Source organism: Metopolophium dirhodum, chromosome 1 (genome assembly GCF_019925205.1).
Source record: "Metopolophium dirhodum isolate CAU chromosome 1, ASM1992520v1, whole genome shotgun sequence".
Lineage (NCBI taxonomy): Eukaryota > Metazoa > Arthropoda > Insecta > Hemiptera > Aphididae > Metopolophium > Metopolophium dirhodum.
Window position 1 is genome coordinate 101832857 of NC_083560.1, and position 72089 is coordinate 101904945.

The 72089-nt window shown below is 27.9% G+C and overlaps 3 protein-coding genes and 1 long non-coding RNA gene across 16 annotated transcripts; 2 read left to right on the top strand and 2 right to left on the bottom strand.

Moving 5' to 3' along the window:
• Nucleotides 1-2200: 2200 nt before the first annotated feature.
• On the bottom strand, nucleotides 2201-20337 carry LOC132935755 (peroxidase-like). 3 transcript variants are annotated; one of them, XM_061002370.1, is made up of 11 exons: nucleotides 19914-20337; nucleotides 17532-17639; nucleotides 17193-17454; nucleotides 16887-17113; nucleotides 16651-16815; nucleotides 16379-16575; nucleotides 15540-16102; nucleotides 3639-3792; nucleotides 3341-3517; nucleotides 3077-3266; nucleotides 2201-3010 (listed from the first exon to the last, which is right to left on the bottom strand). In XM_061002370.1, exons 2-11 carry the CDS (start codon nucleotides 17620-17622, stop codon nucleotides 2820-2822), a joined length of 2217 nt encoding a protein of 738 aa, XP_060858353.1. In that variant the 5' UTR covers nucleotides 17623-17639; nucleotides 19914-20337; the 3' UTR covers nucleotides 2201-2819. The 3 variants fall into 3 exon arrangements, with proteins under 3 accessions (XP_060858353.1, XP_060858352.1, XP_060858351.1); XM_061002369.1 differs by having other exon boundaries at nucleotides 18853-20337; XM_061002368.1 differs by having other exon boundaries at nucleotides 17532-20337.
• A 749-nt stretch (nucleotides 20338-21086) lies between these two features.
• On the bottom strand, nucleotides 21087-36932 carry LOC132935756 (uncharacterized). Of its 11 annotated transcripts, XR_009663334.1 has the most exons (15): nucleotides 36681-36927; nucleotides 36486-36607; nucleotides 35493-36403; nucleotides 35307-35431; nucleotides 35033-35174; nucleotides 34742-34967; nucleotides 33814-34061; nucleotides 33499-33725; nucleotides 33263-33427; nucleotides 32995-33190; nucleotides 32248-32400; nucleotides 31652-31762; nucleotides 21769-21925; nucleotides 21515-21647; nucleotides 21087-21448 (listed from the first exon to the last, which is right to left on the bottom strand). It is a non-coding gene; the product is annotated as an uncharacterized LOC132935756 (long non-coding RNA). The 11 variants fall into 11 exon arrangements; XR_009663338.1 differs by having other exon boundaries at nucleotides 33945-34064; nucleotides 36486-36932; XR_009663336.1 differs by having other exon boundaries at nucleotides 33945-34061; nucleotides 36486-36929.
• A 2563-nt stretch (nucleotides 36933-39495) lies between these two features.
• LOC132936519 (uncharacterized) lies at nucleotides 39496-43463 on the top strand. The gene is made up of 8 exons (XM_061003259.1): nucleotides 39496-39580; nucleotides 39649-39899; nucleotides 40858-41129; nucleotides 41214-41436; nucleotides 41665-41925; nucleotides 42227-42598; nucleotides 42671-43198; nucleotides 43265-43463. Exons 2-8 carry the CDS (start codon nucleotides 39746-39748, stop codon nucleotides 43372-43374), a joined length of 1920 nt encoding a protein of 639 aa, XP_060859242.1. The 5' UTR covers nucleotides 39496-39580; nucleotides 39649-39745; the 3' UTR covers nucleotides 43375-43463.
• Nucleotides 43464-43662: 199 nt separating this feature from the next.
• Nucleotides 43663-44091, top strand: LOC132948948 (uncharacterized). Its single transcript, XM_061019665.1, has 2 exons — nucleotides 43663-43871; nucleotides 43941-44091. Exons 1-2 carry the CDS (start codon nucleotides 43663-43665, stop codon nucleotides 44089-44091), a joined length of 360 nt encoding a protein of 119 aa, XP_060875648.1.
• Nucleotides 44092-72089: the final 27998 nt, after the last annotated feature.

The following is a 72089-nucleotide window of genomic DNA, read 5'->3' on the forward strand; positions in this document are numbered from 1 at the left end:
GGATTGAAAATTGAAAACAAGGCTCCACGTAAATAGGTTATTTATAAATTACTTTATTCACAATAATATCATCAAATATACTTAGTAATATCATAGGCTGACTGACCGTTTTCGCTCAGAATCGTTTTTCTTATACAATGATATTATATCATTGAATTCAAATTTAACACCATCCATTACAGTGACCCACTTGTAACCTACTGTACAGCAGAGCGACATCCACTTATCCACCTTTTTATCATTGTCATACAAATAATCTACAATTTCCAGATCCTCCAAAAATCGCCTACGTTTAGTAGACCTACTAATATTTTTATTGTTTGACATATTTGAATTACTGAAAGTATAGTGATTAAGACAATAAGTTAATAATACGTACAGTAGACAGTCGTCAGTATCAGCAGCAAAATTGGCAATAACACGTCAAGCTTAATTAAAAAAAAACAGAAGATTCATAAAATTGTTTAGTGTTAGTGCCTATTGGTACCGCTATATGCCTATATTCATATATAATATTATGTATAACTAATTTACATTGTTTCACTTACCAAAATATTTGAAGATTAATAGAATGTCGTATTAGGTGTAAACTCTGGTTGAATTATCTGACTTTTTTTACAGGAAAACTTAAAAGCATGCCACACACATGGTCTTCGTGAACTCAATTGATAAAAAAAATTGGTTTTACACACAGATAACGGTCATAAAAATATTAATTTTATCGGCGATTTTACTCGGTAACAATAATAATATAATAAGCACTGGGTATGTAGCTATTATTATATATTTATATTAATAGCTGGTACGAAATGATGACAGTTTTTCAATCCTTTTAGGCCGTAGCAATTTTGTAAATTATTGTAGGTACTATTGTAGTGTCAGACAACAGACCATGTTCTTGAGCCATATTAAGGATATTTTTCGAAATAATAGTTATTAGTACTATTGAGTCGTATCAGCAGATTATACAATGTATACTGTCAGTGCATCATAGACCTGTAAACTAACACCCTGCCATGGTTAATACAGACAACATAACATATGAGCATGGAACTTATAAGAGATAAAAAGCATGTTTTGGGTTATATAAATTATGTTTCGGCCCACAGTAACGGGCAAAACCTCTATGCGATGTCCATTAGTTTATTATAGGTCTATCGTCTATGCAGTGCATTATGACATATTGAATAAGTTAATTAAAATAACTTATTAGGCACTATTAGTTTTAAGTGCATTATATTAATAATGAATAGTGATAGATGAATAATTCTATATTCACTATACATAATTGCTACGTCTGCACATTCTATGAGGCGGACATACCTATATTTGTTAATATATAATATACATATATTGACAGACGACAGTGGGCGTGTATGATAATTAAGTCGATTAATAAGTACCTTTCAATTATAACATGACAACGTGTATATAAATTTAAGTTCAAAATATATATCCACCAACTATTTCAGCAACTATAATATATGCTTTTTAATTGCAATTAGTACCTAATATTTTATTATACCATATAATATTATATGGCATATGCCATAATGAGCATTCACATACATATCAATATTAAAAAATATACACAAAATTACAAATATCATAAAATATCATGTTCGCTCGGTTCTATATGTATAGTTTGAAGTTTGTAATTTAATTTTAATTTTTCGTATCACTAATATATAATATATACTTATAACTATAGCCTATAACATATATATTATGTTGTAAACTGTGATTGCACGCGTTTATTGGTTTTACTATAATATGAATATATATATTATTTTATTGTCGACTATAGCTGCTAAGCATATTATTAATATCTTATATTGTAATCGATATTATATTATTTTTTATTATTATGATAATGAAGATTAAAATAAAATTATAATATATATTTTATTCAATGAATAAAAAATAAAAATAGAATAATAATTATAAATATTTAATAAATTATGAGTACCTATTAACAAAAAATAAATATTAATATAGTTAAATTATTTAATGTTACATTATAAGATATATTTAATTTCCAATTACTATTGGAAATAATATATATTTTATTCAATGAATAGAAAATAAAGGTAGAATATTAATAATAAAGATTGAATAATAAATTATGAGTTTTAAGATTTATTCAATTTTTAATCATCTTTAAAAATTAAATATTGTTGAGCCAATATTTATTCATAACTATTCAATGTTTTGGTTACAGCGTAAAAATTAAAATATTTTATCAATAATTCATTAACTTTTAAATTTAAATATCTGAATCCATATCAAATTCAATAATTATACAATTTTTTGATTGACAAATGCTGTGTGGGTAGTTCATATTGTCATATTAATACGGTGTAGTTTATGTAAATCATAAAAATCGGTATTTGGGCAAAAGCAGAGCCGTCATTTGAGGTGTTGCAGAGTATACATACCTAAAATTTATCTTGATTGTATTTTGGCCTGACTATAATTTTTCTGCGACAGACAAAAATATTTTTATAGCCGTTACAGTGAAATTTGTTGTCTCCGTCTTACAAGTGTGTAACATAGCAAATTTTAGACTCATAATTAATTTAAGAATATTTATTATAAACAAGATATATAGGTAAAATGAAAATAAGGTTAGATTAAAGGCTGATTATTGATTATTTTTTTTAATCTATAACTTACACAATCTATACTAAAAAAAAGTACCTACAATAAGCCTAATGTAGGTTTTTTAAATAAAATTAAACGCAATGGCTTGAGTTACTTGAGGGAACAAACCATCCAGTGAAGGTACTTCCACTGATTATTGATTATTAAATTTAAAGTTATTTTTGAAATGTATCGACCATCTCTGACCAGTGATTGATGTTGATTTTTGGAATTAATTGGGAATTACAGAGTTGCATATCAGCCATTGCAGGTATCAAAAATACTTTTTTCTGCATCATTGTGACATTATTGCTGTTGTCACAAAAGATTCTGGCAAGCGTCACTTTTCTGATTTCTGTCAGTTGATCTTAAATATTATAAAAAAATAGTTAAAATCAGGATCATTCATTAAAAATATTTCAGATATACTAACATTCATTGAATATATTTGGTAAATCGTAAAAATATCTATCTGCCATTCTAGTTCTTATAAACTGTTCTCTAATGATACATCTCATCGTTGGGCCAACCATTGAGTCTTCTTCGTGTTTCTCAAACAATGCACCTACCAAAAGCTCTATATCTCTCCAATGTTTGTATTGCTTCAATAGTCTATCAGTTGACTAAATATTATAATATACAGGAATAAATTGAGTACTATATCATTATTTAATATTTAATATATTTTTAAACTTACGCCTTCAACCATGATCTTGGATAAATCTTGTACACTTCTGATAGCTTTTAGTCGACAATATTTTCTAAATTCTGTGTAGCTTGGTATACCATGATCGCGGGTTCGTTGTATATCCAAGCTGACGATGTCCATTCCAAACGCGTGGTTTGGATAAACACTGTATAAGTAATTTGTAAGCTGAAAAAAAATTCAAATCACTAATGTTAAATTATAAAAGTTAAACGTATAATATAGTCTGTTAAAAGGATTATCTAATGTAATGCCATAGCGTTATATTGATTGTATTTCAAAAACCTACCGTTTTAGTAAATAGCATATCAATTTTTTGTGTATTCTGTGTAGATAGCCCTCTGACAAGCTGGTCCATGTAATTTAATAGTAAACCAGTTGGTCGGTTGTAATGTTCCTTTAGTGAAAGACTTGCGTTGATCATTCGGCCTTCCGTATATAAACTAAACAAAAACGTAGGATCATATATTGTCATATATTGTTGAGTCTACAATGTAGAATGTCGTCAATATAATTTTATTTAATATAATATAGGTAGCATAGGTGCAAATATATTTTAGCAACTTTAAAATGTAGATAGGTCAGACAACGAAGCAATCTGTGCTGAATTGACAGTTGATTTTTTCTAAATTATAACACCGCCAATCGCGCTTACCAATAAACTTGTTTTTGATCTAAAACTGTGATTGAGTTTTATTTCACCAATTTTACCTTCTTACATTAAAAAAAAAAAAACAGTGGCCCATACGATTATTTAAACCAAATAGTACATGTTATATAGAATCTTGAGTAATTCTAATTTAGAAGGAACCGACAAGCACATACTATCGTACTTCAACAACGCTAATTTAATTTGTTTTAGATAGAGTCAGTCTAAGTACCTTCCATATATAAACTAAACAAAAACATAGGTTCATACAAATTAATAATTATAAGTAGGCTATATGTGAAGATTCTATTTAGAAACATTAATCAACAGAACATTGAACATATTCTTATATATAATTATTTGTCATTGATATAAAAATGTAATATAATATTAATTCAAATTTATGTTAAGACATTTTAAAATGTATAGTCATATTATAATACAATTTCCGATTTAGTATATTATAATAAAGATCTTGTTGCCATTAGACAATTACTTGGAATGTTTAAACTTAAAATTTACTCGTCGGAAAAAAATATTTAAAAAAATATAGATATTTAAATCAGGTATCCAAAATGGAAAATTATAATAGTACTATAACTTGTAGGTATCAATATAATTAAAATGGAAATTATTTTTGGAATAACATTAACATTCATATACATTTTAACAACACCACCTACAGTAGTCTACACATATAGTAAATTAAATAATTAAAATAAAAACATTATAATATTTAGATGCTTATGTCTTATTTTATTGTTTAGTGCCTCGTACCTATTATGTGACATTGTTACGTGCGTTGCCCGTGAATCCCCGCGAAATCGATTCCGCGATTATATACGATTATATACGATTATGTACGTCGAATAATAAAATTATACCTAATATGTAAAAAATGAATAAAGCATTCATAATTAATAAATTAATTGATAAGAATGGTATTGCGATTACAAATAGAAAAAATATTTGTGATGGTTGGTAAAAAAAATTAAAAATAATATCAAACAAAAACGTTATGAAGAAAAATCATAGAAGGATAATAAAATTTAAATGTAATCACTACATTAAAACATTAACAATCACAATCCAAAGATTGTTTACATCTTTAACGAAGTTAGACACGTATATAATTTTAAAATAAAACGTTTAGTATAATATATTATATATCAATCACTTGCACAATCAATCCTAAATATTATGGAATAATTACATGGGGCCAATCATAATATTATAACAGTTATTTATTTATTTACATCAATCAATTAAAAATAACCGTAAATAGCTTAGTTAAATATTTGTTGAACAAATCAAAATATACTAGTTGATAGCGATTATGTACTTAGTGAATTCACTATAAAACGATATTAAATATTTTTACTGGATCATATTATAAATGTAGCCTTGTGTTGCGAAAATTATGTGACCCCTCCCCAACTCTCATTAACAATTTATAATTATACCACTGACCTATACCACCTGATATTATAAGATACTCAAATAGTCAAAAACATGAAGTATCTTATTTTTTAAATATTAATTGTCATGATAACGAGTGTATGACCTATATTATAATAATATGAAACCAACCATTAACGAATCATTAAATATACTGTATGATAACAATAGTATACAACACGATAGTAACGTTTCAGTGTAAATAATTGGTCCAAATGTCCAATAACAACGATGCAATTATTATGGATACTATATAGTATATACTATACTTATTATGTACCTATAAGTAAGTACTAAAATACGTATTTTCAATACTTTCAAAAAAAGAACTTGGATCAATTATTTTAAATACTTTCTTAAAGTATCTGTATTTAAATTAAAATAGGATTATCAAATACTTATTCTTTTTAGTTTATATACTTTCTATTTTGATTTTAACCGTGTAAAATAAAATAAAATATATTGAAAATTTATATAATAGGTAGAAGGTAGGTATATTTGTTATTGTAAACTATAATTATTAACCTCGAAATCTAAAATCCAACAAAAAAAATAGATGAGTGTTTTATAGTTACATATTGATACGGTGTACCTAGTTTATGTAAAACATAAAAATCGGTATTAGGGCCATGGCAGATGCGTCATTTGAGGTGTAGCAGAGTATGCATACCTAAAATGTATCTAGATTGTATTTTGGCCTGAATAATTTTTCAGCGCCAGAAAAAAAATTTTTTTTTTATTAAATTGGTCTTAAAGGGCCGTTACAGTGACATTTGTTGTTTCCGTCTTACAAGTGCGTAACATACCAAATTTTACGCTCAGACGCTCAGTGGAACACGTTTATCTCCGTTAGTTTAGAAATAAGATCTTATGAAATTTAAAGTTAAGATCTAGATAATGATATAGGTTTTTCATTATATTTTAATTTTAAAGCGAGTTATGAATATTTTAAGATATTCAAACAGTTTACAATTTTAAAATACAAATAACTGTCGCGTAACATAAGTTGTTATAAGACAGAGACAACAAATGTCGCTGTAAAGACCCCTTAAGTATCGTCAAATATGGCTATGCGATATTATAATTAATGTATTATTAAACTATTGTTATAAACTAGCAATTGGGATAGCTGCTTAGTTTATAATTTGCAGGTAGCAAGACTGTTGGTAGAGGATTTCTTAGGTAGAGTTGACGAAATAATTATACTGGTTGAAAGTTTAAGTTGTTTATTGAATTCTTCTGCATAAAATATTCTAAGTCTAATTCGACAAAGTTGTTAAGTTGTCTTTCGTGAAGGTGCTCGTCTGTACTGTGGTGTTTCACTTCTAATCTACAGGCCGTTTCGGGTCTGGTTTTATAGGGCCTCCTGCTCTCCCACTTCCCCCTAGTCCATCGACATATCTGTGGATTTCACAGGACGTTGTTTAATTAATTATCAATTCATTCCCACGCCTGGTCATTCCAAGGATCGTGTCCTGTTATCGTGCTTGCAATATATGTTATACGCCATCTGTCACTAATCAGATACTATGCATTATATATATATACATATGTCATATACAATATCTAAATATTATATTCATACATTTATGATTTAATTAAAGTTGTAGGATATATTGAAATGCGGTTTCAATATCGCATTGCCCTCTCATTATATTCCCATAGGTTTTCTAAAGGATATACGACTTTGATTTATTTGGCCGACTTTCTATGTGTTATTGTTTATCTAGTTTTTATATTGTCAAATGTAGCCGAAGGCGAAACGATCACAATAATATATCATGTGTATTATTGGGATCGTTACACGATTTAAATGAAGTATAAAAATGTTTGGCTTATAAAAAATATTTTATGTGAGATTAAAGATTTCAAAGTTTTGTTTTATAAATTTATATAAGTACACAACTTCTCTCAGTGAGGACCGTTATTTTGAAAAAAAAATTTCAATGTTTATAGGCACAAATTAGTAATATTACTGTCTATTATTTATATTTAAGTTTAAATGAATGAATACTACCTAAGTAGTTAGAATTATTAGATAATATACAATATTCATAATATACTAGATTATTACATGGAAAGTTTAAAGGATCTAATAACATTTGTTCTTGTAATTTTACTACAGTAAAATATATATTGGCCAGAAGACATTTTTTTTATCCTTCCTATAGTTTTTAGCATATAACTTTAAAAAAATTGAAATTACACCCCTTGGGCAAAGGGTAAACGAAAAATTGGTACAGTCTATCGTGTTTCGCAGTGGCTGCTCGTGGTTTGGACGACAGGACGATCGCACCCCCTACTAAAATTAATTAAATGAAGAAAATTAATTGTATAATATTCTTAATTTTACATTTTTAAAAAATATTGCAATTTTTTAAATAGTAAAATAGTTATAAACTACCTACTTTACATTTGTCTATTACAATAATGGTCGTGTGCGAACTGGGTTTTTACTCTCAGATACCAGGAGCATAAACATGTACGCATGTACACACGAGCAGTGTTTGGCCGACCGGAAGCGTCGTCCGAACAATATTCGTATTACGCATGTTTAAGCGACGCACTGCAATCGTGTGCGTGCTACCCGTTTATTTTATTACGTTTATTATTGGTGCGATGTTATATATGGGTTTGGACGACCGGCAGCGTTTCATAATTTAAACAATTAATAAAGATGTAGGATTAGTATAATATAATATTATTGAAAACCATTAACCCGTTAAGTAATATTAATCGATTTATCCTTTATTACTCTTTTTTTCTCTTATATTATTACGTCGTTTTAATATCTAATTATTATGTATTATCCGATATGTCAAAACTAATATTCTGGAGTCCACCACAGTGGCGGATCCAGGGTTTAATTATGGGTGGAGGTGGGTATGGGGGAAAAAAGTTCAAAAAGTACAAAATTGGCTAAACACAGTGTAAGACATAGGGGAACTATGACGATTGGTGGGAGGGGGGCAAATGCCCCCTTCCCCCTAGATCCACCACTGGTCCACTAGGCCAATACTTCTTAAACCATAAATATTGTCAAAGTATTGTAATTGTTTTAAAGTTTTTTTGCGAGTTATTAATTTTTTTTAACGTTTAGTTTGAGTTTTATTTTATTTGGTCGCGTTGGGTAGGCGATTTCCCTTAGTTTTAGTCCCTGTGAATGCATTTGAATAATATATATAGGTATAATGACAACGGCGTATTCAAAACATAACTTTCTGCAGGGACGGGGGATTTAAAATATTATTGAAAAAAATAACTGATGTTAAATTTCTAATTGTACGTAATCTGAGCAAAATATTGAGAGGGGGGTCATCGATCCCAACCTCACAAAAGTACTGCCTTTGGTAGTCAGTTGACTATACTTGTACTAAACTGTATGGTTGGCAATTATTTTTACATTAATTATAGTAACTATTCAATATTTGTACATCAACCATCTTATATGGTTAAATTTGAGTTACTATTTTATATAGTTGAAATAACTATAAAATATGTTGGTGCAACTATAACTTTTTAACTAATACATTTAAGTACTCTCAACTAAACACATTGTTTGATACAATTAAATTAAATGTTACGCCAGCTTAAAATTATCCAACTATTTTAGTATAACCAAATTTTTTTTTTCCGTGTAATATCATAGGCTAACTGACCGTCTTCGATTTTTAAGCAGTTGGGAAGTTGGGCCTAAGCCCGGATTAAGGATCAATTGGGCCCCGGGACACCATTCACTTAGTGGGCCCCCTTTCAACTTTAGCTTCAAAATAAATGTATCATTACATATTAACGACTTTATAATATTATTGTATAATGTTTTACTACACAAAAAATGTACAGGATGTATCTTATGTCATTGAACGCGGTTTTTTTTTAACAATTTACTATGGATTGATGATATGAATTTTGTTAAAACAAAAAAGACGACATATTTTTCACATTGTGTTTAACTATTTTAACAGGCAATTTTTTTATAACATTTTCAAAATTTTTAAACACGCAGTTGTACCAATAATAAAAATCGACTTTATTTTTCAAATGGTAACCACCATGTTTTTGATGGTTTCTGATAAAGCTTTTTTCTGAACATTTTGACAGTAAAATGATCAATTTCGGTTCATTGAGTTTTTAACTACTATGGTCCTCTAAATTTTAGTATAATATGCATTTATACTTTTAACTGAAATACTTAATTTACAAGGGCTAAATATTTATTTCTTATAATCTCTAATCGGTAATCTAAAATGCTCAAAAAAAAAAAAAACAAACAAAATTGTTGGCAAACATAGTTCATTATATATAGTATTTTTTCGTGATATAAAATTGAGAACATATTGTTTTATAATTATTAATAATAATTTATCTACCTACTGTATTGGACGCGTTAAAAGAATATATTTTGAGGATAAATATGGGCCCCGGGACCATAATCTGGGTCTGCTGGGGCCCAACAACATTACGTGTGTATTTAGAATTGTGGGTGTCTAATTTATTTACTGCCGTGCGACCTTAATCATCTAGCTGGGGCAGATCCACTTATGGGTGTATTTCATTTGAATATGTAAAGCATCTCCGAGTCAAAAAATCATTGACATTTTACCTAGTAAAATAATTAAATTAATTTCTGATTTTATTAACAACTGTATTATACAAATGTGTTATTAAAGTAGGAACGAGAGTTTATATGTGTGTCTTGGGTGAAGTAACCCGGAGAACAATTTTGATACGTAACTACCAGTGTTGGGAATAGATTACTAAAAAATTATCTAGATAAGATAAGATAATTTTAACAAAATATTATCTTGATAAAAATAAAGATAACAAAAATGTAATTTATCTAGATAAAGATAAATATAATATTTTTATGTTTATTTTTATTGTTTTAGATTCTGAGCGAAGCGATGAATGTATTGATTTTACAATGATGTGTTTTTTTTTTTTAATTTTTAATTTGTAATTTTTTTTTTTTTTTTTTATTTTTATTTTTGTGCCTGTCATCACCTTTTAGGACAGTAAAAGTGCTTGGATATTCTTCAATAGTAACTTTTCTGATAGGAAAGTGAATCTAGTTGGTACTTTGGGGGGTCAAAAATAAAAATTTCCCAGTAGTTTTCACAAGCGACGTGAAAAACAAAAGAAAAATTAAGGAAAAACGGGAATTTTTACGCAAAATCTGTTTTCGAGAAAATCGATTTTGGTTTTTGGTGTAACTCTAAAACAAATGACCGTAGGGACATGAAATTTTGACTGAATGTTTATATTAGCATTTTCTATACACCATAAAATTTACAAAATATTTTGACTCTTTTTGAGCTGTTTACGGCCATTGTCAGTTTTCAATTTTTTTAGTTTTTTTTTCTATAAATATCAATAAATTTTTATCTGTTGAGTAAAAAAGCTTGAAAATTGAATAGAAGGTTCCTAGGTTATTGTTTCAAAGGCAGATGAAAAAAATTAAAAATCCTTTGTCACAGTTTTTATTTATAAGCATTTAAAGTTCAAATTTTGACAAAATACGGAAAAATCACGAAAAATAGCAAATTATTTTGAGTTGAGAATTCATAAAAATTTTCCTTTTTAAATCTATGATTTGAAAATGTAATATAAGATTATCCATAAGTTTGTCTATCTTTATCAAAACAAAAAAGGTCTAGAAGAAACTTAAATTAAATTTTTATGAGCGTCTGAAATATATATTTTTACAACATTTGATATTCACTCGATTTCTCATGTAACAATTTTCTTATTTTATTGTAATTAAAAAACGAATGACTGTAGATACTTGAAAATTTCACTGAATGTTTATATTAGCATTTTCTATACACCATAAAATGTTGAAAATATTTTGACTCTTTTTGAGCTGTTTACGGACATTGTCAGTTTTCAATTTTTTTAGTTTTTTTTTCTATAAATATCAATAAATTTTTATTTGTTGGGTAAAAAAGCGTGAAAATTTAATATAAGGCTACTGATATATCGTTCTAATAGCAGTTGAAAAATATTAAAAATACATAGGCACAAATTTTTTTTACAAGCATTTAAAGTTCAAATGTTGACAAAATTTATCAAATTTATAATTTATTAATTATTTTGTGGTGGTTAAAAATGTATAAAATGTTTAACTTTTATGGCTAAAGATTGAAAATTTAAAACAAGGCTCCACGTAAATAGGTTATATATTAATTACTTTATTCACAATAATATCATCAAATATACTTGGTAAAATCATAGGCTGCCTGACCGTTTTCGCTCAGAATCGTTTTTCTTATACAATGATATTATATCATTGAATTCAAATTTAACACCATCCATTACAGTGACCCACTTGTAACCTACTGTACAGCAGAGCGACATCCACTTATCCACCTTTTTTTTTATTTATTTTTAAAATGGATGGGGAAATAAACCTATACCTAATTAATTTTAATATGCTCATTATGGCTAGTAGAGACTAGACTCAAGTCACTAAGCTTACGCTTACACAAAAAACAAATACAGAAATAGACTTGATGCAGCTCCAGATCTTCGCATTCAATTATCAGATATAAAGTCTAATTTTAGTGATATTTTAAGAAAATATGTGAAAAAATTTCATTCTTCTCATTAAAATATTAAATTGATAAAAACAGGCACTTAGTTACATTGTATTTCTTTGTAGGTACAGTAAATGTTTTTTAATACATTAAATAATTGTTTTTCATTTATATTTGTTCTTTCTTTTCATATAAAACATAAAAATATAAAACTACTAGGTGATAATTTTATGTTATCAAACTAGGGTTCCGCAAAAAAATGTATAAGGGTTCGGTGGCAAAAAAAAATTGGGAACCGCTGGACTAGAGAACGATGGATAGTGCATGATGCCCGCACACAGGTTCTCGTATTATCGTAATCAAGGCTGGGCGAGTTAATGAATTTTTTTTTAACTCAGTTAAGTGAAGTTAATATGCATCAATAACAAAACGTTAAAAATTAAAAATTAATTTGACTATAGGTTAATTCAGTTAAGTTAAAAGTTAATACACACTTTTTGTTAACTTTTTATTAAGTTAAAAAAAAGTTTATTTGTTTATACAACGCTTGCGTACTTAATTTTTTTCCAACCCAAAACTAAATTATAGGATATAGTGTTTATACTTCATACAGTATGTCTATATAAGTTAGATTCGAATGATATATATATTTTTAACTATAAACAATTTACGATACATATTTTTTGACATGAAAACGAAATAGACTGAAATAGTGAAATATTATAAAATTAAAAACAAAATAATTAACTTAACTTACTCCTTAAAATGAAAAATTAACTCGTTAATTTCACGTTAATTAAGACAGAAATTTAGTAAGTTAACAGTAAAGTTAATGAAAAGCCAAAAGTAACTAGTTAAGTTAATAACTTAAAATTAAATTAACTTTTTAACTTAACTTTAACTTTTTAAATCGTAAATGACCAGCCTTGATCGTAATACCGTCGTTGGCAATAATAACAAGAAATATATTCTTCTAATTTTATAAATAATTTATATTATATTAGAATTTTAATAACATTGGTTTTATATTTTTGTAGGGGCACTATAATATTTATCTAGATAAGCCCATTTTTTATCTAAGCTAAACATTAGATAAATCGTAATTTAATTGCCTAGATACTTTAAAAGATAATTTATATCAAATAATATGATCTAGATAATTCCCAACACCTACTAAATTCCCTTTCACATCAAACAAGAAACTGAAGTCGAAAATCAAACCATATTTACTTCCCCAAAAGCGATGACAGACACACAGAAAAAAAAATAAAAATATAATTACTATATAGAATACAATTGTCATTAATAATGATTATAAATTTAATAATATAACTGACAACAGCAACAACAACTGATATTTTTTTTTCTATGAATGTCAATAAAATTTTATCTGTAGGGTCAAAAAGCTTGAAAATTTATAAAAAGGTTCTTAATATATATATGACAGTTGAAAAGTACTAAAAAAATTGTCAAGATTTATTTTCATAATTATTTAAAGTTCAAATTTTGACAAAATACGTAAAAATCTACAAAATGTGCAATTTATTTTGAATAAGAAATACATAAACATTTTTCTCTTTAAATTTAATATTTGTAAATTTTATTCAAGATTCCTCATAAGTTTTTCTACCTTTATCGAAAAGAATGTCTACTAGAGAACCAAACTTGATGATTTGACCGTCAACATTTTCAGAAAAAAAAAGCTTTACCATAATCCATTAAAAAACATACTAGTTGTCATTTGAAAAAATTAAATTGATTTTGCTATTGGTATACCTGCGTGTTTAACAATTTTGAAATTATTATAAAAAAATTGCCTGTTAAAAATAAATAAACACGTCTTTTTTCGTTTTAACGAAACCCTATGTCATCGATCCATAATCGTTAAAAAAACCCCGCGTACAATGACATAAGACGCACCCTGTATAAATATTTTGACACACTGAGCTTTTTACATATTGAAAGAGATATTTCAAATGTTATCGAGTCAGAAAACATTTTAAATACCTTTGCTTTGAAGAATAGGCATATAGATTTGTAATCTTCATAACTATTTTATTATATTTCATATTACATAATATAGACTAATGTGTTTATTTTATTTACTGTTATTAATTATTATATAAAAATAAAGTAACAATTCAAAATTAAAAAGCAGGTAAGTGGATGTCGCTCTGCTGTACAGTAGATTGCAAGTGTGTCAATGTATAATAAAGTTAAATTTGTGTGGGGGCGATTATGCTTTCATAGGTACCTCATATTTCTATTAAATTTTTTTAGGACTCCAGCCCCCCCTAAAGTAAAGGGTTAGTTACGCCTATGGTCACTACACCTACCCAGTCCTTATAATCAATTTTTCAATACAATCATACAAGTCAAATGATTAAAATTAATGTTGAGTGTTGAGATTCACAATCACAAGGAAAAACTATTAATAAATAAAAATTATTATTTATAAAAAAAGAAAAGTTATTACATATTATTATTAAATGTACTATAAGTACAATATATTTTAGATTCTGAAAGGAATGTAATGACTTTACAATGATGTTTTTTTTTTTTAATATTAATTTATTTTTGTGTCTGTCATCACCGCCTGGGGCAGTACCACTGCTTTGATTTTCTTAAACATCTCAGTATATTGTTAAGTATAACATAAAGTATATTGTTCGAAGGAAAAGTAAATCTAGTTGGTGCATTCCTGAGGTCAAAATTGTAAATTCTCTATAGTTTTCAAAATCGCAGGGAAATTTAAAACAAAAATGGTAGCATTTTCTAGAAACTATAACATTTTCAAAATATATTGATGTGTTTTGAACTGTATACATTCACAGTTTCCAATTTCATCAGTCTTTTTTTCTAGGAATGTCAATAGAATTTTATCCGTTGGGTCAAACATTTTGAAAATTTAATACATAGGTAGCTCTTAATATATACATAACAGTTGAAAAGTATTTAAAAAACTGTCCCAATTTTTTTTATTATTATTTAAAGTTTGAATTTTACAAAATACATAAGAAACTACGAAATGTGCAATTTATTTTGAATAAGAAACATAAACATTTTTCCCCATAAATTTAAGATTTGTAAATTTTAACTAAAATTCCTAATACATTTTTCTACCTTTATCAAAAAAATGTCTACCTGAAAATTAAATTAAATTTTTATGAACGTTTGAAGTTCAAATTTTTAAAAGATTGGATATTTACTTGAGTTCTAAGATAGCGATTTTCTTATTTCGCTGTAATTAAAAAACTCTAGATAATTGAAATGTTCACTATATAATGTTTATTTTATAAAGATTTTGACATATTTTGATCTTTTTACGGACAGTTTCAATTATAAGTTTTTTTATCTGTTGTATTTAATCTATGGTTTCAGGTAATTTTCAGTGACCCCCTCCCTGTTCTTGCATTTGCACACTGATTTTAAATGTTTTTAAATTACTAGAATTGTTCATAGTTTATGTATATCAAATCCTCAACCCGAAAAAACCTACATATACACGATAATAATAATAATATATTTATACCAGGTTTGCACGAACCTGATGGTGTCGCTTAACATGGAATTGGCGAATGGTAATATTGCGGTCGCAAAGCTGTTGCTGACGCTCGGGTCAGTGGTCTCGTTGTACGCGTTACTGTAGCCTTTTGTCGGCAGCTCAAGCCTGTTCCGCCTGGTGTAGTTTTCCCCGAGCAGCGCTGGCAGCCACTCAGCGTAAGTTATGTGCTGAATGGATGCCGTAACGATTTTCCTGGCCTCCTGAAAAATACGTTCGTCGTCCCAGTGCGGGTTGACGTGGGACAGTAGTTTGGCCAACCGGTTGTGTTCCCTCATCCACAATGTGTGCATGACCGTCAATTGGGGAAGCGCATTTGCCCGGATGTCACCAGCTCTATAACACGTGCCGCTGCCATACTGACAGGCGTTTGATTCGGTGTCTTCCAGCGGCATATACTGCGGCTGTAGCTGGTCGCCATGGTTCTTGTTATCGCAGCCTATGCTTGTCAATAGTTGGCCGTCCAAGTTGGTCCTCAACGACCACGTCCGTTTCGCCGACGAACCGTATATCATCGACCCATCTAAATAATGAGTAGCTTGGTTCATCTGCGAAAAATAACCATGTTACGTTCAATTTGAAATTATCTATGATTATAGGGGAATTTGAAAAGTTAGTTCTCAACACTAATTTTTGATAGGGGTATCAAAAATGTGCACCACTGCAAACAGACACCGTTTCTTATTTTGTAGATAGATTCCCTTTTAAAATTTTAATTATAATTATAATGACAGTATATAAATTTACCTAGTTGGTAAGTATTTACGTAATTTTGAGTATTATAACCAACATAAATATACGTTTATATCTTATATGGCTCTTACTTGTTCCTTGACTCCAAAAGTACAATCGGAACGCACAGCTGGCACCGAACGCGCGTAGTGCATACAACGATGAGGGACACGGAAAAATGGATCTCCATCCGGTATCACAACTTGCAAGCACAACTCGTCGTATATGCTTCCAGGTATGAGCTGGAACCGTCTTTCTCCACAACAGCTCACGGATTTATTACTAGTCACTAAGGATTTAACATTAATTTGCATGCATCAATTACGATCAATCAATATAATATATGGTTATGTGTGAATCCTACGCATTCTAGACATTGCCGTGTGAGATAGATCATGGCCTACAAAAATCGTCCAGTACGCCATTGCCATCGTTTTGAAGTCATCTGGTGAGTGCTCGTCTTTGACAAATTCAACGCTCAGCGTTCTAGGACTGGGTCTGTAAGACGAAAAAGAATCTTCCCTAACTCCTGTATGGACAGTAAATGAAAACACATCGTTAGATACGCACAAAGGTAAATTATAATGTTATAATTATTACTATCGAAACTGTTAATATAGTTATTAAACAGCAAACGTTTATAAGCCGTGGTTGCTTTTCCCGAGTAGTAACGTTTCAAGTTGTTACAAGAACCGTCAGGACTACGATACTTCAAGTTCATCCCGATGCATGCTGTTTTGTTGTAAAACATGGACAAACAAATATTACCCAAAGATGTCTTGTCTAGTTTCACTTTCGATAAGTCTATGGCACATTGTCCTCCACCACTATCAAGTTAATTTAAATGGTCGTTAAATTTATGCATATTAATAATATATTTTTTAATGAGATTTATATTGTATATACTCTTGACATTCTCTATGGCGTATAAAGGAGGAAGCTTCAGAAACAATTTCAGCATGCCTATATAATGAATACAGTTCTTCGGAAAGCTGAGAATCGATCAAAAGTCCATGCTCCGGGCTTCCAATATCCATATTTAACCCAAACCATAATTTATCCTCCTCACGTCTCTCAATATCGCTGACAAATGTTTTAATATGATCATCTAATTCTTTGGTTTTGAGATGTTTGTACCAGTCAGTTCTTTTTATCATCAAACCATCATCTATACAGAACATTTAATCATTTATATCCTTTCGTATGAAAAATAATCAAAACTGAAGGTAAAGTTATGGTTTATACCTTTAAAGTAGAACTCAGCTCGACCTCTGTAACATGATGGTAAGAATACCAAAATACAAATCCACAGATGTATAAATATCGAGGAGCTCATTCTGCTAATTATATGAACTGTAATAATTTAAAAAAAAAATATTTTACTATCAATTATAACTTTCACTTTATATATTTTAACTATTTAAAGAGCTGTTATATAGAATTCACTCAAAAATATTTTTTTCTGGAAAAGTATATATAATTTTAATTTTTACGCAGCTTATCGCTTAAATGTTATGTGTCGTGTATTGATCAGCTTATACTAAGTCAATTCGTATATCCTAGGATATACACAACGTGTTTAGTAAAAGCCCGAATAAAATTAAGAACTTCAGCATTTACTGAGCACAAAAAGGTTTATCCAGTGATCGGGCATTTACGGTAATATATATATATTTATATATAAATTAATGTTTGTGTGCAAATTAGACCTCTGGGAATGATATAGACTAGTTTAAAAAGGGTTAAATTTGGTTTTTTTTATTCATCGGATTTTAGTAGGTACGGTCAGGTTAGATTAGGGTTATGTAATAATTGATTATATTAATCCACCGTATTATATAAAATTTAGTATTATTTGATACTTTTGAGTTAAATGAGCACGGGGTCTACCACAGGAAGATTGCCTACCTGATAATATACTGCTTCGAAACACAATTTTTATTCCGGGCAAAAGAAAAGTCAAGATAAATTTTGAACACCATACCTACACTGAATATTATATAACGAATTGAACAAAGTAATATAAATTAACGACTACCGGCTACACTATACATTACATATATTGTATGTTATTATAAAACGTATACTCTGTAATAATATAGTACCTATAATATAGTACCTACTATTATTATGATTAAATTATCAAAAACTACACATTACATTATTGATAACGCAGCCACACACGATACTCACAAATTTATATGATCCTTATCTATAGATCCTTCACACCATAAGCAATTAAGCTAGACTTACAATAATTATGATAAATCGAATTTAGGATTTGAAAAAAATTGTATAGGTGATCGTATATTTTCTGGACACTTAATTATTCAATCGATTTAAATTTTAACACTTGATCAACGAGTTGAACATTTAAAAAAAATATATTTGAAAATAAACAATTTTATTAAGCAAGGAACGCTATAGTATCAAAAAAAATTAAATATGGATGGTAATATAATATCAATGCAGTTATTATTTTTAAATTTTAACGATGAATGTTGTTATAATTTATAAGGGAGAACCTTCTTATTTACCATTAAATAAATGTTTGGTAGGTACTCACCATAACTTGAATTATATTGTTTAATGTACAGATTCTTATCTTTTGACTGTTATCGTGTCATTTACTTTGTTTTAATTGTGTCGTTAAACACTGAAAATACTCATCCGAATATTACAATTATTTAACCAATTACGTTTAACGATGAGTTTATTCTTTTAATAACTGGAAGTCTGCCGAAATCGTCGTCGATGCACCGATGTTTGTGGTTAGTTTCAACTGTCGGCCATTGAGATATCGGGCGAACGACGATCGTATTGGGTCCACCCCCACCCCTCCCAACCATGGAGTCATGAGTAGCGGTGACCAGTTTTTTCTCTATAATTTTAGTCGAGGGGAATGCGACACTGAGACGCCGAGTTTTGTATTATTATCGGAAATCAGGAATTCACAAACCGGTTTAACGGTAGTGCTGTGTGTGTATTATATAATTTATGGTGTTCGAGCAGGAGCATTTAATTATTATAAACCGAATAATAAAAACGTTAGCCTATCAATTATTTGGAGCTGATTTCCACGTTCAAATTGATGAGACTTAATATTAAATCTTATAAGAAACGGAAATATAACCCAATTATAATATATTATTTATAATAAAATATTAAAAAATTTTAAAATTTTGTAGGTTTAAATTAAGAGTTTAATGAAACATATTTTAAGCTCACTCAGCAATAAATATAACCATTTAAAAAAAACATGCAAATGCAACGACTTCACTGCCCTAGTCATTAGAGAATACGAGGGTAAGGCGTATAGTTGGTTTACCGCGTATTGTCTAATACGGGTGATACCACATTGTCATAATTATAAACATAGGTCTAACACAGATTATTCAACAGAACATTGGACATATTCTTATATATAATTATTTGTCATTGATATAAAAATGTAATATAATATTAATTCAAATTTATGTTAAGACATTTTAAAATGTATAGTCATATTATAATACAATTTCCGATTTAGTACATTATAATAAGGATCTAATATGTACTACGTATTTGTGTCGTGTGTAATTTATTAAATATTAAATATAGACTCATAATTAAGTCGATTATAAGTACCTTTTAATTATAACGTGTATATATATTTACGTTCAAAATATATATCCACCAACTATTACAGCAACTATATAGGTATGCTTTTTAATTGCAATTATAGTACCTAATATAATATTATACCCTATAATATTATATTCCTTATTGAGCATTCACATACCTGTCAATTTAAAAAAATATACACAAAATTATAAATGTCATAAAATATCATGTTCGCTTGGTTCTATATGACGTATAGTTTCAAGTTTGTAATTTAATTTAAATTTTTCGTATCACATGATATATAATATATACTTATAACTATAGTCTATAGCATATATATTATGTTGTAAAATGTGATTGCAAGCGTTCATTTGTTTTACTATAATATGAATATATATATTATTTTATTGTCCACTATAGCTGCTAAACATATTATTAATATCTTATATTGTAATTACTATTATATTATTTTTTATTATTATGATAATGAAGATTAAAATAAAATTATAATATACTTTTTAAAGATTAAATACATATTTTTTTAGGAAATGTATTTCATGTTACATTTTAAGTTGCATTCAATTTGCGATTTGCATTGAAAATAATATATATTTTATTCGATGAATAAAAATTAAAATAGAATAATAATTTTAAATATTGAATAAATTATGAGTATTAACAAAAAATAAATATTAATAGATATAGTTAAATTATTTAATGTTACATTATAAGATACATTTAATATCCAATTACTATTGGAAATAAAATATATTTTATTCAATGAATAGAAAATAAAGATAGAATATTAATAATAAAGATTGAATAATAAATTATGAGTTTTAAGATTTATTCAATTTTTAATTATCTTTAAAAATTAAATATTGTTGAGCTAATATTTATTCATACAAAACATAAAAACCAGTATTCGGGCCAAAGCAGAGCCGTCATTTAAGATGTTGCGGAGTATGCATACCTAAAATTTATCAAGATTGTATTTTGGTCTGACTATAATTTTTCTGCGCCAGACAAAAATAATTTTTTTTTTTATTGGCCTTAATGGGTCATTACAGTGAAATTTGTTGTCTCCGTCTTACAAGTGTGTAACATAGCAAATTTTAGACTCATAATTAATTTAAGAATATTTATTATAAACAAGATATATAGGTAAAATGAAAATAAGGTTAGATTAAAGGCTGATTATTGATTATTTTTTTTAATCTATAACTTACACAATCTATACTAAAAAAAAGTACAATAAGCCTAATGTAGGTTTTTTAAATAAAATTAAACGCAATGGCTTGAGTTACTTGAGGGAACAAACCATCCAGTGAAGATACTTCCACTGATTATTGATTATTAAATTTAAAGTTATTTTTGAAATGTATCGACCATCTCTGACCAGTGATTGATGTTGACTTTTGGAATTAATTGGGAATTACAGAGTTGCAAATCAGCCATTGCAGGTATCAAAAATACTTTTTTCTGCATCATTCTGACATTAATGCTGTTATCACAAAAGATTCTGGCAAGCGTCACTTTTCTGATTCCTGTCAGTTGATCTAAAATATTATAAAAAAATAGTTAAAATCAGGATCATTCATTAAAAATATTTCAGATATACTAACATTCATTGAATATATTTGGTAAATCGTAAAAATATCTATCTGCCATTCTAGTTCTTATAAACTGTTCTCTAATAATAACGATGTCCATTCCAAACGCGTGGTTTGGATAAACACTGTATAAGTAATTTGTAAGCTGAAAAAAAATTCAAATCACTAATGTTAAATTATAAAAATTATACGGAAAATATAGTCTGTTAAAAGGATTATGTAATGTAATGTCATTGCGTTATATTGATTGTATTTCAAAAACCTACCGTTTTAGTAAATAGCATATCAATTTTTTGTGTATTCTGCGTAGATAGCCCTCTGACAAGCTGATCCATGTAATTTAATAGTAAACCTGCAGTTGGTCGGTTGTAATGTTCCTTTAGTGAAAGACTTGCGTTGATCATTCGGCCTTCCGTATATAAACTAAAAAAAAAACGTAGGTTCATACAAATTAATAATTATAAGTAGGCTATATGCGATGATTCTCTTTAGAAACAAAAGCACAGCAATCGACATAATAATATATTCTTGTGTACATTATCAATTTATAGGTTGGCACATGTATTAATTGTTGTCATATATTGTTGAGTCTACAATGTAGACAGTCGTCAATATAATTGTATTTAATATAATATAAGTAGTATAGGTGAAAATATATTTTAGTAACTTTTAAATGTAGATAGGTTAGACAACGAAGGAATCTGTGCTGAAGTGACAGTAGAATTTTTCTAATTTATAACACCGCCATTCGCGTGTATCAATAAACTTGTTTCTGATCTAAAACAGTGATTGAGTTTTATTTCAGCAATTTTACCTTCTTACATTTTAAAAATGAACAGTTGATGAGTATACGTTTATTTAAACCAAATAGTGCATGTTATATAAAAACTTGAGTCCTTCTAATTTAGAAGGAACCAACGTATTACCGACAACATATACTAACGTACTTCAACAGATTTTTCCGCCTATTTTATTTCTTTTATTCAAAACACAATAGACCGTACTTATTTTCCTTTTTCCGCAAGGGGTCACTAAAATAATTGATTTGATAAATTTCATTGAATTAAAATTTTACACCATCCTTAATAGTGACACACTTGTAACCTACTGTACAGCAGATCGCCATCCATTTACTCACTTTTTTTCTATGAATGTCATAAAACTTTATTTGTTGATTCAAAATACTTGAAAATTTAATACAAGGCTCCTACAATATTGTATAAAATTTTTCTTTTTTAATCCAAGTATTTCGATGTAATACATGATTCCTTATAAGATTATCTACCTTTATCAACAAAAAAAATGTCTATAAAAAAGTCAAATTAAATTTTTATAAGCTTTTGAAATTCAAATTTTTACAAATTTCAGTTGTTGTCAATTATTATATTAATAATTTTATAATAAAATCAATAGTATTCTATAGTAATGATGTCTTTTTTTTTTGGTGTGTCTGTCATCGCTTTTTGGAGCAGTAAATGATTTACATGATATTTTGACAGTTACTGTCCGCCGGAGGGGCAATAAAATCATTTTCGATTACTTCAACACTCATCGAATATTAAACTTACGACGCAGACGTGACAAAAAATATTTTCATTAAATTTCCCTAGTTTTATGTTTTGTGAACGTTGCTATAACTGTATAGGTAATGTATTGATATATCCTTCTCTACTTGTCAATCTATTCAGGTGCATAACGAATATTATAAAAATTACTATCTTATGGGTTAGTAATAATATTTTAAAATATACAATTTAATTGCAGTTAATATTGGATGATTTAAAACACATTATTTTTATAAGATATCCTTTTTAAATTAGGGTGTAGTGTATCAAAATATTGGGGCACTATAATTGCCTAAGCTCGACCAGAAATTTAAGTCTGCGCACGCCTATGTATATTCTTAATTTAATTATATGAAAAATTAATCAGTACTGCCATTGATTATAAATACTACCACGTAGATAGGTACCTACTTGAAAAATTGTTTATTGTCGACGACACAGATATATAATATAATATATCTGTGGTCGATGATGACCGTTGACGGTACTCAATAGAGCTATACTATATAGTGTAACATAGTATAAATAGTATAATAATATTATTTTGCTTTCATAATTTAATTAAAATATACTAACTAGTATAAAAAAAGGAAGTCTGTTAGAAAATAAAGTAAATATTGGGCTCCGAAATCCATTGGACCGGGACTGTTTGAACTGTGTACTAAAATTATGTGATACAATTTACAGATATTCTAATTATTAAGACTAATAAAAACCCATCATAATAACTATTTATAGTGTCTCCTTCACTATAATTTCTTTTCATTTTGAATTTTTGAGTTTACTTAGTTGAGATATATTATTTAGTTATAGATAAGCAAGGACTTAGCACACTGGCAGAGTTTCCATATCCCATTACAGGTAAGAAAACAAAACCGGCGGGTTTTGTATTAGACCTTTCTTATTACTTTTTTAGCCAACCGGTATTCTGGCCCGTTTTTTTCGAACCGAAAGTCTTACCTACATGGTTTGCACGAGGTGTTTGTGGCGCCGGCTACCAGTTTTTATTGTTTGGTAGTTTTTGTCCTTCGGTCATCAGGTGTGCGAAAACAAGACGCCGAGTTTTGAATTGTTGTCAGAAATCAAGAATACATATTAGACCGGTTTTAAGGCTCTTTATAAACGAGTGTTAACTGCATGTGTTGCATCGATCGGTTTATATAGACGATCCGAAAAATAAACCAGTAAGGCTGGCCATTCAATATTACTATTGATGATTATGATAATAATAATATTAATATAACCCCCATATGACGTATGTGAATATCTAACGGAGGACAGCAAAATGACACACGAAGAGATTCTGTTTCTGTGTGAATTACACATAACTAGAGATGTGCTATATTAGGAATATTCCCCAACCTCTCCGGAAATTTCTTTAAAAAAAAAATGTATTATTTTTATAATATTCAGTATTTAAATTTCAGTATGTTTATTTTTATTTTTTCAACATATATAAATGAAAGTTGGATCGTTTATTTTGTGATCATTGTACAGATTTTAATTAAGAAATTAAATTATAATTACTTAATAACTTTTTTTAAAGAATAAATATCTAAACTGACATAATATCAATAAAGAGCTGTCATTTGGATCATTTACAACCATAAGTTTAATTTAAAACTGAAACCTATGATCAATATTTTAAAACTTATTATATTCCCGGGAAATTCCTAAACTATATTCTCGGGAATTTGCCCATCACTACACACAACACACCATAATTCATATAAAAATATTTCGACGCGACTAAATGTTTATTATATTACATTAAACTTCCATGGCTAAAATGGAGACACAATGGAGTAACTATATTATTAAACAAATTCTAAGCTTGATCTAAATAATATATATAAATATTAAAATATTATATCGACCAAACTATGTTACGCTAAAAAACAGGCAACAGGCACGTTTTGTGTGTCGGGATATTTATTACAGTTTGGTAGGTTTCAATATAAGGTAAGTATTACAATGGATTTCAATATGTAATATTAGGTCTCTTTGAATTACTTAAAAATAAAACATTGTAATTTTGATTATCGTTTTATTTTTTTATTCATTCACTAATTTATATCCACCATATTTTTTTAATTACAATAAAAAATACATTAAAAATACATATCATTATCTGCAACTCTGCAAGCAGCAATAACGTCTGGATCTCGAATTTTCTAATGATTAAAATCGATGGGCAATATATTATTATACAAATTAAACTCTGATATTAAAATCTACAAATGAAAGTTGTCCTATCGATCCACTTATTTTTAACCACTGTGGATTATCAATATATTATTTATTAACTCAATTATAATATTATTATCAGTTTTAATTTATTGTCTTGGCCTGTTTCAAAAGTGAAATAAAATTTCCCTTTTTCTATGATCAATTTTAGTTACTTACACGTCAAAAACACAGTTTACTTGCCCTTAGGTGTGGACTCTTGTTGACAAAAATAAATATTGATTTAATTTGGATATAAATATCTAAAAATATATAATATATTAATATGTGTGATGTACTGACGTGTCTCCAGCCAGTGCTCGAAATGGACAGGAACGCACCGGAACGGCGTTCCGGTTCGTAATATAAACTTTGCGTCGGTTCCGGTTAGTGAAAATTAAAATTTAAGAGTTCCGGTTCGTAAAAATCGACAGTATCACAATCCAGAGGATTAAATTTTATAAAATTTTCTTTCGACAAAATATAATATACTTAATATAGAGAGAAGTTCAATTTTTTGGTTTTTGGTTTTTGGTGCAAGTCTAAAACAAATGAGGTAGTAGGTACATGAAATGTTGACTGAATGTTTATATTAGCATTTTCTATACACTATAACATTTTCAGTTTCCATTTTTCTATAAATATCAATAAAATTGTATTTCTGGGTAAAAAAGCGTGAAAATTTAATGCAAGGCTCCAGATATATCGTTACGATAGCAGTTGAAAAATATTAAAAATACATTGGCACAATTTTTTTTTTATAAGTATTTAAAGTTCAAATTTTGACAAAATTTATCAAATTTAAAATTTAATAATTATTTTGTAGTTAAAAATTTATAAAATGTTCAACTTTTATAGCTAAGGATTGAACATTTAAGACAAGGTTCCACGTAAATAGGCTATATATAAATTACTTTATTCACAATAATATCATCAAATATACTTGGTAATGTCATAGGCTGTCTGAACGTTTTCGTTTAGAATCATTTACCTTATACAATGATATTATATCATTGAATTAAAATTTAACACCATCCATTACAGTGACCAAATTGTAATCTACTGTACAGCAGAGCGACATCCACTTACCCACCTTTTTTAAGCTTAAACTTACTCATATTATTTGTATCTTTTTAACTTATTATATTGTATTGTTAAGCAAACACGAATTGAAATAATTAAAATAATATTATAATCCGCATATTAATTTTATGAGCGTTCCGGTTCGTAAAATTTTCCATTTCGAGCACTGTCTCCAGCTACTTCAAAATCCTACAACTAGTGGTTCTATTTAGTATTTTGTAACAACGGACAATGTAAAATTCCAATCCAAGAAATAAATTACCAATATCAAACCCCTTTACACGCGGTTATGGCGTGGCTATTTTGCACCCGTCTGATTTTAAAAGCTGCACGATGTCACGATGCCGGTGCTCGGTGGTTTTCGATTAACCATTATTGTATTATATTAGCGCAAAAACATGCCTATATTTATTGACAGTTATTATCTTGTGTAGGTACTAAGAAATTATTATTCCAATGATCAATTGGTAATTAATAGTTGGATTACACTTATTATTTATAATATAAATACATATTGTGTGGATAATATATATTACATAATAGGTATATTACATATGTAGATATGTGTGGACATGCGTGAAAGTAGGTATGCATGTTTGTGTCTAATGAAGGAAAAGGAACATAATAATATATTATATATAATATATATATATGTGCTTGCGAGTAGTTGTTTTTTAAGTTACCCATTTGGTCTGGTCAAAACTTTTGCCCCCTCTATTAAAAACTGAAATGACGCCACTGAGTGTTTTTAAATGTAATAGTAATAAATATAGGCCTACTTTATAGCGATTAGCGGTAACATACCGATAGACAATGGTCGATGGATGTGTTCCTATATTACAATTTATTTTTATAGCCTAAAAAAACCTAGGAGAACATTTTTAACAGGTCATAGAATTTCCGATAGCTTTCTGATATTAAGAAACTGTTAACTAATTAATCAAAGGTTATATTATATTCTATTTAGAACTTAGAATATAAAAACTACTGATTTATAATAATTTAAAAGAGGGCCCTACTATAGGCTATAGTTAGGTATGTTATGATAAGATAAATTAAATTATTTATCTGAGTAATCACTGTAGTTTATTAAAAAACCCTAGTCCATGCACAAAATGTGTCTGCTCCACTTAGCATCCCCTGGAAATAGTTCTAATGCCGTGCCTGATAGTTATTAGTATAGTATAGTGTAAACTGCAAGAATTCATATTTGCTTATATTTAGTTAATATATTATTAAATATATTCCGTTAGTTAAACACAAAATAAATCCATAACATTTTCAATTTAACTACTATAAACTGTTTATTTTATTATGATTGCTTCAAACAGTAATTCAAGAAGGTGTTCAAGAAGTTTCCGAAATTTATGACCTTCCTAAATAATGTATCAAACCGTTGTGGAGTGGTAGGTAAACCAGTAACTGGACGGATACCTACAGTATGTCGATTATGTCGATATTGATCCAAAATAATAAGGTAATAATATTAATACATACGTATTCAGGTATTGTTTTAATACAATTTTGGACTTTAAGACTATTATACTATTAATAATTGTAAATTGTAATAATCGTTAAAAAAATTGTATGTTCAAAGTAAATATGTTTATTTTTTTCTAGAATTTTAGGATGTTGTGTTGTATTTATTTATATTTTTTATAAAAAAACTCTCTTAAATTAAAATAATACTCTCGTTATGTTACTAGAATATTACTCATATAATTGAAAATCAAATTTACTTTTTAACTCTAATTAACTATTATGCAGAAGTATAATTAAAATATAAATCAAAATAATTTGAGAGGATTAGATGATGATAAGCTTCTGTTAAACACAATACAAATCTAAATTGATCACGTTTTAATAAAACATGGTATTTAGCATAATATTAAGATAAGACTATGATACTATATATTTTGTCATAAGAATATAACCTTCCAAGCTTAAAGGAAAAAATAAATAATAGATCAACCCTTTTCTGATTGAAATTAATTAACTTGTTTTTGTGTTCTAGATGGAATTTAATTATCTGAAAATATTCAGTTGTCCACGAGTTATCCATATTCCTGTGAAGTTGTTATTGTCCGCTGAAATACCCTAAACGGTCAACTATATTTTATTACCTCTTGACATGTACTATCGAGTGCGTGGGCATAACCATCTACACTACTACACAAACACACAGTACACACTCACGAGATCGTGCGACTACGTAACGATATGTCAATTAAGTTGCCAATAATTTGCTCCTTAATAAATAGCCAGCACCGGGTGCCTTGATTAAAAATTACTAATAAAGAAAATCACAATAATGGATAGGTTACACGAGAAATCGAGTGAATATCAAATGTTGATACTACTCTATAGTAGATATCTACTTGTAACGCAAAATTCTTATATATATGAAAAAAATGTTAAATTATTGATTGGAACAAAAGTTATTTCATTTGTCAGGTTTTGCTGTTACATTCTATATAATATATTATGTTATACCTAACTTATAAAGTATGATGTGATTTTAACATTATTTTTACAATAAGTTAGGTATACAATATACATCATCAGCCTCACGATTACGTCCCTGTTTCCGAATTCCTCAATATTGACACCCTTTCTAATCGGAGAATTACTCTAGGGTTTAAGTTTCTAAATGGATTGATATCAGGTAACATAGATTCGCCTTACCTTTTAAGCCTAATCAATTTTAGAGTACCTCAACGTATTTCTCGAAATAATGCTCCTTTCTACATTCCTTCTTACACCTCAAATTATTTAGCAAACGAACCTATCACAAGATTAATGTCTCTTGCCAATGTTGACGCCTCCCGCCTCTGTTAATGCTTATACCATACCTATGTATATCTTTATTAATTTTATTGTAAATCTGTATATATCAAACTTTGTTTTTCAAAAGGGCTAGACCCGTAAATATAAATATAAATAAATAAATAAATAAATAAAGTTGTAATATATTATTATTAAATTTAAATTTAAAATTCATTTAATTAATTCAACAAAAAACACAAAAAAAAAAATGACTACTTTCAATACCACGCTTGGGAAATATACGAGTATTTATATTATATTGATACAATTATAACTGTTAGGTACCTAGTAAGATACGATTCCCTCCTATGTAGAATCTAAGACCTAAGTTACCTACTTAGATATACCAAATTATAACACGTTTAATATAATTGGTTATGAGTTTATGACTTCAGACTAATTTATATTATATACTTCATATACCAATATAATATTATAATTTATAATATTACAAAGTGTCCACTTTTCCACTTTTAATGTTCTACCATATAAAGTGATCTATAAGGCTATAATAGAACCATAGTGCAATAGGAACTTAGTTGTAAAAGGTACTATTATAAAGGTACTATGTAAATGTCATAATGTAGTTGACTCATGAGTGAATTGCTTAGAAATAAGATACAGGCCACTTAAATCATGTTTCAAGTAATTTTATTTTACAATTTAAAAATAAAAATCTTATCGTTAAATAGGTAATAAAAATGTGAAAACCACGATAGAAACAAAATTTAAAAATATGTAATTGTTCCTGTCATTCTGTCTCTGGCATAAAATTGAAATTAAATAAACTGCACCGTTTTGCATCAAATGAAATCACAACAAAAATATATTTAGAAATGTAAAAATATTCATTAAAAAACCGATTTTAATAAAAATTACACAATGTATTATAAAAATTATAAAAAATATCCTATTATAAAAAAATGTTATAAACATGACGTTAAGAACAAAAATAAATAAACTTTTAACAAAACATACACAATTAAATATTATACCGGGTAATTCTTTTATCATTTAACACTCATTATTTTAAAAATATAAATGTTTTTGAAAAAAGAATAATTTTTAACTATGACAACGTACAGTTTTATTTTCATATTCCAAAGCAGAAGTATTTAAATACACACAGGGATGGGCAAGATACTCAAAAATTGATACTAGATACTAGATACTTGGATTTGGAGTATCGAGGTACTAGATACTCGATACCTACATTTTAAGTATATAGATACTTGATACGCGATACATTAGAAAAAATTAGTCAAAGCCTATGACGCATAGGATTTTTTTTAAATTTTATTTATACACAATTAAGTAGGTTATGAATCTAGACAAATGCATTTAAATTTAAAATTCCAAATATTAGTATAAATATATTATAAGTCAATCGTTAAATTAAATAAATAAATAATAATAAAAATAAATTATAGATAGGTATCATATCATATTCTTAAAGACGTAAAGTCCCATTCAACGTGTATGTGTGATGCGTCCCAGTACACAGATATAACTTAATATGACTAATAGGTTGAAAAATAATTTTGTGCAAGTTGCACTGCAATTAAATTATGGATTTATAAATTTAAATTCACAGTGCATATTATTTTACACATATTATAGTATTATATTAAAACATAGTCAAACAGTCAGGGTAACAAAATTATTTTGTGAAATACTCGATACATATTCTAAAAATGTATCTCGATACAAGATACTCGATACTTCATATAATTGTATCGAGATACAAGATACAAGATACGTATCTTAGATACTGCCCAACCCATGATACACAAAACAGAATTTAGGACGAGTAGATTATGAGTTATTAGTTACAAGTATTTTAAGTTTTGAAGTGCACACAAGAGTAGAACGAGGTTACCCCACATTATTTTGGTCCAATACACCGCTCATCTCAACTTTAAAACTTTTTATGAGCCAACAATTGGTTCATAATAAAATAATCACCTAGTGTATATTTATCAAAGGTAAAAATTAAATAACGGTATTAACAGAATGACTGTGCGGATTTTATTATACATCCATGTTTAAACATATATTTCAACTAATTTATAATTTATTATGATCATCTTTATATCAATAAATAATCCATAAACATTTAAAATTAAAATGATTTCAAAGTAGTGTATTTGTATACATTTAATTAAGCAGTGGAAATTAAAAGGGCATTAACCATATTTATGAGTATTTTGAAATTTTATTTTTTATAAAGCTGTATAACTTCAGATCGCAGGGATGATTATTTACCTGAATTATACAACTACAAATCCCCATATATCTCATCTACTCAATTGAATAATTTATTCAATGCAAGACTACATTTAAAATATATATTGTAACTAATTAAGTTAAATTATAAATTTATTACTCACTAAGTCAAATTAAATTAAATTATAAATATTTTTAACAAAATATTATATTAACTGCTTACTTTTTATTTGAGATGTGTAGGAACATGTTGGTATTTATAGGTATTCCATAACATTAATGTCCATTACAACACATTTATTGAGTTTAGTATTAGGGCTAAGAACTGCACTTCCTAAAATAAACAAAAATTGAAAAATATACATAACTATTAAATAAAATACTATACTTAAACTAAATTGAGATTAATAAGAAAAATCTTAGTACGTTAAAACTCATTAGAGACTGATCATCATGCAATTATTTAATATCTGTCTCAATACATTGACCTGAATTTGGAATTTATTTTGTAGTCTAAAAATATATTAGGTATACAGTTCAAATTAATGCTATATTACCTACCACTGGTTTATTTAACATTTTATCGTGTATCCAGCCCAAAAACATATTTATTTAAAAAAAACTATTATAAGTAATTTGAATAAAATGAATATTATATTTCAAAAATAAAAATATAACAAAAAGTAGAAAAGTAATCGTATTCCTCATTAGTATGTAGTTGATAAAAATCGACCAGATAAAATATTTTATTAATAGTGTGTATTAATAAATAAATAAATAAATCATTTTCTAACACATTACACATCATGAATTACTTACATAAACATTTAATGAAGACAATTTGTTCAATTACTAGTATATTACATGCTTCAGTATACTTTGGTATTTGAATCCAACATTTTTTTTTAGAATTTTTAATCAATTGTTTTTATTGGTTTGGAAGCTTATTACAGTACAAGGTTGTGTTGTATTCTATATTGACACCACAAAATAAACAGATTCTTAAATTATAATGGATTATATAAACATTTTTTAAGCATCGCAGCATTAAATTTAAAACGACCATCCTATTGTTAATTTTGGAAGCTACTAATTGTTGTCAGCTAGTAGCGAGGCTGGGCGAGTTTATGATTTTTTTTAACTCAGTCAAGTTAATATGCACTGAAAGGACTGAAAAGGACTGAAAAATTTAAAAACAATTAGAGATATACTCTAAGGACTAAATCCAACAGAATTATTGAATGTTGATCTTACACCACTTGATATAGTTAATATGAAGTATGCTATCATTACGTCAGTCGATGTAAAACGTTCATTCAGTCAATGCAAAAACATTTTATGACCAAATTGTCGCCATTTTACATTTTTAAATCTTAGACAATATTATGTAGTTTCACATTGTTTTAATAATTAGATAAGAGATAAGATTTTTATATTTATTTTTATTGTTTAGCGGTTTTTACATATTCCAATTTTTTTTTACATATTTTGATGTAATTTTAAGTATTATAACCAACATAAATATACGTTTATGGTTATGGAATTATCTTATATTATGACTCTTACTTGTTCCTTGGGTCAAAAGTACAATCGGAACACACAGCTGGCACCGAACGACCGTAGTTCATAAAACGAATATGGTTTCTGAAAAATGGATCTTTACCCGGTATCACTACTTGCAAGCACAACTCGAGGTGTATGTCTCGAGGCATGAGCTCCTTCCGGCTATTTGAACAACAGCTCACGGACTTATTACTATTCACTAAGGATTTAATATTAATTTACATTCATTAATTACGATTAATCAATATATATGGTTATGTGTTAATCCTACTCATTCTAGAAATTTCCGCGTGAGATTAATCATGGCCTACAAAAATCGTCCAGTACGCCATTGCCATAGTTTTGAAGTAATCTGGTGAGTGCTCGTCTTTGACAAATTCAACCCTCAGCTATCTAGGACTTGGTTTGTAAGACGAAAAAGAATCTTCGAAAACTTCTGTTTGGACAGTAAATGAGATTACATCACTAGATACGCACAAAGGTAAATTATAATGTTATAATAATTACCATTAAAGCTATCCATATAGTTATTAAGAGCAAACGTTTATAGAGCCGTGGATGCTTTTCCCGAGGAGGAACGTTTCAAGTTATTACAAGAACCGTCAAGACTACGATACTTCAAGTTCATCCTGATGCATGCAGTTTTGTTGTAATACATGGACACACAAATCTTACCCGAAGATGTCTTGTCTAGTTTCACTTTTGATAAGTCTATGGCACATTGTCCTCCAGCACTATCAAGATAATTGAAATAGTTGTTAAATTTATGCATATTAAGAATAATTTTTTTTTAATGAGATTTATATTGTATATAGATTTTACATTCTCTATTGCGTATAAAGGAGGAAGCTTCAGAAATAATTTCTGCATGCCAATATAATGAATACAGTTCTTCGGAAAGCTAAGAATCGATCAATAGTCCATGCACAGGGCTTCCAATTTCCATACTCAACTCATATTCTATATCCATCCCATGTTTTCCAATATCACGGACAACTGTTTGAATATGATCATCTAATTCCAGAAGCTTGAAGCAAGTTTGAAGCAAACAAATAGATTTCCTGTAGTACCTACTTATAAACATGAGATAAATTATTAAAAAAACTATCATTCATTCGGTTTGGATATTGGATATAAATAGTTTAGTATTGCTATTAGAAGAACACATTAATATAATTAATCTACAAAAGCTTAGCGAAGAGTGTAATTATTGATGACTAACAGCATTATGTAGATTATTCTGAACAAAAATTTGGTTACAACTTACGAGGCATTAATTTGTTGTTTTTATAATGAAGTAAAACATTTTTTAGTTATTTATTTGATTATTAAATTATTATTTATATTGTCAAGCATTTATTTGTTGTAAATTTAAAGCTACATCAAGTAGAGGATTCTGTACAATAGGATTTATTGATTTGATCATTAGGTTCCCCTACTAATATTATACAACAATAATTAATATACAATCATAATATTCTAAAATGGTTTATAGTTTATACACAATAGTTATATTATATTATATTACTTTAAGCTTATTTAACAAATTTTCCAACAATAAATAGTGATTATGAACATTTTTTTGCAATAATAAAAATTGTATTTTAACATTGTATTTCATGGGCCACTAAATTATGTTAAAGGGAACATTAGCTCACTATTGATTGATTCAATATTTAGTAATTGTTTATGTAACCAGGTATATATATTATTATATTATTTTTACAGTATCAATAAATTTTTAACTCACTTAACAGATATTTTATTTTTTAATGTATTATAATTATCAAAAATCCATAATATGTCATTCATTGAATTATATTCTTCTCTTAAATATGCATTGAATACACGCATTTTTTCGAAATGTTGTGTCAATTCTTTTGTCATTTCCCACCAAGTATCATCAGTTTTTAATTCTCCAAATAACATCATATTTTGTCCTGTTGTATCAACAATATCAGCAAACCTAACCTAACCTAAAAAGATAAAAACAAATTTAATTAAAAACCCTATCATGTTTTAAAAACAACAAATATCTTACTATCACAAGTTGATGTAACAGTAATATCTATGTTAATTGGAAGTTTAGATTCATAGTCCGTGTCTGGTACAAATCTGTATATATAATGTTCTTGTAAAACATATTGTATTTCAGAAATCAATAACCATAATCCTAACTGTCACTGAAAATCATAATAATATTACAAGTTTTCAAACAATTTAATAATTACAGCTAATACAAATTAATACCAGAACTTAAAAGTACATAATATTAACGTAACAATTTGTTCAAATATGTTTTATGATGATCTTACGTGTAACATTACTATAAACAAATGGTTCATAAATTTATTCTTAAACCTTAGGAAATGAATCCAATTATTTTACAATAGGTATTAAGTGTTAATTTATTTCCTCTGTATCTCAACATTTTAATTATCTACAACAAAATAATAATTGTATAAAATTCATTATTTCTCATAACATCATAATACATTTACCTAAATAGTTATTTTAAATAGTTAAATATTAAAATATTAACAGTGGAAACAGTGAGAGGAAGTAATAATTTAATGGAAACAAATAGCAACGACCAATTATTTTGTTATAATATGTAAGCATACAAATATTTAGGTAAAATGACACTTTGTACGGTTGATTGTTTAAAATGCATAACCCGGACAATTTGTACGGTCAGGTAAAAAGGTAGATTGCAGAATGCGGACACTTTGCACGATCAGGTAAAACTTTAAATTGCAGAACACGGACACTTTATACTAATATACATAAAATATATTATATTTAATATAAACATGTCAGAAGTCATGAACAGACCATGTTATTAAGCTTAAATATTATTTGGTAGATTTAATTATCTTATACATTCAAAATAGGAGAGAATTATTACCTATCAAAAGTAATTTTTATTTGTCATTTCGCCATACTGTACACATTTTTAATTTACTTTTTAACATAACATTTGGTAATAATGTAATACAATTATTATAATTTATAATCATGTTTGATTTTTTTGATAATTTCAAGATTTTTAGGTCATCAAGTTCCTAAATTAATTAAAAATATATTATAGCACCAAGTAATATTTGGCTGTTATCTAACCAGTTTGTTAAAAAACTGATTATTATGACTATTGTTCTTTTAATTTACTTTTTGTTTTAATTTTTAATTTTTACATTTTAATAATTGACATTATTTATACTTACTACTTAGATATATAACTTGTATTTACACTACTTATGTTTTATGTATATAATAGTACAAACTGTCTGCGGTCAGAATTGAACATTTTTACCCAACTGTACAAAGTATCCGCAATCAGCAATGTACTTTTATACCCGACCATACAAAGTGTCTGCTTTTGCACTTTTATTGGTCGACCATACAAAGTGACCTAGAACCAAATATTAAAATAAAAAACAATTGAAAACTGCACAAATGACCATTCCTTAATTATCATGTGTAAATTTACTTACGATTTTATTTAAATATTATCAACTTAATTCCTATGAGCTAAATGCCTAGATGTGCTATATTTTATGAAAGAAACGGAACAATAAGAATACAACTGAGTAATATAGTTAATCCCTGCAAAAGCCTATAAAATAGGAATATACTTTTCGCAACATTTTAAGTAAATGCTGCGTTAATACAATTATTGTTAAAATTACCAGTTGACAATGAGCAATAATTGGAATAGAATAAAATACAAACTAATATTGAATACGATATTATTATGTTAGAAACTCCTCTTCTACCTAAGTACTCGAATAATAGAAAAACTTAGCGTTATTTTTGTTATCATCGTCGACGTCCTATCATTTATCAACAAAATCAAATTTTGTCATCAACACCGCTCCGCATCGCCCACAAATCATACGGTCGATTTCCTGGAGCAAATGCACTTTACCACCACATTCAAATTGTTCGATTATTTCTTTCGGAACTTATTTATATTAACTATTTAGGAACAATGGTGCAATCAGAATTTGTCGTAAACCATTATTTTAAACGTTATAGCTGTTACGTCCCAACCGACGTCGATATATACATCAACGCAGAGATAGAATACGTGATGTACTAGGTATGATGAATGTTTATTAACGTAGTACAAAAATACAATGTTATAATATAAAGATAGAATATAAACTGTGAGTGGTGTTACGACCTGACTCTGAATGTCCCTAACCGTCTGAAGAGCTCTTGTCCTGGGCTTCTATATATATGATTGTGTCCTTTGGAGTGGGTGGTTGTAGTAGTGGCTAAGCTCGGTCATGAGACAGAGTTCGGGTCTCGTATTTGGTATGCTGGTCGACTCGTATCCTGCGTATGGGCGTTGGCTTTCCAGAAAAGATACGTATGTGACGACACCTTCTATAGTTTAATTGTTTTCTCTACGATTTTGCAACGACCTCCGCATCCCACTGTGCATTGGGCTGTTTCAAATACATAAAATTGATGTAGCATTGGAACCTGGAACTGTTGCTAAATAGTGTTTCAAAACATAAATGAAATGCTCCAGTAACCACTTATGCCGAGTTTCAAAAACATACTTTCGAGAGTTTCTTTTAAGGTCCTACAATACATAACGAAACCATTTAAGAGGACGCTACACACCGGTTTTCGCCACCTAAAAACATGTTTTAGTAGAATTGCTCTCATTTGAACTGTATTTATCGCACAAAATTCAAATTTCGACCATTTAAGGATAACAATTTTATCTGGGTTCCTATGTTGGATAATAAGTATACGTTTACTCAGTCGGCTGTTTTGGACTGTAGAAAATGATAAAATAACCAAATATTCAACATTTATTAAAAGTTACTATGTTGATGGTATCTAAAAGATCCAACATAGGAACACAGATAATGTTCTCACCTTTGTGTTTACGAAAGTAGGTATTTGTATAATTAATGTAGCCCAAATGAGAGTGATTCTCCTGAGACATGTTTTTGAAAAAAAATTCGTATTTGTATAACCGTATAGTGCTGCTGCCTGCTCTGGTGGCTATAATAGCGGTTGTGTACAAAACTGTACCCGTTACCCCCACACCGCGCACGGTAACGCACCGTTCATCGAAAGACCGGTCTATCGAAGGCGCGCATAGTTTATAAATATCCAAATTGTCGATACAAAAATAGCAATATTTCCGATAAATATTAATTTGTACCACATTAATAATTATTTGCCACACAAGTCGATGTTTGAAGCCGGCTTTTATAAATACATGTAGTAATTTCATTTGGGAATTGTGATCTACATATCAAACAGTGAACGTCACGCTTTTTTTTTTTGATTGTTTATTTTATTTTATTGCTACTGTGCTGTGAAAATTGTTTTTTTATTATGTCTCCCTACAAAAAAGCTCGAACTGTTAAAAAAAAAAACAAACAGCATAAATCGGAAATGAAGGCCCGATTAAGCATGGCTAGAAAAAATCGGCATGTTACGTAAGTATTTATTTACTAATTAGTTGTCTATCTTCTATTCATAATATGCAAACTTGGATACCAATGAATAATTTGTGTATAATTATAAAAAGAAATACCGCAAAATTTGAATCCAGAAAATCTCGAAATTGATAATGTCGGGTAAGTTGAATAATACCTACCATTTTTTTTACACGTACGTTGCGCCAGCACCGCTCGAATACGAAATCAATCAAATTTCTACAGTTTGATTACGCCACCATTCAGAATTTCAGCACGTAATTAGCATGAATTTGCACGACTAACTTCGAAATTCGCACGATTGTCGTTTCGATTGATGTTTCGCTTATTTGAGTCATTTTTGAACACTTATTAAAATGTTTTTATCTTAAACCATGAATGTACATTGTACACATTAAATAAATAAAGAGTTAGTATTTAATGTCAAATGCATTTTTCTCGTTGAACAAGTTGCGTACAAATTCCGAAAATGGTCGTACAAATTCATACTAATTACGTTCAATAGTTTGTTATTTTTGTCATGATAAAAAATCAATGATTTGTAAATTTTTTTTTACTTATTAAATAAAATCTCAAAATCAAGCTTGGATCAGAAAAACACTAACTATAAATATATTTACTAGCTTGGAACCCACCACGAGTGTGCAAAATCAAGTAACTTCTTCGGAAGAATTTATAGAGATTAATGATTCGCACAATTTGAATACGACCGTGACGTAAGTATGCAAATTAAATAATATTTTTATTTGGTTAATCTCGTTTGGCAATATATATTTTTAAATTTTCACACTCCAATTTAAACTACGTAGTTTCGATGGTACACCACCTAATATCGATTGTACATCGACTCCTAACCTTCATGATACTGATGTATATTTAAATAAAACGCAATACGAGGATGAAAGAAATGTAGCTGACTCTTTTGACAGTTTTACGCTATTTAGTTCGAGGTACCAATAAATCTATATTAAAAACATTGTAACTATAATACTATAATTGATAAATGATAATATTGATCATACATTTTAATGTTTGTATAGTGATACTGTAACTGCACAGAATATTGATGCTCATAATTTTAGCGTAATTTCCAACACTACATCTGACACAATTGTTTCCGAGTATGTATAACGTTATTTATTTTTTGTCTTGCCCATCTAACTTACTTATAATGTATATTTATATTTAGGAATTTAGTAGGCAGACGAATAGTGGATATAGCTTATATTTTTGAACAAATAAAAAAAAATCGTCATAGTGGTGGTACTGATTGTTCATTTTTAGATATGATATTTAAATCAGAAATTAGAAACGGGTATACTTCAAGTTTTAAATTTCAATGTCAAATTTGTAGTATTGAAAGTATAATTCATTCAGAAAATCCAAAAGAATCATACATACCGATTAACAAATCTTTAGTTAATGGTAGTATCGCTGCAGGTATGTTAATGAATGGTTTATACATTATACTAATATAAACGATTCTGAACGGAGACGATTAATTGTCAGCCTAGGATATTTTATTTATTCATTTTATATCTAAAACCGTTTGATAATAAATCGTTTTTTTACGCGTGAATTTATAATTTTTTTAATTTAAACGCTCGTAATCATAGTAAATATTTGAATTTCAAACGCTTATAAAAAAAATTGAGCCTATATGTATTTTGATAATTTTTGAATCACTCATAGATTAATTTATATGGACATTTTATTCAATGTCCCCAAGTATTTTGACTCAGCCAAAAAATCTTTATGGACATTTATATAAAAAAAAAAAAATCGAATATTTAAAATGCCTATTTCAAACGCTCATAAAAATTGGTGGTTTTAGCCCGTTAGAGTTTTTTTTTTATTAGGTATTTGAAGAAAAATGTATGGAGAACCTATTGTAATTAAATTTCAAATTTTAGGTATAAATAATTAAAATTTTATGAATTTTCAACTACAAAATAACTTCAAATTTTCGCAATTTTATCATATTTCGTAAAAATTTTAACTTTCTACGGTTATAAAAAAAATTGTGACTTACGATTTTTGATTTTTTTAATAGCTATAAGTTAAACTAAAAAAGAAAAATCCAAAATGTCAACTGTCCATAAATAGCTCAAAATACCTCAAAATCTTTCAGAAATTATACGATGTATAGGTGAACCAATATAAACATTTGGTGAAAATTTCAAGTTTATACAGTTTTTAGTTTTTGAGTGACAGCCAAATTAAAAATTCAATTTTATCAAAAACTGGTTTTGCGTGAAAATTTCCGTTTTTAAAAACGTTTTATAAAAAAAAAACACACATCATTGTATAATTAATACATTCATCACTCCATTCAGAATCTAAAAAATATGGTATAAATAAATAGTAATTAATAAAATATTGAATATTACAACAAAAGGGATAGGATACGCACAGTTAACGGAGCTTTCTGCTTCAGTTGAACTACCTACTATGTGCAATACGACGTACATAAAAATGCAAAATTGTATTAATTTGGTTGTACAAAAAACTGCATGGAGTGAAATGCAAAAGGCTGGAGACGAAGAACGACAGATGGCATTAGAAAATGGTGAGGTTGACGTGGACGGTATACCTATGTGTACAGTTATCGCTGATGGCCAATGGTCGAAACGTAGCTATAAGTCCAAGTACAATGCTTTATCAGGAACGGTATGAAAGTATAATTGTTTAAATTAAGTTGCAAATTATTATATAGTATTCAATTTTTAATTGTATTAAAACAATATTATATAGGCCACTATTATTGGGAAAAGAACCAGGAAAGTTTTATTTGTAGGAATAAGAAATAGGTACTGTGTTGTTTGTCAAAGAGCATCGAATCGAAATGAGAAACCATCTGAACACGAATGTTTTTTAAATTGGAGTAAGGCCTCCACTGCAATGGAAGCAGATGGAGTGGTTGAAGGTTTTTCACGCAGCATTGAAATGCATGGTCTCAAATATAATAAATTAATAGGTAGGTACGTAGATAATAAGGGTACTTCCCCCCCCCATTCTTCCACAATTGTTTATTTTGTAAAATGTTGGTTATTTAAAAAAAATGACCTCTTTAAAGTACAAACAATAGATTCACTTTTCTAAAAGGAAATGTGCTAAAGTCGAGAATTAATGTATTATTTCTGCTCCAAAAACTGTAATTAGACACAAAAAAAAACATTATTTTTTATATTTTTCGCTGTTATAGGAGACGGAGATAGCAGTGTGTTAAAAAAATTAAATGAAATATTGCCATATGGACCAGATTTTTTTATAGAAAAAATAGAATGTCGAAACCATTTGCTAAGGAATTTCGGTCAAAAAATGACAGCTTTAGCAAATAAAACTGAATTTCCTATTAATTTGAGAAAATTTATTTTATCTCAAATTCTAAGATTTCGTTCTGACGTTACCAAGGCAGTACAATTTAGAAAAAAACAAGACTTACCTAAGGCTCAACAAATTACAGGTTTATTATAAAAGACTAATTATTTATAGTTATTAAGACCATTTTTGTGTATTTTATTTTCTGAGTGGAGATTGTATTTTACCTATATATTATGTCTACAAAATAATTCAAACTCAAACCCTCGTAGAAAATGAATGTAGCTTTATGGTAGACTTTTTTTTAAAATTAATGTGGTGGAAAATTATGAGAATCCTTGTATTAAATTGTCAAGTTTATAACAATTTTATCGTACATAATATTATATACTCGTAAATCGAATAAAATCTATTACTAACACTAAATTTGTTCTGTTAATTTTTAGAACTCAGATCGGATATTGCTAATAGTATTTATCATAGATTAGGCCAACACACGAATTGTGCAACTTACTTTTGTCTTGGACAAAAAGAAGGTGAAATAAATTTAGTACCGCAGGCTGAAGAGTGTGGTTTATTACGAGAAATAAATCAAATACTGTTTCGACTTACTAGCAACGCATCTAGCCTTTTATCGGATGTTGATAATAACGCTTGTGAAATTTTTAATAGTGTTATTAATAAGTACATATCTGGAAAAAGAATAAATTTTTCACAAAAAAATTCTTACAGCACTAGAGTTGAAGCTGCTGTAATTGCATTTAATTCAAAACAGTATCTTAGGCAGGTTCATAAGACTATGCAAAATATAAGCCCAGGTAAATCCAACTGTCTAGTATAACATTAATGTGTTTATGTTTTATTCTGTATCTATAAACTGTTTTTTAAAGGAAAATTTGGCAAAAAATATTTAAAAAATGTAGAACGTATAAGAGCCAATTGTTTAAAAAGACGACAATTGTTTTCTAACAATACTAGCTCAAAATTCAAAAGCCGATCTCAATGTACAGCAGCGGATCAAAATTATGGGTTAGCTGAACCATTAATCGATACAATGATCAAAGAGGATTATGACAAAAAAAAATTTTTATTTTTACAAAAACTTAATGAGGCTGATAGAATTGAGATCGAAATTTGTACAAGAGATCAAAGTAATAATTCTCTTTGGTTTAAAGAAAGAAGACTTCGAATCACAGCGTCAAATTTTGGCACGATATGCAAAATGCGACCTTACACTAGTTGTAAGAAAAAAATCCATAGCTTGCTATACGCACCAAATCCCAAAACAAAACAACTAACCTATGGTAATGTTATGGAATCGAAAGGTCGGAAAAAGTTCGAAGAAATGTATAACGTGAACGTCCAAACATGTGGTCTTATTATTGATTCTGATCTACCATATTTGGCAGCAAGTCCAGGTATAATTATTTATTAAATTATAGATGTATTTTTTCTAGTCATTTAAATATTCTTTTTTTAATTAGATGGTCTAGTTGGAGAAAATGCCATAATAGAAATTAAGTGTCCTTACAATGCTCGTAATTCAGAAAGTCTAATCGAAGCTTTCAACAATAAACTTGTAAGTGATGGGTAATATGAATAATTTTATTTCCAATAATTTTTATCATCGTAAAAATACAATCACTACAAAAATCGTACATTCACTTTGCTACCAGAAACAACCCCCCCCCCCTGATTTGTAAGATTGAAGCACTATTACTGCTCCAAATGTTGTCCCCAGACACAAAAATAGAAAGAACCACACATCATTGTAAAATCAATATATTCATCACTCCGTTCAGAATCTAAAATTGTTGGTACTGAAATACATATATAGGTAATTATGTACTGCAGATAACAGTTGAAATTGTGTTTATAACACATGTTACAGCTCCCAAATTGGATAATGAAAGATTCTTCGATCATAGTAAAACAAAATAGTAATTATTATTTTCAAGTTATTGGACAACTGCATATTACTAAACGTGAACTATGCTATTTGGTAGTATACACTGAAAAGTGGACCACTGTAGAAAAAATTTATTATGATCATACATTTTGGATACAAAATATGTCTGAAAAATTAATGTCGTAAGTAGTTTAAAGTACCAATATCAGTCCTACTAATTTAATTGAATATGACACGAATTTGTATTTTAGGTTTTATTTAAATTGTCTTTTGCCTGAACTCGTCGATCCCTTATATGGCAAAAGATTGTTAATAAGTGATATCAGGGATCCGGATGACATTTTAGAAAAACAGCAAGAAAGATTTAAAATAGTATCGTTGAAAAAAATTAAAAAATCTTAATATAATTATAAAAGTGATATGGTTTTAATATTTATTTAAAATGTAAATAAATGTATGATTAGTTATAATAAAAACTGTCCTATACAAATTATATGTGGTATAGGCATATTATACAAAATTATACTTAAAATATACTCAATACATTTACCTACAAGAAAACTAATATTTAGATAAGTATTTAGAAATATTAATTTATTTGAGACTAGGGGTTAGGTATTTAGGTTATTTATTAGGTATTATTCATTATTATTTCTTACCTAATAGTAAATAATACTATATTAATATATTATATATCATGAAGTAGGTATCTAATAAGTAATAACGAGATAAATACAATCGCGTAAGTATGGTTGTGAGCGAAAAGTTAGGAGTGATTGTATAATATGTATAATAAATAATAATAATAATGAATATATTATAAATACTATTGCAGTTCTGGTCATAGAATTATTGATGCATTTTATATTTTTCAACAATAAATATATTTTACTCTTTGTATTATAATTGAATCAGTAATAATGCGATAACTAAAAGTCAATATATTATGTTGTATTACCGTTTTTACTATCTATAATATATTGCTACATATTATATTTAGGTAAGCAGTATAACTTTCAAAAATGTATAATATATTATATTAGGTTATCATATTATATTATATATTAATATATATATATATAATATATATTAGGTCTTAATATAATTTTAATAAATTTTGCCTATATTTGATTTTTTATTTAAATAAAAAATTATAGGTATGTATATTGTATCTACTCCAAAAGAATTTACGTATGATTACCAATAGGCAATAGGTAATATAGAAGTTTTCTATTTAATTATATTCGAAAAGTAGTTATTCAATAAATACAAATCAAGCTATGTTATACAGTTTATACGATCTATACAATGCTACATAATATATTAAGGTAAGCAGTGACTTAAATTATAATCAATAGATCATGGGTACGCGCGGACATTTAAAATAATACGGCGGCATTTACGTATACATATTTTATAATGATGAGAGACGTCCTAGACGAACGTTCATAGAATAATGAAAGTCGCTCCCGAAGTCCCGACTGAGCACAATCGACGGCCGGCCGCCGACTGCGGGTAGTGGGCGTGACTTAAACGTCGCGTGCATGCGGATCGCGAAAACACTTAACAGCGCGTTCTCTCGGCCGTTACACGCGTATACGTTTTGGTGTAGCGTCCTCTTAAATGGAATATTTAATATACCATATATTTTACTGGTTTAGTTATATATTATTGAAACATAGAAAAAACGTTTCTTGTTTATAAACCTATGCTGATTAACTGTTATGTAAAAGAAATGATTTTACATTTTATCACAGTTCTGTTACTGATAAACATAAAATAAATGTTACAGTATTAATACAAATATCTTATTTGTCATGCATGAATATTTTCATTTTTTCTTTTAATTATTACATTTTATATATGAATTAGTTTGGCACTATATTTGAGTATATGACTAGTATTTTATACCTCTTATTAATTATTATATTATATGAATATACAATATCCATGATTTAACAGTTGAGAAATATATACTAGCTTGATAAAGCAATAAAATATTTAATAATATAAACACGGAAGCTTTAAGAAAATTGAAATTAAATTTATTAAATACTTTTTAAATATAAACATTTGTTATATACCATAACATAATACTTTTTATGAATACATGACAATATACTTAAAATAGTGTACATTTCATAATAATTAATAAAAAAAAAAACATAAATCAAATAATTTTTAAACATAAACATTTGTTATATACCATAACATAATACTTTTTATGAATACATGACAATATACTTAAAATAGTGTACATTTCATAATAATTAATAAAAAAAAAAACATAAATCAAATACTTTTTAAATATAAGCATTTGTTATATACCATAACATAATACTGTTTATGAATACAAGGTAATACTATCTAGATTTATATGCATATCAATATAAAACAAAAATAATAAAGTAAAAAAAACAAAAAAAGAAAAAAAATGTTTTTAAAATTATATACGTTTTTTGGGGGATACTTAAGAATTTTATTAAAATGTATTGTGGCATAAAGTTAAAAAAATAGCTTCGTTTGCTGAAATGGGTATCCTGTAAAATTTATACATAATATCAGTGTGAGAGATTTCATATAGATCTGAATAATAATTTATTTTGACTAAAAATGTACCCAATATATTTGAGCTTATAGGTATTTTAAAATATGGGACATGATTTAAAAATTGAGAAACATGTAGCTTTATACTTTTAGTAGACATACATTGATAAATGTGTTTTACCTCCACAATATTATTATTTGATAACATAAAACATTGGTCCTTTAATGAATTTATATTAATCAAAAAACAATTAAATAATAACATTTTTGCATATGATTTATAATTAGGATAACTGCAATCAAAAATTTCTTTAATAAGTAAAGGGTATTGTACATAATTATTTGCTTCATCATCTGAAAGTAATACACTTTGTTTTTCTTTTATACGATTATATAATTCTTGCAGAGGATATCTAGAACACTTAATATATTTTTTAAACTCTTGTAAATAATTTTCAAACTTAAAAGCACTATAATTTTCAAGGGACCCATGACATCTCACACATTCTGGTAGATGAATTAATGTATGTACATTATATGTAATGAAAGTATAACCATACATATTTGAATAGTCATTAATAAATTTAAATAGTAATTCTTTTGCTAAAGTATTATACAATTGACATGTATTTTCTGAAATTAATATTTTGATAGCTGAATGAAGAAGCATAAAATGAGAGTACTGCAATTTACTCAAACGATTTTTTAAAACTATGGGGCCTGAATATAATAAAAATGAGCGAAATTCGGTAGCTTTCCAAAATTCTATACAATCCAAACTTCTCGGTAATCTACAAAATTCAGAAGGGACAACATGTTTTTAAATTTTTTAAATCACAAGAAACAATTTCTTGATCTTGATCTGTTAGTCTTACATCTTTTTTACCCTTAACCCAAAATTGTAATAGTCTTTTCATTACACCAAGACAGACATTATGCATATAATCTATTACAAAAACATTACAGATGTCAATAGGAAGTTCTTCAAATGGACTAAGTCCTTTATGATAATCATCATTATCATGATTTCTAAAAGAAACATTAGTTCTCAATGGTGAATTCAATTCTAAATAAACTATTCGGTGGTCAATTGAATCTCCTTCAACAATGCAAGAATTACACCCAAAGTAGGCATTATGTCCTTTGACGTTAAGTACAAACGCTTTAGCCGGAGCATCACATATTACTTGATCCAACTCAAAAACAAAATGTTGATTACAAATATTAGTACCGTCATTGATTAATAGTTTTAATTCCGATATAAATGGATCTAAAAACTCTTGTACGGAACCAGGTTTTTTTGTTAAACCGTGGTAAATTCCTACTGGAATTACAATTTTTTGAAGCTCAGGGACATTTATAATTGATAGTAAAATAGGCCACACATTGCTCTTTGAAGATTTTGACAATGGCAGTCCATCAATATTTAAACTTAATTTAAGAATTTTTAAATCTTTTATAAATTTAAAATGTTTAATAATAATTGGAAATACCATATCATCAAACCCTAAATGGATATAAGACCCATTCTGTATAGGTGTTTGTAAATGGGTTTTAGGAGTTCTAAGAACAGTTCTTATATCTTTTGGTATATTAATTTGTTGAGATCTTAAAATATTTAACATACTATTGGCACAGTTATGTGTGACATTAAATTTAACAGCCCAATTCCGTACCTGATCAATAATTGAAGTTTGATCTGTGATGGGCTGATGTTCATAAGTTGGACATAATTCTGAAGCATTTTCATGAATATCATTTTGAGGATTTGATTGAAAGATGGTATTGTCAACTTGATCTGGTACATAAGCTTCAACATTTAGATTTTCAGTAAGGTCATTCTGAGGCAGAAGTTGTACATCAGAATGTTTTGGTAATTTTGATGAAAATTTTAAAAGACGGCGGCCAAATTGTCGTTTTGAAAGTAATCCAATTTCTTTAACGCGTCTTATAGAAGGTTTTATAGTCTGAAATTTCAAATTAATATATTATATTATTAATCAAAATAATAAATACACAAATATAACTTAATTAGTAAGTTGTTGCACAATATTATTGTTACTATTATTATAAAATACTATTAAAATAACTATATAGGTAGATGAGTATTATAACCAAAGACCGGATTTATATGCATTTAAAATGTTAAAATATGCATGCAAATATGCACTTAAAAAGTTCTGAATATGCACTTAAAAATCATAAAACATGCAAAATAATTTTTGATTATTACAGCTTTTTATTTATGGTAAAATTATAAAATCAAAACATTTATGACGAAAATATGCACTTAAATATCACAAAACATGCAAAATAAATTTTTATTACCTATTACAGCTTTTTATTTATGGAAAATTTATAAAATCAAAACATTTATGATGAAAAAAAAATAATAAACTACAATATTATATACAATATATTTTATGAATTTATGATTGTGATAAAAAATATATAATTTATTTATTATTGGAAAAACAATAAGTAACAATAATATGTTCCATATTGATCTCAGTTAAATTATGACGGCGATTTGTGACAATATGTTTGTATGCAGAAAAACTTCGTTCCACATCAACACTTGTTATGGGTGCATATTTAAAACTTGACAACATTTCCGGGGAAAAGTGTTTGATAGAAGAACTTAAGTCAACATTCTCACCTTGGTGTATTTTAGAAATTTCTTTTAAAATTAGCAGGCCTTTGTTTTTTTTAATAATGTCGGAACATTTTTTTTTAATTAATACGCTATTTTCATTTTCTGAAAGATTATTGATAGCATTTGTAACTTGTTCAAATATTTCTAACCTAAAACCTCACCTGATTTATTATACGGTTCAACCCATTTTCTAAGTGATGGTAATTTTGAACTTGGAAACTTTGGCATTGTAATTTAAAAACACAAACAATGTTATATAAAATTAATATGTGTTTATTTAGAACTACGTTGACGTCGTTGACTATTGCCGAATGTACACTTCGAACTACAGTCGTTAGTCTGTCAGTCTGTGTTCTGTAGTATAAATAAACGATAGTCGATAACTTGATAATGTTAGATAAGATAAAACTATACGACGGGAAAATCAGTATACAATCTGCCTATTATATTTTTAAAAATATTTTCAATTTTTGTGTTTTGAACAAATTTGTGTATAATAATGGTACATACAGTTATAAAATTAAATAAAAATATTTAAATATATACGTAATATGCAAAAACATGCATTTTTATGGAAAATATGCACTTGTACCCGAAATATGCAAAAATATGCAAAATAAAAATTTGTAACATTATTTATTTAACTATGATTGATGAAAATCCATTTACTGCATGTAATAGCTTATAAAAATATGAATATGCATAATATGCTAAATCCGGTCTTTAATTATAACCTTTTAGAATCATTGTGGTGTTTTTTTAGCACGATCAAACCGTGTCTTTGAAGTCCTAAACCAATCCTGAATTACCTTTTCAAATTCTATGTCTGTGCAATTCTGTTTTATTTTTATTACTTCTAAACACAAAACAAAATTAAATGTAAACAGAAAAATATATTTATACTTTTTACTAATATCACCAAGTACCTTTCAACAATTTTGTTAAAGCTAAATCGCAGATTTTTAGGTTTCCATCTTGACCACGGCCTGTCCACGAACAATGAATTGCAAATGAATCGGTGAACAATTTAGGCAAAATTCTTCTTATATGATTTTTACAACATGTTCCTCCAATAACACTTATATAAGCTTTCTACAAGTATGAAGTTATCAAATGCAGACATTATTATAGTTAATACTAATTATTATTAAAAGACTAAGGTTTATGATATTTTTAACATATAATTTTACCATTTTAGTATTGAATAAGCCACTATCATCATTAATTTTTTGTTCAATACTATTAAGCATGTCAACCGAATTCAAAGGAATGCACTGTATTATTTCGTTAAAATCTTCAATAGAATATTCCTTACTAACTTCCTGTTTTTTTATTTGCAGACTTAGCATATCCAGTTTTGAGTTAATACTCTCATAATACATATTTTGTTTAACTACTTCTTTATAAATGTCATCCAATGTAATTGCAGGCACTGCGAAGGATCCAAATTATTACTATTTTAAATTTTATTTATTATTTAATAATTTATGCATCAGACCTAAACAAAAGTTAATACTAAAGAAGAAACCTTTTTGATGAGATGCAATAGATGCGTTAAGACTAGTAACTTCTGGTACATTATCATATCTGGCCTGGGAATAACAATTTTCATAAGAATTGTTTGTTCGTAAATGAGATGAAGCAAATAACTCTGTAATATAATATAGATAATTATAAAAAATAAGTTTTAATGAAATGTAGAGTAGTTATTAATAAATTTAAAGTTAACCTTTTCCAACTAAATGAGATGTATTAGATGTACTAGGTGCGAACTGTGTAGTAGAATCTGAAAAAATGTTAGTTTCATGAGATGGATTGTTATCATATTTGGTATTATGTACAATCATTTGACGATTATTAATTAATGATGATCCTGATTGACTTGACTTGGGTGTTAAAATAGTATAAGATTTTGGTGCCTAGAAATATTTTAAAATAAATGTTTAAAATATATTTTTCCATTGTAAAAAACTACACAAACTTATATCTACCTCGTCGTGTACAGGAGAAACATTTAAATTTTGATAACAATCATGAATCTTTAAATCATTCTTTGTTTTATGATTTTGCTGAGAATTAATATTGAACACGTTTCCAACAATATTCTTTGAAAATCCATCATCTGATTCTTAACAAATTAAATCTATACATTAAAATCATAATAACGAATATTTATTTTTAAATGCCTACCATTATCTGAACTTATCATGTTAAAAGGCAATTCATCAAAATGAGATGCTTTAGTTTTTCTTCTTTTGCCTCTCCCTAAATGAACTATACCAGATTCTGACTCAGAATCCATAATATTTTGTAGTTTCCTTTGAGCTATTTCAAAATTATCTACAATGGAAGTATTATATAATTATTAGGTATTAAAATTATAGATATTATAAGGTTGTTAAAATCTTCAACTCTTACAAGGTATAATACTTTAATATTTACCAAATGGAACTCCGTTGAAACATAAATTAACCGAGAATAAATTATATGTATTTTCTGTTAAATTTTCACCTTTGTGTAAAACGTTTGTAGTAACTTTTTTTGTTTTGGGCCATTTGCAAAAATACTTTTGATCAACTACAGTTAACCAGGATTTTGGTATCACTGAATAATCTGCATCAGCACCTTGCAAACTATCATTAAGAAAGTATACAACAAACCACTGAAATAAAATCATATTAAAATATAATATATAACTTATATAAGAAACAGCTGAATAAGTTATAATAATAATAGTAATTATTATGTAGGTATTTTTTTTTAAGAACCTAACCTTCATTATATACCTTACACTCAAACAATGCTTATTCTACCGAAGTACCCAATACCTTATAAAGGCTAATAAGAGTCAAACTTTACGCATTAACATTTAACCAAAAACAACTTCACCTACTGGCTACTTATTTATTATAGTTAATATATATACATATACCTAGCTATTTATAATATATCATCTATGCTCCCTTCAAAATGTTCCTTAAAAATAAAACATATATAATAAATACTGCAGTTTTAAAAAGAGCAATTATAAAAATATCTGGTATATAACATTATTTTATATTAATATATTAATGTTATATAGTACTGTATGGACTTATAGGTATTGCTATAGTTACTTAGCTATAATAATAAATATTATAGTCCTCTGCGAAAACCAAAACCTTACAGGCATTTCAATAGATAATATAGTGAAGAGTACAAATAGACAATATAGCTATAATATATAAAATTATATTTATAAGATATTTATATATATAATGCGGTTTAAGTTAGTATAATAATAGTAATATAATATTGAAAACAACATCACTAATATATAATGGCTAATATATAGATATAGTCACCATAAATTAATTTTATATATAGGTATTTAAATTATTCACAATAATCTTATCTTACCTTATTGACATCCACATTTTTTTCTGACTCACTCATGTCAGCCGATGTGATAATATATTATGCTGGATGATCAACTGTCGACGGACGACTGTAAAATCGTTATAAAATAAATATTTTATTTTATCACGTGTAAATAAAGTGTAATCTGTCGCATAGGTACTCGCTTTGTCGTTACAGCCGTTACGCTACAGTCGGGAGCACGAAAAATAATGATCGATTATTCGAATTCGATTACCGTCATTCGCTAAGCGGCAGTTTCCTTTGTTGCCCGTTAGTCGTGTTTTGGTTTATTAGTATATTATATTATATAATATTATCGTATTTCGTCTGTGCCCCGTGGTGGACTTGGAGTTTAGACTTTAGACTATCAGCCGCCTGCGCCTGGCAGACTGGCGGTAGTCAGTGCGTGGATGATATTCTATTACTGATAAATGTTTACAAAACACGATATAAGCTAGTTATCTGGGATATATAATATTTATAATTAGAATAAACGACAAAATCCAATTATCCGATATTATATAATATAGCAACAATAAAATTAAAAATAACAATTTCTATATACGATTTAGAACCGTTCCTTTTATGTACCATAAATATAATTTAAATAGTCTCCACGAAACACAAAATATATAGCATTGTCACGTTTATTATGAACTTGTATTAAAACAGTTTTCTGAAATATACCTCAAACATTACCGGAAAAGTTACAAAAACAACTTACATTTACCGGCATTAAGCAATATTTTTAATACGTATGAGGGACGTTGTTTAATTATGTTTCAATAAAACTCAAAAACAATGTATAGGAAACGGTCCGTGTTTCACGATGCACAGTGGGATGTTATACTATACTAATTGCCTTATTAGTTATAGTGTCAAATATTATTAGAAACGTGCGGCGCGCTGTACATAGTTAATATATGATTAATTAATACGTGGGTACGTAACAGAGCCATCCAAAGTTTGGGTTATTACGTTTATACGCATGCGCGCCACACTACTTTAATGTCGCGCGCAACGCCTATAGTTAATTTCAAATTTTTTTTATACGTATTTTAACGACTTAAGAATGATGGTGAAATCACAACTGCGCTCGGACAAAAAAATCAAAAATATCTCCCAATTTGCTGTGTAAAACCACCTTGCGAGGCCTCGATATTAAACAAAGATGTTAAAAAGCACATAATGTGATAGCGTTGCACTCCCTCGCTACGCTGCGCTCGGACAACGATAAAAAGACACGATAAACGTAGCGTTGCGCTCATGCGTAAAAAACGCAAAATTGCTGACTTCCAAAGGTCATAACTTCAAAACCAAGTCCTACCGACAAATTATGATTGTACCATTGTTCTTAAATAATTAAAACAAGTGTGTTCCAAAAAAAACAAAATCAAAAAATTTGCATGTGGTGGTAAAGTGCATTTTAGCCCTATAGGTTAACTCAGTTAAGTTAAAACACACTTTTAAAAAAAGTTATTTTGTTTATACAACGCTATCATACTTAATTTTTTACCAACCCAAAACTAAATAATAGACTATAGTGTTTATACTTTATACAGTACTAGCTCTCCGAGCGTCGCTGGGGGAGACCCCCAAACCACCCAAGTTGGCGAAGAGTTGTAACCGATGTCGGAAGCTGCAGTGGTCGTTTGGTCTGGTGTCGGTCTCGAGCCGGTTGGTGTGTGATAAGGAGGTCTGGTGATAAGGAACTGTGATAAGGTTAGGACCACCATGGTTCGACGTGGTAGCCCGAGTTATGCCGCCGGAAATTCGAAATTCCGTAAAAAAATCATATAGCCGCCGCGATTTTTTTGATGTCTAGCAGGTCAGTCACCTCAGTTATCCGGGTAGGCAATCCGACTTCATCGGATAGCGGACAATGTGGGACTGCCGGGTCACGGCATCAGCTGTTATGAAATCCAACTGCGTCGGATCGCTGACAACGTTCTTTACTACCGCCGAAAACGCGACATTACGTGAAAAAAAATTTAAAAAAATTCGGGCGTCCATGCAAATCATATAGCCGCAGTATTATTTTGGGTGTCTAGCAGGTTAGTCACCTCGAATGATTTTAGCCGTAGTAATAGGGGTAGGCTATTGTTACGAACCCCTGTTTATAAATTATTAGTAATTAGCACAATAAGCACCTTTTTTGCAATGCCCGTCGACCCAATAACGAAATACCGAATGAGCTTCGCCGGCAGTCGTATTTTATATCACACACAGGACGTATTCGATAAAAGTATTTAGAGGACGCTACACAGAAAGTGAAACGTATACAACGCTCGATAGATGGCGTTCTTCGCCGTATCGCTGCCGTCTCGGCAGGCCGTAGCCACGCCCATTGTCTACGTGACTGGGTCCGCGCGTCGTAGTCGCGGGAGAGGTATATTATTATCTCACAGACAGTCGTATAGAACGTTTAGCGTCAACGCAGTCACTCGTTGCGTAAATATTGTCACCCATGTACTTTTTATGAATTCTGTACTTTCCGTACTACTTTACTAGCATGCGGCGCGCTTGTTCCTAGCGCAAGTCACAAACCATTTCTTGAATAAAGCTCCTGTTTACTTAAATAATATTTGCATTACATACAGCATATAATCTTTTATTCAACATAGCTCGAATTATATTTATAACCTAATTACTTTTTAAAATATAATTAAAAATTATTTTATAGTTGAAAATTCATAAAATTTTAAGTATTTATAGCTAAGATTTGAAAATTTGGTACCAGGTTGTCCATAATTTTTTCTTCGAATATCTGTAAAAAAAACTCTGCCGGACTAACACCAAAAATTTTTATGAACAATTTATTATTTATTACGAAATCACGTAAAACAACGATTTAGCCTCAAACGATTTTTGATATTTATTTTTATTCAAAAAGTATAAGACATAGAAATTTGAAACTTCTACCAGTTGTTTAAAGTGACATTTTCTTTACATGATTTTTTTTTTAAAAATATTTCGTTAATTTTTCTGCTATTTATAGGCATTTGAAATATTCGATTTTTTTTGTTTTTTTTTTATAGATGTCGATTTAAATTTTTTGGCCGAGTCAAAATACTTGAAAATTTAATAGAAAATAAAATTAAATAAAAACTACAATATTACCTATTGCCTAATTTTTTATTTAAATAAAAAAATCAAATTGAGGTATAATTAATTAAAATTATATTAATAATATAATATATATAAATATATTATAATCAGATAATCTAAATATAATTGTTTTTTATATAGTTCTATATTTTAATTACATTTTTTTTTTTTGCTCAGCATTAGCATGTATTATTCTGTGTGGTTCTCTGATATCTGACTTTAACATCCTTTTTGGATAAAGTGGATCCACAATTTCGGGCAGCATACATTCCATGTAAAACCTAAAATAAAAAAAAAAATGACATCTATTAAAAATGATTAATGTATTAAATATGTTAGACAGTTAATGTCTAATAGAAGTATAAGAAAATCAATTATATTTTAAACTTATCAGCCATATTATTGATAAAAATTATATTTTTTTTAATTACAATTTCAATTGTTCTTACATTTTAGTTTTCCAAAATGACAAATCAAATTTAATTTTTAAAATTTGAGTCCAAGAATTAATATGAATAATGAAATAACATAGATCCCTCTTTGTAATTTTAAGACGTACGTTACCCCAGCCCCCCCCCCCCCCCAATTTGACATTAACAATTTTTTTTGCGCCAATAATTAGTACTCGATTCCTGTGGATTCCTGAGCACACTTTTATAATTCCTGCTCTGACGGTTTTCCCGGAAAGTAAAATTTTCCTCGGGTGGGGCCGGGGTAACGTTACTCCAGCCCCACCCACCTTCTAAATTTAACTTTTTGCAATTTTTTTTGTGCCAATAATTAGTACTCGATTCCTGTGGATTCCTGAGCACACTTTTATAATTCCTGCTCAGACGGTTTTCCCGGAAAGTAAAATTTTCCTCGGGTGGGGCCGGGGTAACGTTACTCCAGCCCCACCCACCTTCTAAATTTAACTTTTTGCAATTTTTTTTGTGCCAATAATTAGTACTCGATTCCTGTGGATTCCTGAGCACACTTTTATAATTCCTGCTCTGACGGTTTTCCCGGAAAGTAAAATTTTCCTCGGGTGGGGCCGGGGTAACGTTACTCCAGCCCCGCCCACCTTTCAAATTTAACTTTTCCCAATTTTTTTTGCGCCAATAATTAGTACTCGATTCCTGTGGATTCCTGACCACACTTTTATAATGACTCCTTGAAAATATGTTGAAGACCAAAAGTTTTGCATTGTCACTCTACATATTACAACTACAATAATGCTTAAAAACGTTGTTATTTTGTAGGGATGTGATTAAATGGTATTATATATGTACATAATATGTATTAATATATATTATATATTCTATAGAGCACAGATTTTTATTTTATTGTTAAATATTAATATTTTGATACATCTAAACAATGGCATATAATTAATACAGTTACGTGTACCCCAAATTTACGTATTTTTTTTATAATATATAATTTATAGGTTAATATCTTTTTTTATTGCTTCCGTAAATAATTGCAATAGTTGTTAAAAAACAGTATGTTAATTAATTTTATACAAAAAATAAATTTTTAGATGTCTATATTGATTAAAGTACAACTTTTAAAAATCTTAAATCTAATTAGTTTTTAAACTGAATAAAATAAAAATTCAACTGGTACTATCGTTTGTTCTTTTACTTGGACAGGAATTTTCTTGAGGTCATCATACAGTTCCCAATTTTTAGATCCCCTTTTTGCGTATGTTGTATAGTGTCCAACCGAATTTCTCAATGAACTTCTAGAGCGTTGAAATGCCAAAACACCTCTTAGTTCATATACTGTGGATTTTACTTTTATTAGTTTTGGGATGTCACACAGCTTAATTTTAAAAATGGTTGCTGCCTCACTACTCCGTAGGCTGGAAATGGCATCTTCACCTATTTAAATATTATAATAGATAAGTAAAACAATTATTTAACACAAATTTCAAACACATATTTAGTAGTAAAAATAATATATATTATTTACCTTCCCAAAGAAGAATATCTATGAATATATGCATTTCCGAAATGCTAGTAGTGACTGTCTTAAGACCTCGGCAATCATTATGGCCGCAATTTAAAAAGTCCTCATTTAAACGTTCATCAAAGAAATTTTGTAATTTGGAAATATTATCGTTTTCATTCATATGGAATGTAAAATGCATAATTTTTCGTTCATTGATTTTGTTACACACGGTACAACTAGAAATTTCTCTTGCTGAAGGATACTTCTCCATCAAAGCGTCAATTACATGGCCAATAGTAGATGCACATACAACTAGTGTAGTGGCATATTCCATTTGTTTTATGTCAACATTTAAATTATTTATAATTAAATCAGCTCTATATGAATATGATGCAGATGTTATCCCAGAATTTAAAATTTTACAAATAAAGTTTATAAAATCTGATTTATCAGAAATATCAAACATTTCTGAATATTTATTACTGTCGCAATATGATACCTATTTAAAAAAAATATATATATATTTCAATTGCCTAATAATAATTATAATTATAATGAAATGGCTTAATTTTTTTTAGTTAAGTATTAGTTATATAGTTTTATTTACAAAACTTTTACCTATAGTTCTACCTATACAAATAATGTTGAACATAATAGTATGTACTTATTTTTAAAAATGTAACCCGAGTCCTATAAAATATATTACCTACTCATTATTATAAATTATAACATAGTATATTTTAATTATCACTCAGGATAAAATGTTTTTAATAATGGTTAAGTTATCATTATTAAAGTGTAAAGTCTGTTATTATTGATGTACCATCTGGCGTTCAACTAGGAAAACATATTTCATCGTTATTATTTGCGCAATTTATTAATGACTTGTAGTGTTCTATCGTTAATGGTCGTTTCCTCCTCTTTGCAGATGACCTAAAGTTATTTTTAAAATAAATTCTTTACAAGAGTGTATATTGTTACAAAATTATATTAATTCTTTCGTAAAATGGGCCAATAACCGTGGTTTAGAGTTTAATATTTCAAAGTGTCTTTCAATGTCATTCCATAGGACTCGTGAATATATTAACTATCCATATGTGATTATTAATAATCTTGTGTTATCTGCGGGCAATACAACTAATGATTTGGGTATATCTTTCGATCGTGAATTAAATTGTCATGCACAGTTAGACAGATAGTGTCGTAAAGCTTTAAAGATGTTAGGCTTTATAATAAAAAGGATTTGTTGTGAATTTAAATTAGTTACTCCTCTTAAGTCCTTATATTGTGCTTTGTGAGATCTACATTGGAATATGGAGCTATCATTTGGGATCCAAGAACTTCCTGTGGTATAAACCAAGTAGAGAGTGTCCAACGTAAATTCAAGAACTTTGCGGCATATACATTAAAAATTGATCACTCAGCTCATGATTAAACACCAGTTCTACACCAAATTGGCTTGAATACTCTAGTTAACAGAAGACTTAAAGCTAATATAATTTTCCTTAGGTGCCTTATGGTCTTATAGATTCTCCTGAACTATTAGCTCAAATTAATTTCAAAATACCATACGTTAATACCCGTCATATTTATCTAGTTTCCTTGCCAATTTGTTACACTAACTATGCAAAAAACCAACCATTTTACCGAATAATGAACATAGCCAATAAGGACCCATCAACTCTATGTTAATATCTTGTACAAATAGTGTTTACTACCTATATTTTTAAATATTGTATAAAATTAGGCATGTCTTGTATTGTAATATAAATTATATAAATAAATAAATATTTTGAATTAAATAAAAAAGTACGAACCATAATCAGTGACGCCAATTAGTCAAATGCGCACGTGTTATTAAATATAACTTTCCCTGGAAATGCATTTGTTTTACATCCTTTCAATTCTTCAAACCTTGATCCGTTTTTTAAAACTGGTAATGTTTTCTTACTATTTGAATTACTCAGTGTCAAATATCTTAAATGGGGATTCGGAGTTAGATAGGAATTATTTTTCCGCTTCTTTTTATTTTTTCGATGCCATTTTTCTTGAGCTTTATTTTCAGTGCTTATGTTATCTGCTTCTAATAAAGAGCAAACCGTACACAAACGCTCATTTAGTGTCCCTGGCTTATGTGTCGAACATGACGAAAAGCTATGTACCAGTTTTTTACAAATAAAACATTTATTTGCACCAGCTTTTGGAGGATTTCCTGGAAATATTAAGGTATGATTAGAATAAAGTTACGTCCCTGTTACGTAATTAATTGTATTAATATTAACTTTTAGGAAGTTAAAGTATAAAAAAATTGATGAGTGAATTAATGATCTATATATTGTATTATTTTTTACCTGTACTACATAATGAACATTTGCTCTTTGGGATAAATAACATGTCCTCAAAGTTATAGTCTGCCAAGGCTTCTTCAGAATCTATTAACGGCTTATGGTTACGATGTATGGCATGGTCTTCATCTTCTTTGTATGCTTTTGAAACTGGATATGACGTCGGTGTTTTATTTACAGTTGCATCTTCTTCCATTTCTTCCAAAGCTGGCAATGAAATCAACTCTTCGTTATTATCTTCAATATTTGAGTAAAACATTGGTGTGTGGTATTTGGCTGCTCGCAACATAGAGGAACTTTTTAGTGACATGATATGATTTTCCAAGAATGTTTCTATGTTTGTTGGCAGATCTATATGTTTTAATGTCACAGTCTTGAGTTTTTTTAAGCTCGATTCTACAGCTGCTGAGCTTGATACCTCTTCTCCATAACCAAAAATTGGTACCATAACTCCCGACCACAGCGGTAATAGCTTAGTACATTTTATTAGAAGTGGAACTAAATTAGGTAAATATAATGGGTTGATTCCGGTTCCTTCTACAATCAACATCTTACTTTCATTGTATATCACATTCGCCCATAGTTGAAATGGATTTTCAAATGAATCCAATCCTTCATTTTGTCGTTCATATTCCTCTTCGACAATTTGTCTTGCATCATCCTCAGATTCCGTCATGACTATCAATTCATCAAACTGAGTTTGAAAATCAACAAAACCAAATGATGAAGCTGAAATTAAATTGTTTCTATGTTTTTCACATGGAGTGTCTTCGCCATGAATATCAGTGCCGTCAGTTTCATTGGTAAAGACTACAAACAATGATAGAAAAATTGATCTCATTTCTGTCAGAGACTGACTTTTAATTAAAAATCCCATTGCTCGAAGAATAACTTCTCGAGCTCTTCGAACAACAGATTTTAATGGTATCCATTTGCTAATAGTTTTTATGAAATGTGCAATATCGGGGCAACGTAAATGTTCGGAAAATAATAAGGCGGACCGTAAAAATCCGGAATTTTTCCGTAATGTCACGAACCGTAAAAATCCGGAAAAAAAATCCCGCGGATAGTAAATATACGGACCGTAAATTTACGGAATTCAAAAATATTGAACCATAATATCACGGACTGTAATGTCCCGGACTTTAAATTACCGGACCGTAAAATCCCGGAAAGCAAAAATACGTGCTCTGAAATATCACGGACCGTAAATATCCGGAATTTGCTAAAGCGATATGAGCGCTATCTAGTAGCATACATAATTATTTGTCATAGAAATACTATTTAACATTTGATGTATGTATTTTTAGTTTTTAATTTTTGTGTCTGTCATCACCGTTGGGGGCTAAGCAGTGGCGCTGATCCATATTAATTTCATGATATGGGGAAAAAATACTGGTGTTAGACCTACCTACTCAAAAAAAGTTTAGCAACTCTCAAATAGTGCATTAAAATCACTATATACTGCCTTTAAGTATTAATTACCACTAATAAGTAATAACTGATGACTTATTATCACCGCCCACCCACCTAGCCCACTCATAAATAGTTCTGGAGAATTTTTCTCAGTTGATACTCGTGTTTGGCGCCACTGGGGCTTAGGGCAGTAAAACTGTTTCGATTTTCTTCAACAGTATCTTGATCGATGAAAAGTAAATCTATAGTTGGTATAAATCAAGGGGTTGAAATTGAAAATTTCCAATAGTTTTAAACAGCGCAGGAAAAAACAAAATAAAATTTAAGGAAAAATGAAAATTTCTACGCAAAATTGATTTTGTTTTTTGGTGTAACTCTTTGTTTTACCGTAAATTACAGATACATGACATTTTCACTCAATGTTTATATTATCATTTTCTATACACTATACATTTTCAAAATATTCTAACTTGTTTTGAGCTGTTTACGGACATCTTCAGTTTTCAATTTCTTTATTTTTTTTTCTATATAATATTATGTCCATAAAATTTTATTCGTTGGGTTAAAAAGCTTGAAAATTTAATACAAGATTCCTGATATATTGTTACAATATCAATAGAAAAACATTAAAAATGCTAATGCATAAGCACAATTTTTTTTATAAGTATTTAAACTTCAAATTTTGACAATAACCATTATTGTACCCAATTAAAAAAATATAAAATATTCAATTTTTATAGCTAAGTATTGAAACTTTAAAACAAAGATTCTAATAATAGTTCATGCTAAAACCAAATGTAATATATAAAAGACATAAAAACACAGTTATTTTTTAGAGACATTTCAAATTCAAATTTCGATGAAATTACATATTAAAACTAAGAATAACGATTTTAGTTATTTAGATGTAATTTAAAAATATTACTCATGTATATATGAAACTTTTATAGTGTATTATTATATTTAAATATTTAATACATAAAACAACATTTAAAATGTAATCTTTTTGGCAAAAATTAATATACCCTACTGTAGTACATATATACTAATGCCTAATCCTACAATTAATTACTTTAATCACAATAATATCATAAAATATACCTACTTAATTAGTACTTAGTAATATTATAGGCTGATAGACCGTCTTCCCTCTAAACCGTTATTCCTGTACAATGGTTTTATATCATTGCATTCAAATTTAACATCACCCACTTTCAACCTACTGTACATCAGAGCGACATACACTTACCCACTTTTTTCTATTGTTATTCATAAAATTAAAATATTTTCGTTGCTTCAATACCTATCCTAGTATTCTAATATATAAAAAATAAATACAGGGTGTCCCACTGAAATCTGACAGATGAAATAACTTTTGTTCTAATTAATATTTTTAAAAAATTTCTTTTAAATATAATTCATAGACTATTGCGCTACATTTTTAGTATACATTTTTTATTTTTTTTTTTTAATACTGAAAATAAAAAACTTAAAAACTGATAAAAAAAATTTCCAAAATATCCAAAATAGCCAATTTGTAAATCTGATTTTCAGAAAATTTTATATCGTAAAAACATTTATTTAAGTCAAGTGGCTGATTTTTTACCATTTTTTTAAATATCAATATTCTTGTTAAGTAATATACGATCTAGTTTATGTTAGAAACATTATAATTTCAAAAAATATAAATCATTATTAAATAATATTAATCAATATAAATCGTTGAACTTTTTTTATAAAACAATGAACATGAAAATTTAACAGTAAGCAATGTTTAGGCTGGTGCTATATAAATGATATATTATGTTTTTCTGATATTACTTATTATATTATACTCTTCTCAAAAATCGTTTAGGTGTATTATGTGGGTTTTATGAACGAGTATCTTATCGAGTGATTACCCGCGGCATGCCGTGTGTCGTGTGTGTCGTCCAAGTCCATTTAGCAATTTTGGGAATACACCATTTTAAACTTTATAGTAGTTGTAATAACTGAAATTAGTGTTCCAGGTATTCCGTGAGGGAATTTTGTACAGTTTTATTACAATAGGTAAATTATAATATTCAAAGGTAACTAATTTAAATTTATAAACTAGCTAGATTTGAATGCACGCATAAGCATATTTACAATGGTAAATCGTAAATTACGTACCTACAAATAATTAAAAAAAACAATATCACCAAGTATTATTGAAATCCATAAAGGTACAAATAATGTACAATAATATAACTAATATAATATCTAAATTAAATATTCTTTATTTAAGTTTAGTAGTAATTATTAAGTAGGTGTAAGTTATTTATTTATATAAATTATTAATTAATTTTTTTCATTGTGTAGCCTACCTACTAAATATTCATAAATAAAGTAATTTACAAGCGATGTAATTGATTATTAAGTTCTATATAATATTATAATATAATATTTTTCTATAACAGCAGGTAAAAAAAAAATGATAGTTCTTAGATTGTGGAAAAAATGCTATACCCAACATGCAAGTTTTTAGACGGTAAAAAAATTATTGCGTATGTTAGTTCCTACTCCTACACATTTAAAAAATGATATATCTATATAACCTGTACCCTAACCAGAAAAAAAATTACACATGTTATTTTTTAATTCTATGATAAATCATTTCATATTTTTATATATACGAAAAACAAATTTTGAGCGAAAGCTTGTCAGCCTATATTACTAAGTAGGCACCTATTAAAGTATATATTTTACTATATTAATTTATTTTACTATTAGTAAAACAATATATACTATACTACTATAGGTTGAATTCATTTTTGGCGAATACATTAAATTTGATATAGCCGATAAAGGTACTTTAGATGTTTCAAATAAGCACCCAGTACCTACGAATAATATTTAACGAAAAAAATAAAAAATCATTCATCGATTAAATATATAATTATGTCCAAATTTGAAAATAAAATATACCTATTTTTTAAAAAAATCTATCTTCAGGTTTTTAAAAAATACCTTAGTGTAGACACACAGGTGACAGACCCAGAAAATAAAAACACATACATCATTGTCAATACATACATCGATTTTCTCAGAATCCAAAATATCAAATTGATAATAAATTCAATACACAATAATTACATATATTATATAATATTAATAAATAATACAAATTTATTTAATTTTAAAAATGTCTAATAATAACTGCTGGCTGTAAGATAATATCACAATATAGGCATTATTTCATTTTTATACTAATATATTTATTGTAACTGTTAAAATTATTAAAAATATTGATGTTAATGCCAAATGTATTACCTATCTAGTATCTAAACATATACTAATACTAATATTAAGAGGATCACTTTTCCCAAATTCTTATTTTACTTAATCTAAAAACACTAATAATCGTATTTTGACGGGTACCTATGATAAATGATAATTATGATTAAAAAAAATTCACTACAATTGAGGTGATATAAATTTAACAAACTGTCTTTAGCATAATGTGGTTTTAGACTTAGTGTTCTTCTGTTATAATTTCTATATCGGTATATTATTTTGTTTTATAAGGATTCTTAAATGCAATCCTTAAAAAGATCATTCGTCGTAAAAGTTTGTAATCAAAAACCACTTATTAGCACATAGTGACGTAGATTAAAATGTATAATGTAATGTTTGACTTGTCTTAGATTCTGAGCGGAGCGATTTTTATTTTTATGTCTGTGTATACGATTAGCAGTCGAAATAATGCTTCGATTTTCAACTTCAGTATTTTGTTCGATGGTAAAGTGAATCTAGTTGGTACTTTGAGGGGTAAAAAGTAAAAATTTCATAGTAGTTTTCAAAAGCGCAGTGAAAAACAAAAGACAAATTAAGGAAAAACGGGAATTTTTTACGCGAAATCGGTTTTTGACAAAATCGAATTTTAGTTTTTCGTGTAACTTTAAAACAAATGAACGTACCTATATACATGAATTTTTCACTGGTTGTTTATATTTGCATTTTCTATATACGATAAAATTTTTAAAATATTTTTATTTGTTTTGAACTGTTTAGAAACATTTTCTGGTTTCCAATTTTATTAGTCTTTTTTTTTCTATGAAAGTCAATAAAACTTTATTTATTAGTTAAAGAAGCTTGAAAATTTAATATAAAGCTCCTACTATATTGTTACAATGACATTTGAAAAATATTAAAAATCCTTAGTCACAGTTTTTATTTATAAGCATTTAAAGTTCAAATCTTGACAAAATACGGAAAAATCACGAAAATTAGCAAATTATTTTGAGTTGAGAATTCATAAAAATTTTTCTTTTTAAATCTAAGATTTGAAAATGTAATACAAGAATATCCATAAGTATGCCTACCTTTATCAAAATAAAAATGTCTACAAGAAAGTCAAATTAAATTTTTATGAGCGTTTGAAATTCATATTTTTACAACATTTGATATTCACTTGATCACTCACACTAATCATGATTGACAACTAACACAAATGCCATAGGTGGCGGCAATGAAATTGCATATTGCCTAAATATTGCGCCTTATTAAGACACACGAGCAGGCCCTTTAAGGCACTCTACTTGAGAGCGCTAGTATCGTTTTTTTAATTTTCCGGATTTTTACGGTCCGAGATATTATAGTCCGCACATTTATATTTTCCGGATTTTTACAGTCCGGGAATATATGGTTTACAACTTTCCGGATTTTTACGGTCCGTTCAATTATTTTCCGGGATTTTACATGCGTCCGCAATATCTACTCGTACAAAACATCGGGGGACCCAATAAGATTCTAATGGAACATCACTATGTAGTAGACTTGCACATGCTCTAACATAATCTTGAAGCGTGGAGTACTGTGTAAAACTTTTAATAATGGCGGATAAGAGGGCTAGAGATTGATCACAAACTGTTAGTTTTGGAGCAGGTACATCAGTATTCAACCAATTCATAAGCCAATTTGAAATTGCCACGTTTGTATGCCTTTCGCTCAACATATTTGTAGCAGTAAAACTATATTTTTTTTGTTCGTCATAAACAAGACCTTCATATAGAAAAATTACATTAGTTTTTTCATTAATCTATGATTAATTTTGGATATTTCAGACTGCGGCAATATTGTCTGTAAATATTAATTTGTTCAGAACAGTAGTAATGCAAAAAAAATGGATTACATCCAATATCATGTAAAACATTATTAAAATCTTCTTCTTTTTGCATAAGAACTAAGGAAGTTAAAGTATCTTCGTGTCTTCGTTCAGATGCTAACTTTCTAGATTTCAAAGCTCTCAATGCGTTTCCACTGGGAATTATAGGTGGTTCACAATCACCTAAATATATTTAAAAGTATAAAGTGTAATATATTATAAAATATATAATTATTTTTGCTTTACACTTTAACTTTTATACTTTATAAATATTATAAAAGAAGCAAATTTTAATTAAAAAAGCCTAGTTGAATAAAAATATGCTATTAGAATAAAGTTGAATAAAAAAATCTATATTTTATAAAAAAAAAACTTGTTCGGAAGAAAACAAATTCGAACTTCAAACATTCATAAAAGTTTAATTTGACTTTCTAGCAGATATTTTTTTTGTAAACTTATAAGGAATCTTGTGTTACATTTTAAAATCTTAGATTTAAAAACAAAAATGTTTATGAATTTTTATTTTTTTTTATTATTTTTGTGACTTTCATGTATTTCTTCAATATTTGAACTTAAAATGTTTATAAAAAAAATGTATGCATATGTATTTTGAATATTTTTCAATTGTTATTGTAACAATATATCAGAAGTCTTCTATTAAATTTTCAAGCTTTTTTACCCAACAAATAAATTTTTTGACATTCATAGAAAAAAAAAACTAAAAATATTGAAAGCTGAATATGTCCGTAAATAGTGCAAAACAAATCAAAATATTTTGAAAATGTTATCGTGTATTGAAAATTTAAACAAACATTTAGTAAAAATGTCATGTATCTGGTTGTTTGTTTTAAAGTTACACCAAAAACTAAAATCGATTTTGTCAAAAATCGTAAAAATTCTCATTTTTTCTTAATTTTTCCCTGCGCTTTTGAAAACTATTGGGAATTTTAAATTTTGACCACCCCAATGCATCTATTTGATTCATTTTTACATCGAAAAAAATACTGTTGAAGAAAATAAATCGTTACATTATTTCGACTACTTACTGTGTACATAGACACAAAAATAAAAAAAAACATTGTAATATCAATACGTGCATTAGAATCTCAAAATCTTAATAAAAAAATCTATATTTTATAAAAAAATTTTGTTCGGAATAAAACAAATCTATATTATTTTGATTAAAAATATCAATTCAATAGTTATAAAAATCTAAATGAAATAAAACAAATCGAATTAGAAATAAAATAAAACAGATCGAAAGAGAGACAAAAAAAAAATCTTTTTTCAATAAAACAAATATATATTTGATTAAAAATGTGTATATAATAAAAAATATGTAAATGTTAAATGTTAACCTATTCAATAAATAAAGTTGTTTTTGTACTCACCCATTTTCATTAAACGAGCTGCTTCTCGTTCTCGGGTGGTTTCACATGATATGCCTTCCTTAACAATGGATGTTGTGTACTTACGTATCATAGGTCCTAGCATCCGTCGCTTTCGTGATATTTTATGTTCATCGTTATAATTTCCAGTGTAAATACAGCTCATTAATACTCTGAAATTGTCGATAATTACCAACATTAGACATTTAAAGTTAATAGGAAAATGTTGTTCTCGATAACAAAATAGTACCTAGAGTTTTCCGATGGCCTTTCAGCTATAGTCCCTTTAAAATGTGATTTACAAATAGTGCATCGTGCAACAACTACTACGTAGTTAAATCCATCAGGAGTAACTTTTGCTCTTTTAAACGACAAGCAACATGGTAAACTAGTGTGTTCCCAAAAATGTTCAGCCATAATTGGAGTCCAATCAGATTTTGGCAAAACATAATACAATCTAAAACAAAAAATTTACTTACATTCCTTAAAATTTAAAAAAAAACATTTTAAAAACCTGGAATTTTGCATAGGTCTTGTTTTGTCAATCATTTTATATTTAATTTCTTGTGGCTGAATTATTTTCCATTCGTCCACCGAAAAAGTAAAAACGATATTTTTAGATGGCATTTCAGAGTAATCGCTACTATCGCTGCTACTAATATCACTTTCTGTAATTCATAGATATTAATAATAATATTATCATCATTTTATGAATAATACGTAACTCGTTATCTGCGTATTATTTATTATAGCTGCCATATTATGCTTTACTTACTTGATTCATTTAAGACTTGACGAGGTATATTTATTTCTGAAGTAGATTTTAGAATAGAAAATCCTAGTTTTTCCTTAATAGAGTATCTTCCTTCAAAAACAAATGTGTGTATAGCCTTTCCAGACATACGATTATCAAGTTGTGCACTTATTTAATTCCAAACGCAATTACTAGCAAATACAATTTCTAAAAAATAAATTCATATAGTCCAAGTAAATAATGTTTTTGATGCTAAAATGTATGTAAACTTTTTTACTATTTCAAATCATATACCTTCAGATGGTTATTATATTATTGAAATGTAACGATTTTCTTATTTTGTTGTAATTAAAAAACAAATGACTGTACATACTTTAAAATTTCACTGAGTGTTTATATTAGCATTTTCTATACACGATATATCGTTCTAATAGCAGTTGAAAAATATTAAAAATACATAGAAACAATTTTTTTTTATAAGCATTTAAAGTTCAAAGAATTTTTATTTATAGATTTTTGATATTTTGTTGTAATTTAGAAACGAATAACTCAAAACACTCAGTGTTCACAGTTAAAATTTTCAATTTATTTTGACACATTTTGAGCTATTTATAGCCATGAGAATTTTTTTAAATATAATTTAATTATCAGTTAAAATTCATGAGCACGGTGAAAAACAAAAAAAATGAAGGAAAACCCAGAGTTTTTACGCAAAATCAATTTTTGACAAAATCGATTTTGGTTTTGGTGTTACTCTATAACAAATGACCTGCATAGATTCATGCAATTTTCACTGGTTGTTTATACTAGCGTTTTCTATACACAATACATTTTCAAAAAATATTGATTTGTTTTTAACTGTTTCCGGACATTTTCAGTTTCCAAATTTTTATCTTTTTTATTTGAATGACAATAAAATGTTATTTGTTGAGTAAAAAAGTTTGAAAATTTAATACAAAGTCTGATATATTGTTACTTTAGCAGTTGAATTTGTGTGTGTTATTTAGGTCTTCAACATCCTAATTCTAGTTATAACACTTGATTTATTTTGTTTTTTTTTCGTTTTTTTCTTACATAATTTTTTCTTACATTCTTACGATATCATAATTGTTATTTTAATTATTATTGTAATAATAATTTATTCAAACGATTATAATATAATTATTATATGAAATTTAATTTGTAATAATCGTTACATATTTGTATACAATATACTATAATGTACACTAAATGGAATAACATTTAATTTAATTTTGATTTGTTTCTTATATACCTAGTTATTATTTATTCCGATTTCGTAATAATTAATATTTTTTATTATACCCAAATAGTTCGATAATTCAAGTAATACGGCTTATTGAAGCGGTTTACAGCAAAACTAACTATAATAAAAATTGTAGAGCAGAATTTTTTCTAACAATTTTAAGAAGCACGTTATGATATTTTAATTAATTAGTTAAATAATTAATTGATCAAAAGTAAGAAGATAACTTGTTAATTTACCATGCGATATATTAGACTATTGGAATACGATATCAAAAATCGAATTCCTTACGATTATTAAAAAAGTTCTCCTCTACAATATTTGTAAAAGGTATTTTTACTGTAAACCGCTTTAATAAGCCGTATTACATGAAGAACAAAAGTATAGTTTTTATTTGTATAAAATTCGGATACGAAGAGGCCGAACTATTGAACAAAATATGGCATAAAAACACGGTTTCGTAATTCCTGTAATACGACTTATTGAAGCGGTTTACAGCAAAACTACCTATTATAAAAATTATAGAGAAGAATTTTTTTAACAATCGTAAGAAGCCTGAATTTCGATATTTTTATTAATTAGTTGAATAATTAATCGATAAAAAGTTAAAAACCGTGTTAATTTACCATGTGATATTGGACGATTGGAATACGATATCAAAAATCGGATTTCCTACGATTGTTAAAAAAGTTCTCGTCTACAATTTTTATAATAGGTAGTTTTATTGTAAACCGCTTCAATAAGCCGTATTACTTGAAGAACAAAAGTATAGTTTTTATTAGTAGGTATGAAATTCGGATACGAATACAAAATATAAAACCGAACAAAATTAAATAATATTTGTCATGAAATAATAATAATAAGAAAATGATTATTATATTATATTATAATATAATAATCATTTTCTTATCTGGGTTATTTATAAACTATGTACGGGCGCACGGCTGCGATAGAAAACCCGTTTTGACCTATGGTGCGGTACTGCTGTATCGCGCGCGGGGTGGTGGGCCCATAATGGGCGCAGCACACGACGAGCGTAATTAAATGTTTTTTTACCGAAAAACATGGTTTTGTAATTCCAGGAATACGGCTTATTGAAGCGTTTTACAGTATAAATACCTATTACAAAAATTGTAGAGGAGAATTTTTTCTAGAAACGTAAGAAGCCCGATTTTTGATATTTTATTCCAATCGTCCAATATCGCATGGTAAATTAACACGTTTTTTTAAACTTTTTATCAATTAATTATTTTACTAATTAATAAGAATATCGAAAATCGGGCTTATTATAAGCCGTATTTCTGGAATTTCGAAACAATGTTTTTATGCCATATTTTGTCTACTAGTGCGCCCTCTTAATAACTTACTTTTCTTTTATGCAGTTCTTACCATATCTACTACTTAGTAACTTACTAAGTTATAATATTACCTATGAACCTATTTGTAAATTACCTACCGTCGATACTCGGTAGTAGGTACGTAGGTATACGACGGCTGAAACTCATTTAAGAATTTATTCTGCTCAAACCTGTGGTGTCGAATCTTCTTATTGTATGCACAGAAGAAAGTACTTATTTTAATATATTAATAATCACGAATTAAAATTTGAATAGTGGGTAAAACTAACAATTAATGTTCTTAGCACAGTAGGAATAAAACATAAATTATTTAAAATACAATTTTGTAGGAGCATGTTTTTTAAAATACTCTGGTTTATTTATCAAATTCAAATATCAAATTATTAAAATTTAAAACAAATTAAGTAGGGTACTTACTTGAAAATGTATTTCTAATTTTAATATAATCTATATAATTTACTTACTTTTTTCATCATTTTCACCAATTTGTACGATTCGTTCTTTATATTGTAAAACAATGTCTATAACTACTTTTGGTGCCACAGCAGGTTTTCTTCCACTCATTTTTAGAAATTATAAAAATTCTTCAATCAATTAACTAAAAACAAATCAACAAACAAACGAAATAGGGAACACTTCGACCGTGTCGAACGTCGTATTAGACAGCGAATGATGAATGTCTATAAATCTCCGTGGGTTTATTATATTTTGACAAAATGATAAAAAATAAGTAAACATTAATATTGTTATGGACTATTTATAAATTAAAACCTATAACTCCATTCTATTTAATTTATTCTTTAAATAATTTTAACGAATGCAGAACACGCCAATTATAAATAGACAAAATACAATTAACAAATAGCCGCACAATGTTGCCCAAAAATACCTAAAGTACCTATACATCGATTATCAAATGAGGCTTCGATAATTCTACTTTATCAGAGATGGCTTAAAAAAATTATATTTAGAGGAGCGAGAGCAAGACATATGGACACATTATTGAATTAATTTGGTCTTCTGAAAATTATTTGAAAAATTTATTTATAACAGAATAATAAATTGTTATATTTCATACAATGTGTCATGTGGTGATTTACCCACT

Excerpts from the sequence above, each read along its gene's own strand:
- LOC132935755 (XM_061002370.1), bottom strand. The coding sequence starts at position 17,622 with ATGAGCTCCTCGATATTTATACATCTGTGGATTTGTATTTTGGTATTC. Across the intron at positions 16,576-16,650 it reads CACGGCAATGTCTAGAATGC|TGACTAGTAATAAATCCGTG; the intron begins GTAGGATTCACA and ends TTAAATCCTTAG. Across the intron at positions 3,518-3,638 it reads ATATGCTATTTACTAAAACG|CTTACAAATTACTTATACAG; the intron begins GTAGGTTTTTGA and ends ATTTTTTTTCAG.
- LOC132936519 (XM_061003259.1), top strand. The coding sequence starts at position 39,746 with ATGATATTTAAATCAGAAATTAGAAACGGGTATACTTCAAGTTTTAAA. Across the intron at positions 41,130-41,213 it reads ACAATGCTTTATCAGGAACG|GCCACTATTATTGGGAAAAG; the intron begins GTATGAAAGTAT and ends AATATTATATAG. Across the intron at positions 41,437-41,664 it reads CAAATATAATAAATTAATAG|GAGACGGAGATAGCAGTGTG; the intron begins GTAGGTACGTAG and ends TCGCTGTTATAG.
- LOC132948948 (XM_061019665.1), top strand. The coding sequence starts at position 43,663 with ATGTTACAGCTCCCAAATTGGATAATGAAAGATTCTTCGATCATAGTA. Across the intron at positions 43,872-43,940 it reads ATGTCTGAAAAATTAATGTC|GTTTTATTTAAATTGTCTTT; the intron begins GTAAGTAGTTTA and ends TTTGTATTTTAG.